Here is a 72,089-nt window from a genome sequence, read left to right as displayed (position 1 = left end):
TGTGCTCTGAGTTTTCATCAACCTCACGTGGCAGCGGCGGACTGTGACCAGCGTCTTCACAGTCGGGTGGGGGGGGGGTTATCATGTTTTTCTAGCATGCAACCTACGTCTTCTTCCGTCAAGTCTCCTGTTTTATAATCAGTATTACTTCCATCCTCTCTGAACCCAGTAAAAGCTATATTTATCCATCCCTGCCAATGGAAATAATTGCTTAAGTAAGGCAGCTATTGGATAGAAGATGGGAAGGATGTTACTTTGGAGCTTACTAATGTGGTCGTGTTTACAATTAAATGTCAACAGGCTTGCCAATTGCAAACTATATAAATGCAACGTTGACTAACAATAGCAATCAATCTCCATCAGTCTACAATGAACTCAGACATGAATCAAGGAACACCTGTGGTGGTATGATTTGCATAGCTGTCTGCCATTGGTGCAGAACACCGGCTTACCATTGGCCCTGGTCGGTCATGTGCCTCTCGACTGATTGGTTGAGACCAGTCATGTGACGGCTCTCCGATTGGTCGAGAGGCTGAGTTAACCACGCCTCCATACCGAGGTATAAATAGTCAGAACGCCCGGCGGTCGTCCATTTATTGTAGTCGACCGCAGGGCTAAGTTCTAGCTTATTAAAGCCTAACGTTTGTACAGTAACCCGTCTCACGTACAATTGATGGCTCATCAACACCTTACTGGTGGAAAGCTCGGGAACCAAAGGTTCAATTCACCTGTTCCTCCCAAGCCATGCTATATTTACCATGGCATGCCTCAACTTACCCCAACACTATATCACAATATATTATTTTCTGAAAGAAATATTTCCAATTAGTGTTTGAATGAATCAATACTATTGATGTTCATCATCTCCGTTGGGAGCATGATCCATAGATTGACCACTTGTGCACTAAAATAATGGGCTTGCCTTTATTGGAAAAATAATGGCAATTTAAAGTCACATGCTATTATCAGTGGGTAAAATATTTGGCAATTTCTGGAGAGTGAAAGAAAAGCCGTGAATCAGTGTGACAAGACAGATTGGGCGATTTTCTCTGCTCTGCTGTTAGCCACAGCCAAATGGCAGTTTACACTCCATAAATTTCTTCCGTAAATATTAACTAAATTAATCACAGAAAGTCAGGATTAGTTTTTAATAATTCAGGGATCCTTTTAATGGTGAGATTTATGTTCCTGCGACGTTACTTTATCTCAGAAACCTGCAATTGGTCTAATTTCTGCAGGCAGTAAAGTGTGTCCAGAGGTTTTTAAACTGTAATTGTTGTCTTCCTTTCCCTCTGAACCTTGTTTTCTCTCAACCTTCATCCAGTCGTTCTTTTCCTCTTTGTTTCTCATTCGGCACCTAATTGGAGTCGAATCCGCCCATCCTCCTGGTCCTTTAGTTGCTCTCATTCTTTCCCTGTCATTGATGTTAATGGGTTATGATAGACTATTGGCACTGTTGGTTGCCTTGGTCCCTGATGCCCCATCGACCCAGTTATTAATTCGCTCATCCAGCAGTTTGGGTGCAGTGCTTAAGCTGTAAAGTGAGGTAAAAGAAATCCAATGCCATGCGATGCCCACTCCAGAAATTCTGAGCCAATGTTTCCATAGATTAGATTGAAACGTACTGCTCTTCAAACGCAGGCCAAGTCCTAATTTCCTCGTACTATTAGATTCTTAAAAGGAACAGTTCGATCACCAATCAAGCTCAACATTTTAGTGGGAAAATGGCCAATTTACAAAACGACACCTCATAATCCAATCCTTCAGTCCCTAAATCATTCTGAATGCTCTCTTCTATATCCTTTTAACAGCTGTGTTATCTTCCTTGTACTACAGTCACACCAAAGATTTATCAGGCGGCAGGATTACCTCGTTATTGACTTTGCAATACATTCCAACACCTGTGACAGAAAAAAGCAAACCACCGTGGATTCTGGAAATCTGAAATAAAAGCAGGAAATTCTGGAAATTCAGCAGATCTGGCAGCTTCCGGAGAGAGAGAAACAGAGGGGGTTGGGTGCAGACGAAAATGCCATTATGGCCAGAAACTCTTAGGATTTGCGATGGGAAGATCTCAGAATGAGATCTTCCCTGCCCCCTGCTGGTGGCGTAACAAGGTTCACGCGCAGTGAAGAGGACGTGAACCTGATTACCATTGATTTGAATACATTTTAATATTCAAAATTGGCTCACCATCGAATCTTCCGGGAACATCAGATCTTCCCACCTGGCAGCGTGACATAACGTCAGCAGGAATCACGACTACTCTCCAAAAACGGAAACCAGAAGTGATGACCACACCAGAGGGATAGGAGGCCAGTGTAGCCCCCGGGTGGTCAGAGACATGATTGGCACTACCAGGTTTGCACCGCCGTGGAGTGGTCTGAAGAGGGTGGGAACTGAAGGGGATGAGCATGGGGATGGGCATGGGGGAGAGGCTAGGGTGATGGGGAGGTGCCGATGCCTGGGGTGGGGCTGATGCCAGTGATGGTGGGGAGGGGGGGGTGGGGGGTCGAATGCCAGTGATGATGGGATAGCCTAGCTTGGATGATGAAGTCCCTGAAGCATCGCTCAGAAGTGAACATTCTGACACTGGGATAAGCTGAAGCTTGGAATACAGAGCCCACCCCTACCCCCACCCCCAATGTGTACAATGAATGGTGAAACAACATTAAGCCTGTTAGGATTGTATTCGCTGAGGCAGCACGGTGGCACATTGGTTAGCATTGTTGCCTATGGCGCTGAGGACCCGGGTTCGAATCCCGGTCCTGGGTCACTGTCCATGTGGAGTTTGCACATTCTCCCCGTGTCTGCGTGGGTTTCACCCCCACAACCCAAAGATGTGCAGGATAGGTAGATTGGCCACTCTAAATTGCTCCTTAATTGGAAAAAATAATTGGGTACTCTAAATTTAAGAAAAAAGGATTGTATTCGCTAACCTCTGTTGGTTCCCAGCACAGATCCAGGTGCTGATGGACAAACTGACATACTTCATCACCTCTGAGCTCCAGAGACATAGGGAGGAGATGAGAAACGACCTCCTGGCAGCCGTTGAGGCGGCAGTGGAGGCCGCGATGGTCCCCATGAGGAAGGCGATGGACAATATGGAGTGGAGGCCAGAGGCCCAGGTAAAGACATCATGGGACCTTGAGAAAGCCGCCATGGACCAAGGGAACCGGATTGCTGCACTTGAGGCTGAGGTAGCGAGCCTGGTCAAGACCACGAAATACGTAGCAATGATACTTGGGAAGCTGGTCGGTGAGGAAGGGCTTCGCTAAGCCCCCACGAGGTAGACTGTGCCCACAGGTTGCTTCGACAGTGGCCCAGGGCAGGGGAACTACCACAGGGATGATCGTGAGACCATACAGGTATCAGGACAAGAGCAGATCCTGAGGTGGGCAAAGAATGCGAGAGGGTGCAAATGGGAATGACATTCCATCCACCTGTACCAGGACATTAGTGCCGACCTGGCCAAGTGGCGGGCAGAACTCAATGGTGCCAAAACCACACTGTACAAAAGTGGGGTGTGGTTTGGCTTGCTCTACCCTGCCAAGCTATGGGTCACGTACCAGGGTAAAGAATACTACCTTGACTCCCAGAGGAGGTCAACAAGTTTGTCCAGAGAAATAGACTGGGCAAATAATGATCGAGGGCAATAGCCAGAACGTGGCTGTATGAATTTGAGAAGGCCAGGGGCACCCACAGGCGGAGGCACGGAGAGAGGGGGAAGGGGGGAGAGAGGGAGATGGGGGTCAAATAGGGGAATCCAATAGTCAGGAAGCTGTTGCACTATCGAACAGTCTGGTGTATGGAAGTAAAGCAAATGAAAAGGCCCCACGTGCCTCCTGGGAGGGAAGGAGCACCTGGCAGAGGGGAAGGGAAAAACAGAAATAAAAGTTGGAGAGAGTCGTAGCTGACATGCCAAATTTCCTTAGTTTTCTGAGAAAGTAGGGTCGTTGGTGGGCTTTCTTAACTATAGTGTCGGCATGGGAGGACCAGGACAGGTTGTTGGTGATCTGTACACCTAAAAACTTGATGCTCTCGACCCTTTCTACTTCGTTCCCATGAAGTAGAAAGGGCATGTTTCCCCCCCACCCCCCACGCTTCCTGAAGTCGATGACAATCTCCTTTATTTTGTTGACATTGAGCAAGAGATTATTGTCGTTGCACCGTTCACTAGATTCTCTATCTCATTCCTGTACTCTGTCTCGTCATTCTTTGAGATCCGACCCACTATGGTAGTGTCATCAGCAAATTTGAAAATCGAGCTGGAGGGGAATTTGGCCACACACTCATAGGTGTGGAACTTCAGGGGAAACAAACTGAAAAAATGGGGCATTGGGGAAGGTATTAGATGGGGGAACACAAGGGTGGGGACTACAGGGGAAGAAACAGATTGGGTGAGGGGGAGAGGGTAAAGTGCAAGTTGCAGCAGACAACACATGGAGATGGCAAAAATGAGGAAGTAGTCGGTGGCCATTTTGAATGGCCCATGTGCAAGGACAGGTCTGGATGAACAGAGCCAGGCCCAAAGGGTGAGTATGGTTTACCCCACAGGAAAGGGTTGGGGGAAGCCCCCTCCCCCCCATCCGGATAGTGACATGGAACGTGAGGGACCTTAATGGGTCGGAGAAGCGATCTAGAGTCCTCGCCCATCTCAAGAGTCTGAGGGTGAACGTAGTCTTCCTACAGAGAAAGGGACTGACTGCGGGTAAGAAAGGGCTGGGTGGAACAAACATTTGATTCATGGTTTGACACCAGTGGCGAGGGTGGGGGGGGGGGGGGGGGGGAGGTGGGGGGGGGGGGGGGTTTCATATTAATCAACAAGAAGAGTTTTATTCACGGTGACGAGCACAGTGACGGACCCAGGCAGGGTGCTACGTTATGGTCAGCCGGATCCTGGAAGGGACCCCGGTAGTCTTGGTAAAAAGATACACCACGAACTGGGACGACGCAGAATTTGTCAAAAGAACGACGGCCAAGGGGCGGCATGGTGGCGCAATGGTTAGCATTGCTGCCTCACAGCGCCGAGGACCCGGGTTCGAACCCAGCCCAGGGCCACTGTCCGTGTGGAGTTTGCACGTTCTCCGTTTGTCTGTGTGGATCTTGCCCCCACAACCCAAAGATGTGCAGGTTAGGTGGATTGGCCACGCTAAATTGCCCCTTAATTGGAAAAAAAAGAATTGGGTACTCTAAATTTATATTACAAAAAGAGCGATAGCCGAAATCCCGTAACTAGACACCCACCGACTTATCATGGTGGGGTTAGTGGTGGCGTGGTGGGGGTCGGGGAGGGGACTTGAGTTACATAAAGGGCCCAACAATGGACAGGTCCAACCCCAGGACAGGAACCACGTAAAACATTGCACAATAATTGAACGCCTTTATGGAGCAAGTGGTGGTGATGGTGGTATGGGGTTGGGGCGGGGTGGGGGCTGTGGGTAGACCCGTGGACGTTCATTCGCCCAAGGGAAATAGATTTATCTTTTATCTCCCACGTGCACAAGGCCTGTTGATGAGTAGACCTTTTTATTGTAGGGAAAAGGGTGCCTCCAGGAGTAACAAAGGTGGAAGAGTCCACAATTGTAAACTCCGACCATGTACCGCATTACGCGGATGTGAGGTTGGAGAAGGTGGCCCAATGCCTCCCATAGAGGCTGGGTGCAGCTCTCCTCATCGCTAAGGAATTCTAGACAAAAATATCCCAAGCCATCCACGGTTATGTAACCGGCAACCAGAATGGGGAGGTCTCATCCACCACTTTCTGGGAAGCACAGAAGGCGGTGATCAGGGGGGAAATTATATCCTGTAGGGCCCTTAGGGACAAGAAGGAGAGGGTAGCCAAGCAGCGGCTGGTTGACTCCATACTGGAGGTGGATCAGCGACACTCTATAGCCTCAACCGTGGAACTGCTGGCGGAGAGGAAAAATCTGCAGATGGAATTTGACCTGCTCTCCACAAGGAAAGCAGTTCACCAGCTCCGGCAGGCCCGGTGGGGGGAGGGGAGTGCCTTTCAACGACCATGGAATCAAAGCTAGCTGCATGCTGGCACACCAGCTAAGAAAGCAAGCAACTGCAAAAGTTAGGTGATGCACTATCAATTGTACGAAGGACTCGGATTGGTACAACAGAGGCTTTATTACAGTCAGATGCGTGGCCTCCTACTGCAGCTGGCAAAATGGCTGATCAGGAGGAGTCATGCATATTTATACGGCTCCTTGTGGGCGGAGCTAGCCGGCAGGGGCTACCGGCGAACCTGTAGTGTAGGTACTACCGTAGATCCCCTAATACAGGTGCACACAGTTAACACAGTGGATCACCACATTCACCCCCTGTTAAAAATGAGTCCGGCGGGGGTGGCGTGGAACTCTATACAGAATTGTGAATTATTTACAGAGGGGAGGGGGAAAAAAAATGTCCATCTTGTAGTCTGGTGCCCGTCAGAGGTTAAGCCTGTCCGGTGGTTTGACGGTTCGCTGGGAGCGATGTAGCGGTGGTGGCGATGTCGGTACTGGCGGTGTCGGCGTTGACGACGTCGGTGCTGGCGGTGTTGGTGCTGGCCAGTAGCTGGATGACTCCGGGAATGTGCCGAAATCTTCCTCGTCCTATAGCGTGGGCAAGGGAAGGAGGGTTGGACCTGGTGGGGCTGATGCTGGGAGCGCCGGGGGAGGAGAGGGTGGCGTGTGGGTGGGGAAGTGTGTGGGAGTGGAACCCGAGGGAGCCAGGTCCCTGAGTGAGACCGTATCCTGGCGGCCATCGGGGAACTCCACTTAGGCATACTGGGGGTTGGCATGGAGCAGGCGTTCCCTGTCCACCAAGGGGTCCACCTTGTGGAGTCGGACATGCCTACGTAGAAGAACCGGTCCTGGAGCTGCGAGCCAAGTCGGGAGCGACACTCCGGATGTGGACTTCCTAGGGAAGGTAAAAACGCGCTCATGGGGTGCGTTATTGGTGGCAGTGCACAGTAGAGACCGGATGGAGTGCAATGCATCCGGGAGGACCTGCTGCCAGCGAGTGGCTGGGAGGTTTCTGGACCATAGGGCCAGCTGGACAGCCCTCCAAACGGGCCCGTTCTCCCTCTCTACCTGCCCGTTTCCCTGGGGGTTGTAGCTGGTCGTCCTGCTGGAGGCGATACCCCTGCTGAGCAGGAACTGACGCAGCTCATCGCTCATGAACGAGGATCCCCTGCCACTGTGGATGTAGTCGGGGAAACCAAACAGAGCGAAAATGGAGCTGAGGGTCTTGATGACGGTGGCAGATGTCATATCGGGGCATGGGATGGCGAATGGGACCTGGAGAATTCATCGACCACACTGAGGATATATGTGTTGTAGTCAGTGGGGGGAGGGGCCCTTTGAAATCCACGCTGAGGCGTTCAAAGGGACGGGGCGCTTTCACCAGGCGCGCGCGGTCTGGCCGGTAGAAGTGCGGCTTGCACTCCGCACAGACCTGGCAGTCTCTGGTGACTGTCCGTACTTCCTCGACGGAGTAGGGCAGATTGCGGGCTTTGACGAGGTGATACAATCGAGTGACCCCCGGGTGACAAAGGCTGTCTTGCAGGGCACAGAGCTGGTCCACTTGTGCGCTGGCACATGTACCTCGGGAGAGGGCGTCTGGGGACTCGTTGAGCTTGCCGGGGCGATACAAGATCTCGTAATTATAGGTGGAGAGCTCGATTCTCCACCGCAAGATTTTATCATTTTTGATCTTGCCCCGTTGCGTGTTGTTGAACATGAAGGCTACCAACCGTTGTTCAGTTAGGAGAGTGAATCTCCTGCCTGCCAGGTAATGCCTCCAATGCCGCACCGCTTCAATGATTGCCTGGGCCTCATTTTCAACAGACGAATGTCGAATTTCGGAGGCATGGAGGGTGCGGGAAAAGAATGCCACGGGTCTGCTTGCCTGGTTTAGAGTGGCGGCGAGGGCGACATCTGAAGCGTCGCTCTCTACTTGAAAGGGCAGTGTCTCGTCTACCGCGTGCATCCTGGCCTTGGCTATGTCTGCTCTAATACGGGCGAAGGCATGTTGTGCCTCGGACGTGAGGGGAAATTGAGTGGACTGTATAAGTGGGCGGGCCTTGTCCGCGTAGTTTGGGACCCACTGGGCGTAGTAGAAGAACCCAAGGCAGATTTTGAGGGCCTTGGGGCAGTGGGGGAGGGGAAGCTCCATGAGGGGGCATGCGGTTGGGATCGGGCCCCAGGAGTCCGTTTTGGACTACGTAGCCGAGGATGGCTAGGCGGTTGGTGCTGAACACGCACTTCTCCTTGTTGTAGGTGAGGTTGAGGAGAGAGGCGGTGTGGAGAAATTTGGCACGGTTGGCGTCGTGGTCCTGCTGGTCATGGCTGCAGGTGGTGACGTTGTCCAGGTATGGAAACGTGGCCCGCAGTCCGTACCGGTCAACCATTCGGTCCATTTCTCTTTGGAATACCAAGACCCCCTTAGTGACGACGAAGGGAACCCTAAGAAATTGATAGAGGTGACCGTCTGCCTCGAAGGCAGTGTATGGACCATCCGATTTACGGATGGGGAGCTGGTGGTAGGCGGATTTAAGGTCAATCGTTGAGAAGACCCGGTATTGTGGAATCTGATTGTCCATATCAGATATGCGAGTGATGGGGTACGCGTCGAGCTGCGTGTACCGATTGATGGTCAGGCTGTAGTCCACAACCATCCTGTGTTTCTCCCCAGTTTTAACCACCACCACTTGGGCTCTCCAGGGGCTATTGCTGGCCTCGATAGCACCCTTCCGAAGCAGCCCTGGACCTCGGACCTGATGAAGGCCTTGCCCTGGGCGCTGTACCGTCTGCTCCTGGTGGCGATAGGCTTGCAATCCACAGTTAGATTGACAAAGAGGGAGGGAGGGTCAACCTTGAGGATCGTGAGGCCGCAAACGGTGAGTAGGGGTAGGGGCCTGCCGAATTTGAGGGCGAGACTCTGGAGGTTATAATGAAAATCCAGACCCAGCAATAGTGCAGCACAGAGGTTGGGTAGAACGTACAGGCGGAAACCGCTGAATTCTACGCCTTGGACAGTGTGATTGACCACACAGAACCCTCGGATCGGGACAGAGTGGGATCCGGAGGCCAGGGAGATCCGTTGGTTGGCGGGGTGGACCGCGAGGGAGCAGCGCCTTACCGTGTCCAGGTGGATGAAGCTTTTGGTGCTTCCGGAGTCCAGTAGGCAAGAGGTCGCGTGGCCGTTGATTAGCACCGTCGTCGAAGCGGTGGCCAGGTTGTGAGGACGGGACTGGTCCAGTGTCATAGAGGCAAGCAGCGGGTGGTCGTCCGAGGATTCAGATGGGGAGCGACGGTGACCCGGGTCCAGCGTTCCAGTCCCGAGGGGGAGACAAAATGGCGGCGATGGCAACATCCGGAGGACCTGTGGTGGAGAAGATGGCGGCACCCATGCAGCGCACTTTGTAGGGGCGGGGCAAGATGGCGGCGTCTATGGCGCGCACGTTGCGGGCGCGGGGTAAGATGGCGGCGCCCACGGTGCGCACGTTGTGGGGCGGGGCAAGATGGCGGCACCCACGGGCCGCACGTGGACCTAGGGGGAGAAGATGGCGGCGCCCACTGGTCGCACGTGGCCCCGGGAGCAGAAGATGGCAGCGCCCATTGTGCGATCGGCTGGGGAAGGGAGCCAATTCGGGCGCGATAGCGGCGACTGCGCGGGCCTGGCACACCGCCGCAAAGTGGCCCTTCTTACCGCAAGATTTGCAGGTGGCGGCGGGGGCTGGGCAGCGCTGGCGGGGGTGATTCTGCTGGCCGCAGAAGTAGCAGCGGGGACCCCAAGAGTGCCTGGTGTGGCGGGCAGCGCAGGCATATTGACCAGGAGTGGCCCCAGTCGAGGTGGTTGTTTGTGGGGTCCAAGAGGGGTAGGAGGGGTGGGCCGCGTGGCGAGCGGGGTCGGACTGGATGTTGTGAGCTGCGACCGTCATGGAGAGCGCTAGAGATTTTGTCTCCGCTAGATCGAGCGTGGCCCCTTCCAGCAGTCGTTGTCGGATGGGGTCCAATGCAATCCCCGTCACGAATGCGTCACACATGAGGAGATTGGAATGTTCCGTGGCCGTGACGGTCTGACAGTCACAGTCCCGTACGAGTGGGAATCAGAGCCCGCCAGAAGTCTTCGATCAACTCACCAGGTAGTTGTATGTGGGTGACGAGTACATGCCTTGCGAAGAGAGTGTTCGTCTTCTGAATGTGGTTCTCTTTAAGGAGTTCCATGGCGTCTGCGTAAGTCGGGGCGTCCTGGATCAGTGGGAACACGCTGGAGCTCAACCTAGAGTATAGAACTTGGATCTTCTGAGCTTCCGTCGGCGCGGGGGTCGCTGAGTTGATGTAGGCCTCAAAGCAAGCCAGCCAGTGATTAAAGTCCTTTCTGCCGTTTGGCGAGTGCGGATCCAGCTGCCGGCGATCTGGTTTGATCCTGATGTCCATAATGCAGAAAATCTGACTGTAATAAATTGATGCGCTATCAATTGTACGAAAGACTCGGATTGGTACAACAGAGGCTTTATTACAGTCAGATGCGTGGCCTCCTACTGCAGCTGGTAGAATGGCTGATCAGGACGAGTCATGCATATTTATACGGCTCTTTGTGGGCGGAGCTAGCCGGCAGGGGCTACCGGCGAACCTGTAGTGTAGGTACTACCGTAGATCCCCTAATACAGGTGCACACAGTTAACACAGTGGATCACCACATTAGGGACAGAAATGGTACGATGGTAGCAGGCCCAAACGATGTCAACGAGGCCTTTGCAAATTTTCACCAAGGGCTATACACCTCCGAACCTCTGGATGGGGACTCGGTGATGGGACAGTTCCTCGACAGACTGGATATACCAGTGGTGGGGATGGACAGGAAACAAAGGCTAGAAGCAACACTAGAACTATGTGGAATCGTGGAATGCAGTCAGCCAAAGCGCCGGGACCAGATGGGTTCCCGGTAGACTTTTGCAAACATTTCTCAGCGGCTCGTCCTGCACTTGCTGGAGATGTTCAATGACTCGTCGTCCAAGGGTGCCCTGCCGCCCACACTGACCCAGGCCTCAATCTCATTGATCCCCAAAAAGGGCAATGACCTGACAGAATGTGGATCATACAGACTCATTGCTCTCTTAAACACTGATGCAAAGGTCCTAGCGAAAGCACTGGCGAGGCACCTGGAGAGCTGTCTGCCAATAGTGATCACGGAAGATCAGATCGGGTTTGTCATGGGCAGACAACTAACAGCGAAATCATACACTTGCTGAATGTAATAATGACCCCAATCCGGGGAGAGGACATCAGAGGTGATCAACTCCCTGGATGCTGAGAAAGCTTTTGATCAAGTATAATGGAGGTACCACATGGAGGTGCTTGAACGGTTTGGGTTTGGAGCAGAGTTTACCGCGTGGGAGCATCTCCTGTACAGTGCTCCTACAGCGAGCGTACAGACGAACGCCACCAAATACTTCTGGCTGCACAGGGAAACAAGGCAGGGATGCCCGTTATCACCACTCCTGTTCACACTGGCAACCAAATCACTGGCCATCATCCTTAGATTGCCGGAGTGATGGAAAGAGTATCGCTCCATGCAGATAACTTGCTCCTCTAGGTGTCAAATTCCCTAGCCAGTATGGGAAAGATAACAGGACTCCTCAGGGACAAGGCTTCCCAAATGGAACCTCTCCAGCCTGGTGGAGGAGATGAAGAGGGACCTGCAAAGATGGGACTCACTCATGCTTCCGCTGTTGGGAAGGGCGCATATGGTCAAAATGAACATGCTGCCTAGGCTCCTCTTCGTATTCAGAACACTCCCAATCGTCATCGTCATCCCTAAATCCTCCTCCATCAGGGTTGACAAGTTAATCATGACCTTTGTTTGGAGGGCGGGAGCGTGGGGGAGAGTCCCTAGGAAACGCAAGACCACCCTGCAGCGAAGGTGACATGTGGGCGGCCTGGCACTACCGAACCTCCTATTCTACCCCTGAGCGGCAAACGTTGAGAGGGTATGGGGTGACTGGGTCCAAATGGAGGAGACATGGAATGGGCAGAACGGTAATACAATGATTAGCACTGTTGCTTCACAGCGCCAGGGAACCAGGTTCGATTCTCGGCTTAGATCACTGTCTGTGCGGAGTCTGCACATTCTCAAGTGTCTGCGTGGGTTTCCTCCAGGTGCTCCGGTTTCCTCCCACAAGTCCCGAAAGTCGTGCTTGTTAGGTGAATTGGAAATGTTGAATTCTCTCTCAGTGTACCTGAACTGTGTACCAGAATGTGGCGACTCGGGGCTTTTCACAGTAACTTCATTGCAGTGTTAATGTAATCCTACTTGTGACACTAATAATGATTATTATTATTCTGTGCAGGGACAACTCTCTGAGCGCTGGCCACCCATCGAATTCTCAGCCCCCCAACACACACCCCAGGAGCCCGGTGCTAGTGGCCATACCAAGGACATGGAACCAATTCAGGTGCCATTTTAAACTTGGCAAGATGTTCATAGAGGGCCCCATCTTCAACAACCATAGGTTCACACCGGCGAAGATAGATGCCACATTTGGGACGTGGAGGGAGGACAGAGGGGCACTGAGAGTAGAGGACATGTGCGTGGATGACAGACTGGCGACCCTGGGGGAATGTGCAGTGCCATCCCAACACAAAGCGATTGGGTCTTGATCCACATGTATATGAAGTTGAGAGCTGTGCTCAGATGGTTAATTATTGCAATGTTACTTTGAAAGTATGCGCTGTCATTTTCAAGAACTTCCGGCTCCTAGGAATGTTTTCTTCTTGGGAAAACACAGGATGTTCTTGCAACAGGGCGTTACGGCATTTAAACTTTCAAAATCTCATCTCCAGCACAATAAAATTTTTAATAAAGATCATGACTGTGGAGTGGCCTGGTAATTGCTGTTGTAGACAGATGGACGCCCAAACAAGAGGTCACAAGTTTCGAGACTGAGCCGAGCCTCACACTGTCTGCTCTTAATCACTCGGAGAGTTGAGGCTCTTTTCAACTTCTATCGTGAACTTTCTAGTTACAAGAGAAAAAAAGTGTTTCATCTCCAGACTGAAGCTATTTTGTGGCTTTTTTACAAGGCACATTCATATTTGGTGCTGTCAGCCAAACGACCCAAATGGGAACGAAGTTATCTTCATATCTTTTAAGAATTCAGATATAACTGCACCTTATAACTACAATGGAATTAAAATGAAGCTTATTTAATAATCGTTCCTCAGTTTTAGTGCACAGATCTGCACAGACCTTTTAGTGTAAAAGGTAACATAGAGCACAATATTTTTGGCCTGTTCACCGCTAACTAAAGGACGTGAACCTGATTTCCATTAATTTAAATATAATTAAACTACTTTATGCCATACCAACCTCCAACCAGTTGGTGGCGATAGAGATCTAACGCGTGACTTGAGATACCCGCAATTGGCAGCAAGACGTACGAGAGTATAGTCGCACTATAGTAGCTCCAACAAAATTCACCGAATTCATTTAGTAGCCATTGTCTGTATCATAGTTTGTTTGTTATCGTTCAATGTGTCTGTTAATAAATCACCTTTCTGATTAAACAACTAGATGTTCTGTGTCCATCTATACCACGATTATAGCACAGAACACAACATGGTAGTGCAGAGTGCGGAACACGTAAAGATAACAACGGAGACGACGGGGTGAAATTGGCTGCAGAACGAAAAGAGAAAATTCTTCCACAGACCTGGTGAATTACAGCCACCTGAAACTCAACGCAACGAACGACTGTGAAGTTAGAGATGGAAGGTTTGAAGGCATCCCACCAGCTTCAAGTCTTGGATAACGTAGCTGAGAATTGGCACATGTTTAAGCAGCAATTCATATTCAAATTGTAGCCCTTGGCCTGCAGGCACAGCCAGGCGTGAGGCATATTGCGTTACTGCTCAAGGTAGCAGGTCCTCAAGCAATAAAAATTTACAATACTTTCGCATTCAACAGCGTAGAGAAAAGCAAGAGCTGGGGTGCAGTAATAAAGTACTTTGATCGGTATTGCTCTCAGAAGAAAAACATAATCTGTGAATGCTATATATTTTGTATGTGTACCTAAAAAGAACAGATTCAATGAGAAAACCCTATCGAGATTTGCCTACAAGTGAGCTAGCTGCACAGCAGATCAGTACTCTCAACCTGAAACATTTTGCCACCAATCTGGAAGAAGACGCCAACACCATTAGCACTGTGACACAGTTGAATAAGAAACGTGGGCTGGATTCTCTGTTTTGAGAATCCGGCCAGGAAAACAGGCGCAAAACGGCCACCGATTCACTATTTTGCTGGGGGCTAGCGGGGAGGCAGCATAGAGTTTGCAGCTCTAGCTGCTGATACGGCCCTGAGCACTTAGGTTTCGTGGCTGTGCATACGCATGGCTGTGGCCTGCAGCGGCCGCGCTGTGCTCCATGGCAGACTCAGCCTGCAGACCGGGACTGCAAAAGTAGTGCCTCCCTTCGGCCGCTTGCACGCCCCGGACCACCCGGCAACTGTGCCCCAGTCCCAAATGAAGCCCCCTGCACACGGATCAGCCCTCCCCCAACTGTGGTGGCCCCAGACTGAGTCCACAGCCTCCAAGCGAGGTTGCCGAACGATATGAGCACACGTAACCCACGCCATCGGAAACTTGGCCGGTTGGGGACGGAGTATTGCAGGCCACGGCCGTGCGCATGCGCAGCCACGAGTGGCCTGAGACCCGTGGATAATTGGCGCGCTGTGCTCCTAGAGTATGCCGCTTTTCAGGGAGCGGAGAATAGAAAAACCGGCGCCACTCCCGATATTGGCGTCAAAACCAATTCTCCGTCCATTGAACATACCAGACACCGCTACGACAGAGGGTCATTACAACTGGCAACAAGATATAATGGCGCAGTTATCTGATGAAGTATAGGCGATAGTTAAAGTGGAGGAAGATAAAACAAATGAAGAGATGGAGGAGCCAAAGGGAACTCAAGAATTCTGGTTAACAATCTTCAAAAATGTGGATGTGGTCAGTGACATAATACAGGCGCATGATGGGCATGATGAGTCCATTCTAAAGCATTTACAAGAATTAGAGGTGAAATTTTCAGGACCTGGGCAGCCAATGAGTTTCAGTCTGGAGTTTAAGTTTGACTCAAATGAGTACTTCACAAATGAAGCATTGATGAAGACATACACAATGAAGGCCCAGCCTGATGAGTCAGATTTCTTTTTTGATGGGTGGGCCACAAATTACAGGATGTATCTGCATCCAGTTCAACAATGAAACATATATCATCCTGTAAGATGAGGCTGAGCCACTAATCGGCTCTTCAGCAAAAGATGACCATACATCATCATTTCACGTGAGGATGGGCCACCAAGTGGGGCTCAAACTCAAAATGAAGGAGCAGCACCCAACACGGGGCTGTTGATCAAGCCCAGACACCAGAGAGCGAGGCTTTGCAGACTGCTCCTGAAGTTGCCGACGTGACTGTGACGGCACGATCATCCATAAATATGCCTCCACTGGATGCTTCACCAGATGATGGGCATGCAACTCAGCATGTGGACAGAACCATGGATCAACCAAAGCTCATCGGTCCAGCTAAGGCTCCGAAAGCAGCTATGGTGGCAGAAGAGCCAGGGTCAGCCTGCACAGCAGACAATCTACAAGCAACTAGTCCCATGGCACAGTCCAGCGGCATGACAGGTACCACCAAAGCGCGAAAGTAAAAGAGGCGCAGTCAGAGGAACCCTCCCATGGAACGGAAGAGGAAGAGAAGGAGAGTTGAGGATACCATGGGTCTCACCCACGGTACGGAAGAAGAAGGCACCAGCAATGTGGCCGACAGGCCTGAAAGCACACGGCAACCCAGCAAGAAGCATCATGGTAAAAAAAATTAAAAGCTGGTCACGCAGAAAAGACCAGGAAGAAAACCTGTCCTCCGGACGCAGTGCATCAGAAGGCCAAACAAGCTAATACAAAAAAGACCTGCCAGAAAACCGGCCTTCCGGAAGTTAAAGCGACAATGAGCAGCTGATAAAAGTTCCGAGGAACAATGGAGTGATGTCGCCATGAATGTTCAATAAGCTCTGCACCATGGACAATTCATCAGGCATATCATGCTGTGTGAAGCACAGTTGCATCTGTATATATGTGTAAAATGATAATGCAGATCATGTTTTGTAAGACACAGTTCTATGTGAATATGAATGTTAACAGTTCCAGAGGAAGGGGATGTGGTGATATGCCTGTTCACAGTTCTGTATATAGTTAGCAATGTGACCTCCAACCAGCTGGTAACAATAGAGATCTAACACGTGACTTGAGATACCCACCAATTGGTAGTAAGACGTACGAGAGGTTAGTCGCACATAAAGTAGCTCCAGGAGAATTCACTGAAATCATTTAGTAGCTATTGTCTGTATCATCATTCGTTGGTTATCTTTCCATGTGTTTGTTAATAAATCATGTTTCTAGTTTAACAACTAGATGTTCTGTGTACATCATTACCATGGTTATAGCATAGAACACAACATTCCCCACACCCGGGCGGCTTGATGTGACGCTGACACGATTCACTACTGGGTTTCAAAAGCAAAAACCAGTTGTGATAACCATGTTGGGAATATGGATGTGCTGAGGGATCACTGGAGTTGAGGTTGGACTGTGTCACTTGGCAGCCTGGCAGTGCTGCCAAGGGCACTGAGAGGGCACACTCAGAGGGTGTCTGAGAGGGGGCGGTGCCAGCGGAAAACCCTTCTCTATTGGGAAAGGGAGGGCTGCCCCTTGTGTGTGGTGAGTGGGGAGAGGGGTGCATAACGGAGAATGCATGGAGGGAAGGGCGGGGAGGGGAAAGTGGGGAGTGTGCCAGGTGGGTCCTCCATGGCCATTGGAGGGTCAGGCGAAGAATATTTTTGGTACGGATCAGGTCGCCCTTTGAAGATAGCGCCCCGATCTCTGTGTAGCCAGTCTTGCCGGCACAATGAGGCCCTGCCCTGCCAGATTGACGACACAAACCACACCCACCAATTTATTTCTGACAAAGTGTCAGGTGACAAGGACAGAAAACCTGGCTGTGTTTCTGGGAGAAACCGATCAGTTTTCAGTCAGAACCTGACATTTTGCCATTTTCTTGTGTTTTGATTTTGCTGTTTAAAACAATTCATATTTGAATTGTGTTTTTGACATTATAAAATGTCCCAAGATGCTTCACAGCAGCATAATAAAACAAAATATAACATTGCACCATATAAGGAGATATTAGGTCAGGTGGCCAAAGGCTTCGTCAAAGAAGTGGGAATGCCTTAAAGGAGAAACGTAAGGTAGAAAGAGACAAAGAGCGGTAAGGACATCATTCCAGAGCTTAGCACTTCGGGGTGGAATTTTCCAGTTCTGCCACCGATGGGTTATGTGGCGAGCTGGAACGGGAAATTTGGAGAGAGACTGGGAATCAGTTTGGAATTTTCCCCTCAACACTTTCTTGGCAGGCTCTTGGTGGGTGGGCTTCCCACTGATCCATGGCGGGAATGAAATTTGCTGACATTACCGTGTCATGAAAGCTCATTAAAAAACGGCAGTCACCAGAATCACGTTCCACCCCACCTCCAGATCATCCACCTATGGCAGTGGTTGTATATGAGGGGCGTGCTGCTGTCTGCTCTCACTTTGCTCATGCCTTTGAGGTGAGAGTGACATTCAAAGCTTACCTGCGGCAGCGCTGCTGTGGGTTCTCACCAATGTCCGGGAGATGTCACACTGCTGGGGTTTAGGGATGGTCTGCTCACTGGCTCCCTCTGTACCCAGAGGATGTGTTCCACCAGTCTCAAGCAGAGCTTCACTCTGAAACAGCATTGCAACCAGTTTTCTCTTTGTCTTACAGTCTGACAGTCGGGGCCATGGGGTTGTCTGGCTCGGTACTGGATTGCTGATGGGATGGTCATAGGTGGAAGAGGCATCTGCGGCTTGAGTGTCCAAACACTAACAGGGTCAAAGCTGATCTCAAAATAAAAATGCAGCACAACTATCTTGAAACCCCAAAGTTTTGGCGCGGTTTGAATTGAGATTGGAGAGGAATCTGTGTGAGAAAGGTCTGAGACATTGTGAGAGGGGTCTGAGGCAGTGTGGAGAAGCCCTCAGCTGGACTAAGGGACCCTTTCAGGCACACCCTCAAACCACAACATTGTCACAACATTGAAATACAGTCAGAGCTGAGAGAAAGGAGGAAGATTTCCTTGAGAAGGGGCAAATGGAGCTTTTGCCTTTTGGTGCACTTTAACGAGATATTTCAGGAGTCACTGGCTTCACAATATAGTTGCTTCATTTGAGCTTTAATACAAAGATAAGTGCAAATAGAAAATGAAGCCAACTGTTAAGGAGACACAGCTGCTGCATATCTGCCAGATCATCAATGAAAACCTCGAATGTGCTTTCTCCACTGGCATGGCTCACTGGCCAAAGGGCATCTGGTTATTGCTGAACTGCAAGTTGAGCTTGATCAGTGTACCAGATCAGAGATTGCAGGAGTGCCGTTGGTAAGATGGCACATTTCATGAATGTGTCCAAACCTCTTTCCACATCTGTGGGATTGAGATGTCAAGTATCAGGGTTGGCATCGTGGTCACTCAGCACTGAGTGTGCACTGCAGCTGCAAGGCTACATCAGCAAAAATTTAGTAGTGCAGACACAGCACTAGGGCATGATATTGGCTCTCTGTTTGTGAGAGGGAGATCTGCTATCTTTGCCCAGTGTTAATTAATCTATTGCATGCGTCAGTCCACAGGGAGAAGGAGGAGTAAGTGATGGAGTCTGCATCCCTGTGCTGGTGGAGGCTGCAGGTTAAACACAATGCTGCTTTCTTGATGGCAGTGATCCAATTCACGAAGCGAATTGACGCCAAGCCCAGCTTCAAGAGGGGCCCGAACTAAAGTCCATGGTTCAGGGGAGCCGCAACAAGAGCCACCAAGATGAAGAGGTTAGACCCATCCACAAAGGTGACTGACATTACTGAGTGTCAACTGAGGAAGACTTTCCTGTCTAGAGATGAGTGATAGACAATGCCACGCCCGTCAGTGTTTGTCAAGAGTGTTGCATCATGGCTGCCACATTCTGCGGGAGGATCTAACGGCCCATGGACTAGGAAGACATCCCTGCCAATGCCCTTGAAGGTCAGTGTTTCTGCCCGTGGATCATTCGAGGGATACACAGATCTATGCAGCACCTCACAGTCCTCATCTCATAAGTATATCAAGAAAACGACAGATTACTTCTACCATAAGGCTCATCATTATGTGAAGTTCACACTTAATGAAGCTAGCCTGGTTGATAGATGTCTGGTGTTTTCAGCTATATCAGGATTGCCTAGAGTGCAGGGTGCAATCGATTGCACACATTTGAGAGCTCCATGGCAGCCCCTGATGTTCATTAACAGGAAAGGGTTCCACTCCCTGAATGTTGAACTGATGTGAAGTCACCAGAAACACGTTTATGCCAGGTGGCATGGGAGTTCCCATGACTGAAACATCCTGAATCACTCCCAGGCACCTCACATATTTGGAAGGTCTCAGTGATTACAGGACTGGCTGCTTGGGGATAAGGGATACCACCTCAAATGATGGTCTGTATCACACATGCATCGTCCCTAGAGTGCTTCTGAGGAGAGGTACAACGCAGTGCATAGGTCAACATGTCATCATCGAGCAAACCATTGGCATCCTGAAGATCTACTTCTGATGCTTTGGTCTGCTGTGCCATTCACAACCCGGCACTTTAATGGAGGGATCACTTCCCAGAGGAATGTCATAATATACACCAGTATATCATGGTGCAGACACACACACTGATTGACACACAACAAGACCAATCAACACACACAACACTGCAGCCAACCACCAGTTAGAGCACACTCACTATAAAGACAGAGGGCATCAGTTTTCCCGCTCATTCGGGATGCAGCCTCTCAGAAGGACAGAGCTCACAGCTTGCAGCACAGACCTTCACCATGTGCTGAGTGCGTAGACTGGTTAGGATAGGCATAGGTCTTTAGTTTAATCTAACATAGTGTCGACCCATAGTGAAAGTATGTTCAACAGTTTCTAGCTTAACAAAATAGTGTTGTACTATTTCAAGTGTTGGTAGCCTATATGTGTTACTGTTGAGGTAAACGCAGTTTCCACAGATTGAGAGTACCCAACACATCAAGGAAGACATGGAGGAGACCAAGAGCCCCCAGGATTATGATGAGCAGGAAGGACAGGAATCTAAAGAGGGAGAAAAGTGTCTGCTTTCACATGAAGGATCCATCAAAGCAGCATGATGTGGAAGACATGCCAGATGCTAACCAGATCCCAGGAGGAGTAATGTGCTGGCAACGGGACATGAGCATATTCCTCCTGTCCCTTTGTCCCTTACCAGTGCACTGAAAGATCTTTACAACCAGTGACATTGAGATCAAGTTCGGCGTTTGGACGTGCCCCTTCAATCCTCATGATTCACCAGGTCCTCAAGTTTGGAAAGATCAGTGGTGAACCCCGTATCTCTGAGCTCTGGAAAGTGAAAGTCAGCGCAACAGCCTAAACGCTGTGTCAACAGCATGTGATGCATTCGTCGCCACCTTTATGAGAAACGTATAATGGGCACTGAGATACGTGCATGATTAGCTGACCATCAAGGCTGCATAGATTGTGCTTTGGCGTGACCAGTGGAAATGGCCATTTCATTTTGAGAAAGTTTCTTAATTTTTCTAAACCTACTGCTGCATTTTGGTGCATCTCCGACATCTGCAGGAGAGGTGGAGGCAGCCTGCTGACCGGCACACTCTGTTTTCTTTGATGACTTTTGCAGGTGTCCTCCAGGGGGACACCTGAAGGGTGACAGACTGCTTTGTGTGTCCTCCTGTGATTCTGGTGCACTCTCCTCGGCTGTACAGTAGGAAGTGTTGGGGGTCACAGGCAGAGGGGATTAGGATCTGCTGAACATTTTAAGGGTAACCTGGGTGGATGGTTCTGGAGTCTCAAGGTGCTATTCCCATTCCTATGGGTGTCCAAGGGTCCCTGCATGGCTCCCTGAGGAGAAGGTGCTCCCAGAGGGAGGTTAGAGTGCCCTACCACCCTCTTTCCAAGCCACTGATGGATCCCTCTGTTGCCTATAGCGATTGAGTGCAAATCCCAGGACAAATCCAGCAAATTCTGCTGGACCAAAATCTTCAAGGTGGCCGCCACCCTTCCCATGGAGACCTTGATGTGCTCACCCGCCCACCACCCCTCACATGTCAGAGCCACAACATCAGATAGAAAGCAGCGGTACTCCTCCATCCTTCGCTCTAGTCTGCTGACTGCCTCTCGCAGCACAACCTCATTTCCCTCCGCTTGTTATTGTATCTCCAGCATGTATGATATCATCATTTCTAGAGGCACATTATCTGACTCGGACTCAGAGGTTGTCTGATCTCCAGTAGTCAGAGACCTGGGCTGAGACAAGTGCCAGAGGCCTGGGCTGTCACTACCTCCGACTGCTGAGAAGACATGTCAATGAGGTGTTCCCCAAAATGTGACCGTGAGTCTAATCTTATAGACATAGTACATGGAACATACAATGCAGAAGGAGGCCATTTGGCTCATCAAGTCTACACCGACCTACTTAAGCCCTCACTTCCACCCTATCCCCATAACCCAATTACCCCTCCTAACCTTTTTGGACACTAAGGGCAACTGAGCATGGCCAATCCACCTAACCTGCATGTCTTTGGACTGTGGGAGGAAACCGGAACACCCGGAGGAAACCCACACAGACACGGGGAGAACGTGCAGACTCCGCACAGACAGTGACGCAGCAGGAAATGGAACCTGGGACCCTGGCGCTGTAAAGTCACAGTGCTATCCACATGTGCTACCCTGCTGTCCCTAACTATGACTCACAGGGGTGTGCGTCTCTGTGGTGGTGGAGGCTGCAGGTGAACATTGTGATGGGTCTTCTTCAAATGGACCCTCATTATCCTCTTTAGAGGAGGACTGAGGGCTGGGGCTTATGCTGTCTGTGCTCGTCTGTCTGAGCTTACTACTGCCTGAGAGAGAGGGAAGATAGGTTTAGGACAGGAACAAACTGAATACAACATTCTATGTCACTCACTGAGAATGTCAAGATGTGATCAACTCATGGAGGGTTCTTCCATACTGGTTTGGTGGGAGAGGTTGATCTTGCCTTTCCTACAGCAACAATCTTTGTCCACCCGCCAACCCAGCAGCAGTATCCCTGAATTTGGAGATTTCCTTTATGTTGGCATCCATTCTGGGATCTCTCCCCCTTGTTATGGACAAGCTTGGCCTGCATGGAGGCAAATAGATGGGACATGATGAGAAGAGATGGAGGAGAAATTGGGAAGTATGTGTGCCTGCCATGGGTGCTGAGCCCTCCCAGGATGGGCTGAGGATAGGGTTTATAAAACATGAGGAACTCCCTACCTAACAACATTTGTGGGTGTTCCTACATCTCAGAGACTGCAGCAGTTCAGGAAGATAGTTCACCACCACCTTCTCAAGGGCAATTAGGGATGGGCAAAAATGCTGGCCTAGCCAGTGACACCCACATCCCATGAATGAATAAAACAAAATAATAGATGAGATGTTGGTGATGTTAAGGTGTCCATGAGATAATGTTATGACCCCCTGGACTAATGCATGGTCAATTCCTGCCCCACTTGACCCAGAGTTCCAAACAATTGAAATTAATAAATAATTCTGTGAAAAACACCCAAAGTCTTTGGCCCTTGGCTGCCCAATAACTACAGTCACAATTTAAGTACAATTAATTTTATGAATAACAAGTGATTAAATATACAACAAATACAGTAGGTTAACTCTTGTCTAATTCCTGACCTCCCCACTAAACTTGCCCCACCTCTACATACATAAGCCAGACAAACACAGAGGAGAAAAGAGAGGCATAAAATAATAAGTAGAAGGATAAGAATCTTTGTTTTAGATGGTGGTCTTCTAGAACACCTTCCTTCAATTTAGGCTTTCTGTTCGAGGTTTTCGGCTTCCAGTCTGTAATGGTTTTCACCGTAGATTAATTCAAGTCTCTGGACAGCTATTCAGCTTTTCTGTAGAGAGCAGCTTCTTTCCCCTGAGCATCCAGGGAAACGACTGTCTTTCCTTTCTCTGAAAAATATCATCCCACTCAGCCAGGATCCAATCACCGTCTGTTACCGGGCAGAATACAATCTTTTGCCCAATCTGTTTGGCCACCAGCCAACCAATTGAAACAAGTCCCCTTGATCCCTTGTGTGATGAAAAGTCTGTGTTCTGCTGTCTGATGCAGGACCCAGTGTTCTCTTTTCTAAGTTTTGAATTCCTCTCTTCCCTTGCTCGACTTAAAGATATATGCCCATTAAGCATCCACGGAGCAAAATGATAACAGCAAAAATAAAGAAAGGGGGAAAAAAAGGAAGTCAGCAAGAAGGGCCCTTACAATAATCAATGTTGATGTGGCCCCTGCTAAAGTTGTGTGAGATTCCTGGCAGTGTAATCCTTTGAGTGCCTGATGCCATTATGAGAGTGTGAGATTGGAGTGAGATTGGGTTGAATTAACCCGATGGAGCGGATGAGACCATTCATCCTCTTGCTGCACTGGATGGTGTTTCTCAGACGGGCATGCAACAAACTGGCCTCCCTTGTAAACTCCTCCCAGACCAGTGAGGTGAGGCTGGCACTTCCTGGAGCCATCCCTCCGGTAGAGGGCATCCCGGTGCTGGTGGATTCCAAGGATGGGGGCCTCAAGGGAGAAATTGCTGAACCTTGGTGCTGTTGTCTCCCTGGGCCGCAGTCATCTCGAAACAATTCCTCCACACTGATGGGCTGGAGAGAGTCAAAGTGTGCTCTCAAGTGGCATTTAAATATGGCGTCCAGATCTTTGACCCCCATTAGGCAACAGTGAGGCAGACGAATCAGTTTGTGGTCCACCATGTGATTCGGAGAGATATTCACTGATGCATAATTAATTAGCTTACGATTAATCAGCGCAATCGGGCACGTATTCCTGCCACATTGCCCAGCGGGAAACGCATCAGGAAACCCACCCACAACCGTGTTTACTCTCCAAAATGGAAAATTCTGCATGAGGCAACTGAAGGCACAACAACCCTTGTTTTCTGTCTCTATTTATAAAGTACAAAGTCTTACAACACCAGGTTAAAGTCCAACAGGTTTGTTTTGAATTACTAGCTTTCGGGGCACAGCTCCTTCCTCAGGTGAATGATAGTTTTTATGTGGTGGAACGCATGTAGAAATATTTAAATAGCAAAATGAATTACAGAAAAATATACAATAGGGTTCAGCGTAAAATTCCGAAAATAATTTTTGGTGGAAAATAATGTTTTGAAACTAAGAGTGTAAAGTAGCTGTTCCACATCATAGCACTTCATCGCTGCAATACTCAAACTAGAATCTTACCCCATGACCCCCAACTTTACTCTGCAAAAAAAACACAAAAGCCCACATATAACAACTGAACCACTGGAAAATAAAATCCCCCACATTTGTTTTGTTCGGCACTTCTGAACTCCAGGTGTTTACCAGATTGCTGTTGTTCCATTCTGCTTTAAGGGCTGCACTTAAAAACTTTTGGTCCTTCCTTCTATGTTTAAGGCTGAACAGCATACAGCGCATTTCCAATCCGCTCTATTTCTATTCAGCACCTTATCATGTTACTTATCCGCACTGGCCCAGCCCCTAACTCACAACCTGCTCTGAGGCTAGCATTGACCATAGAAAATTCACAAATGGTTTTAAAGTTTTAACTTCCTTTGCCACCAGCGAGTTGTGTCTACCACTCCGTGAGTTGTCTGCTTTTAGCATGTTTTCTATGCGTTTGGAGAGTCCTTTGGCAGTTTGCTTTCACTGACACAAAATTGTTGAATGCCACTATAAATTCACAGATCATTAAATGCAGTCGATTTCCACTGAAGATCTATTTGGGTGAAGCAAAATGTATATTTTTTAAGAATAAAACTCATCTTAAGAATCCACTTAATGCAATCTTGCAGACATCTGTGAATGTTGTTGAAAGGAAAGATATTTTTGTTTTGGGAGCACTGATTAATCTTTTCATTTACTGCTGGAGGCTTTAGTCTACAGATCCCTCTTTCGAGTGAGGCAGTCATGCGCCCCCTGGACTATAACTACTTTTGAAAGATTTAATTGGCTGACCAACCATCGTCACTCAGGGGAGGAAAGCCTGTATATAATCTACTCAGCTCGGCTGCCAGCAGCAGGAGAAGCTCAAGTTAAGAGAGACTTTACTTTGCTGAAAGACAACAAAGCAGAAGAACTGCCAAAATGTGCAAAGGGCTAGCTGCGTTACCAGCAACATGCCTCGAAAGGTGAGCAAATGTACCTTGGCTTAAGTTAATGACCGAGTATTAAGTTTGTTCATTTTTATGTGTTTTATATCTTTAAATGAATGCAAATAATGCGCTGTAATTTTTGAGGCCCTTTATTAACATTTAAAACAGGTTTCCATCAACTAGAATCTGGACTTATTATACAGAGCAATATCCAAAACATATATCACATAATAACATGCTTACAATAAATGTTGTGTTTTGGATAACTAAGTCAAGCGATAGATCACAACAAGTGACTTGTTGTCTTTCAAATTCTGGCATTGTTACTGCCTCAGCACTTTTATTGCAAAACTCCAGGCGATAATTTATTGAACAAATTCAATGGATTTGTTCTGCGATGTTGCATTTGATCCAATCACTTACCCTATCCAGAGTGCAGTGCAAGTTAATCGATCGAACAAGGAATAGCTTGTTTTAAATTGATGTGACGGAAAGTGCTGATCAACCAACTGTGGATCCGACCAAGCAACGCATCCAATTAGTCATTATTGATAAAATGCAACTCACATTTTCAATGACGTATAAACTTGTTTCTTTTATCAAATGTGCAATGAAATGGGTGTTTACATAAGGTAAAAGTTAAGAAAGCGAAGAAGTTCTATTGCCAGGAAACATTCATTTCACAGGACTGGCTCTGAAGACGACTGTTATGCTTTACAATCCAGAAGCAAGAGAACGAATCCGATGAATGAAATACATGAAATATCATGTTGTGATCAGCAGTTTCTATTTAGCATGTGCCATTGCTCATATGATCCATGTTCTATGTAAAACAAAATATTTTTCTTCAGAAAACATGTTGATTAGATCACTCCAGATTCCAATTTAATGTGTCAATGTACAACACGACAAAAGTTATGACTTTCAACAAAAATACGATGCGGTAACGTTCATTGACTAAACAAAAAAACAAATCAAACAACAGCTTTAAATTTGAGGCAACAGGAGATGGGGGGAGGATTTGGAGGGGATAGCATCTCGTTTGAGCAGTCTCATTCTGTATAATGTTTTAATTACTGAACTGCAATTCAGGATAGCAGGCTAATTAATCCGACACATGTATTTGGAGAACAGGATGGAAAGTTAACTTTAAAAGATATTGTAAAATGGATGAAATCAGATTGTCAATGACATGAAAAGCCGGGTGAGATGTATAACTGGTGTCTGAACAGATTATCACTCATTTTATGCTCTCTGGCAAAGTTAAAATGACCCCCTCCGGATTTAGTTTGGTGAATTGGCTGGCAATTACATTGAAGTGCTGGATATTAAACATGGTAAAGAATTAAAAATGAGGCAATTGATACTTATAAGATTCCGAGGTTAGATACTGCGAGGTTGTTCCACCTGATTTGAGAACCTAAAATTAGGGGGCATATTTTCAGAGTAAGGGATCAAACTGAAGTGATTGGCTGGTCCCGCCACAGTCAATGGGAATTGCCATTGAAGCCACCCCACGCTGTGGGGAAACCCGTGGCAGGGGGTCTGCTGCTGGCGGGACCGGAGCATCCCGCTGGCGGGACCGGAGCATCCCGCTGGCGTGAACAGCTGGAGAACTCCGGCCATAGAAGCAGTGTTTGTGCAGAATTGATAACGGATGGAAAACAATGTGATGAATAGCACCCAGGAAAACCCAGGATTTAGCACCAGGATCACTAATGTCTTTAACACTCTGACCTGTGGTCACACTTTCAAAATTTGCGGATGGTACGAAACCTGAAAGTAAACAGGAAGGAGTATAGTGATAAGCTTCAAGAGAGTATAGACAGGGTGGTGGAATGGGAGAATAGGCATATTAAATTCAATGCAGAAGAGTGTGAGATGATACATTTTAGTAAGGAGTATGAGGAGAAACATTACAAGCGAACTGGTCCAATTTTTTAGTGGGTGTGAGAAACAGAGACCTGGGGGTGCTTGTGCACAAATCAGATTTAATAAAACAGTGAATAAAGCAAATGGAATCCTGCGCTTCATAAATAGAGACAGAGCACAAGTGGTGAGAAATTATGATAAACTGATATGAAACATGAGTCCAGTCCCAGCTGGATAAAGTATTGCGCCCAATTCTGGTCATCACACTTTCAAAAGGACGTGGAGACTTTGGAGAGTGTACAAAGGGGACAAGGGTTTACAGTTACATGGATGAACTGGAAGGGGGATTCGTTCTCCTTGCAGCACAGCAAGCCAAGGAAAAATATTGATCAAAATTATGAAAGATTCAAAATATGTTAAGTCAGAATTGTTTGTGATAGTGTAAAAGTTCTTAACCGAAGGGCACTTTCAAATTGATTCTCAAACACAGGAGACAACAGGAGGAAAAGCTTTTCCATGCAATGAGTGAAGGTTCAGGTTAAGCTTTGGAATATACTGCCTGTCAGGTGGACACAGATTCAACAGTAGCAAAGAATTATATGAATAGGTGAAGAAAAGATTGCATGGATATGGAGAAAGAGGTGGGAACATAACCATCTGAATTGTTCTTCGGAGGAGTGGGTGCAGACTCGATGAGCCAACTGGCCTCCTTCTGTGCTGTACGACTCTATCCAATGGTTCAAAAGACTTTTACGGCCTGTTATGGCTGGGATGGGAATGTAAAATGCGATGAGCCGTTCAAACCATTGACTTTGGCGGACCTGGAGGATCCCGCGGTGTGATGGATGTAAAATTCCACCCTTGGAATTCTATCCTTCACCACTTGGCTATCCGAGTTATGGCACTTTAAAAACAATCTTCTGGCTTTTTACAAATACATTAAATCCTGAGATTCCTCCAATATTAAAATAGTAATAATCTTTGTCACTTAATAAGTAGGCTTACATTAACACTGCAATGAAGTTACTATGAAAAGCCCCTAGTCACCACATTCCGACGCCTGTTCGGGTACACTGAGGGAGAATTCAGAATGTCCAAATTACCTAACAAGCACGTCTTTCAGGGCTTTTGGAAGGAAACTGGAGCACTCGGAGGGAGCTCACGCAGACACAGAGATAACGTGCAGACTCTGCACAGACAGTGACCCAAGCCGGGAATCAAACCCGGGTCCTTGACATTGTGGAGCAACTGTGCTAACCAATATGGTCACGTAAACTTGCACTTTGACAACATCCCTCTATTTGTTTATAGTGATTCGATTATGGCCCTGACGTACTTTGTAATGTAACTCTAGGAACAATAGAAAACAGCAGTGATTAAACTCAATTCCCTGGACATAGGTGGAAACCAATGAACCACTATCTTTTCTGAAGACACTGCGATAAGAGAAGATCGCCCTGAAATCCCCTGGCTGCCCTGATGACTGATGTAAATTTGCCCTGGAAAGTTGAGCACGCAATGGAAAACTAAATAATAACTATCAAGTAAACAATGAGTGATCTAAACATACTGCAGATGACTCCAGCATTTAAATGTCAAATGCTTTTATATTTCTCATTGTAACAAGCTTCAGTTTATTTTCCGATTAGATCATTTGCACATTGACATTCCAGTCTAAGATGGTCTACTTGTGCAGGTTTATTTTAATTATGCTGTGCTGATGCTCAATGAGGTAGAATCAATGTTAAAACTTTGTGCAAGCTACAAAATATTGCACTTCCAGAACACAACCGGCCACTGCCATGGTAAGATTGCTTCACCAAAAGTCAGCCTTTTTGCCTGTTTAAAATATATACAATCAAAGCTATAGTTTGATGCTGCACAGGACAAGTAGTCCTTTGTAATGTGCGAGGGTATTAAAAACGATCTCTTACTGTCTCGCTGCCAACTGCATTTTTAGTGCTTTAACGTTCTGCTAATATATTCATTCTAAACCTAAAAACATGTTAACCATTATCTTACGATTCCTATATGGCTCCTACACAATTCTAGTATTTCCAAAAAGAAAATGCTGGAAAATCTCAGCAGGTCTGGCAGCATCTGTAGGGAGAGAAAAGAGCTAACGTTTCAAGTCCAGGTGATCCTTTTTCAAAGCTAAAACCCTTTTGAGGAGAATGCGCAGACTCTGCAGAAACAGTGACCCAAGCAGGCAATCGAGCCCGGGTCCCTGGTGCAGTGAAGCAACAGTGATAACCACTGTGTTGCCGTGCCGCCCCTTAAGAATCAACCATATTGCTGAGGGTCTGGAGTTACATAATAATAATCTTCATTAGTGTCACATGTAGGCTTACATTAACACTGCTGCAAAGCAACAGTGCCAGCCACTGTGCTACTGTGTCACCTTGTGTGAACCTTGCTATTTGAAAATCCAAATGCACTATATTCACCGATTTCACCTTATCCGCCCAATTAGTTATAACCTCAAAAATCTCTCATTGATTTGTCGAACATGATTTCCTGTTCATGGTGACTCTGTCCAGTTATATTATAAATGTCTAAATGACCTCTTCCCACATTCATAGTAAAATATTCTAGCATTTTCCTACTAACAGTGTCAGGTCAATTGGTCCAGTTTCCTGCTTTCTCTCTCCCTGCTTTCATGAATAACAGAGTTATGTTTCCTATCCTCCAATATATCCACTATCTCTGTAGCCACCTCTTTCAAAATCCTAGGATAAGGCCACCAGGTCCAAGGAATTTTTTGAATTTCTCCATTTTGTTAATTTCTCCAATACTATTTCTTTACAAATATTAATGCTTTACGTTCCTGCTTCTCCCACGACCACTGATTCCCCACTACTTACAAATTGCTTTTTGCGTCTTTAACAGTGGACAGACATGAAAGCCAAGACGGGATGAGTTGGTAGGCCTTTAAAAGTGGCGGGCAGTGCCCAATTCCGGGATTCCCATCCTCATTCTTATTTCCGATCATTTTCATGGCGCGGGATAAGGGATTGGGTAGTGATCCCGCATGCAGCACTTCAGACTTTGCAGGCTGGGCATTCCAAATTCCCTTCCCACAATTTTGATGGAGCCAGGCCCAGTTTGTTGGTAGGTGTAGTTCACAGTACCTGAGAGGAGTCATGAGCCATGGGGGAACCCTGGTCTCGAGTTGGGAACCAAAAGAACGATTCAATATTCCATTTGAAAAGCATCCCTCTGGTAATATGTCAATCACATACACAGCCAATCATGGTATGAATGACAAAAAACTTTAATCCAGTTCACTCCTCTTAGTCCTGTGAATAAACACACAGGCATTGGAAAAGAAACTCTTCAAAGAAAAATGGTGTTCTTCGTCTTCTTCAGTTTACTACTTGGAGGCAGGTCCAATGGACAGTCTCATAACCTGAACCATACGTCGGGCAAGGAAGTAGGTCCGAAATCCACCCCAGCCTGAAGGGGGTTTCAAACCTGTACTGTTGGCATTAATCCATCACACTGGTTGTCTATCCAACTGAAGTAATAAAGATTAGGGCAGCATGATGGCAGTGTTTGGCACTGCTGCCTCGCAGCACCAAATTCCCTCCCCACAATTTTGATGGAGCCAGGCCCATTTTGTTGGTAGGTATAGTTCACAGCACCTTAGAGGAGTCATGAGCCACGGGGGAACCCTGGTCTCAACTTGGGAACCAAAAGAACGATTCAATATTCCATTTGAAAAGCATCCCTCTGGTAATATGTCAATCACATACACAGCCAATCATGGTATGAATGACAAAAAACTTTAATCCAGTTCACTCCTCTTAGTCCTGTGAATAAACACACAGGCATTGGAAAAAACTCTTCAAAGAAAAATGGTGTTCTTCTTCTTTTTCAGTTTACTACTTGGAGGCAGGTCCAATGGACAGTCTCATAACCTGAACTGTACATAGGGCAAGGAAGTAGGTCCAAAATCCACCCCAGCCTGAAGGGGGTTTCAAACCTGTACTGTTGGCATTAATCCATCACACTGGTTGTCTATACAACTGAAGTAATAAAGATAGGGCAGCATGATGGCAGTGTTTGGCACTGCTGCCTCACAGCGCCAGGGACCCGGGTTCAATTCTGGCCTCGGGTGTCTGCCTGTGCAGAGTCTGCACTTTCTGCCCGTGTCTGCGTAGGATTCCTCTGGGTGCTCCGGTTTCCACCCACAGTTTAAAGATGTGCAGGTTAGGTGGATTGGCCATGATCAATTGCCCCTTAGTGTTCAAAAAGATTGGTGGGGTTACGGCAATAGGGTGGGCGTGGCCTAGGTAGAGTGCTCTTGCAGAAGGTCTGTGCAGACACAAATGAGCTGAATGGCCTACTTCTGCACTGTAGAGATTCTATGATGTCAATCAAACAGCGATAGCAATCCCTTACATGTTGTGTCAACATTGTCTGCAGGGTTGATTCCATTAGTCATTCTTGGAACTCAGCCAAGCATTCATAATGCGGTCATCTGGAAAATTCCGGGATTGGATTCTTCATTCCAGCGCCTAAGTGCTGATGCCAACGGAGGATCCGTGGTGTTTCACGATGGAAAAATCGGTGCCACACCCGCACCGATTCTGCTACCATGAAGGGCTAGCACTGACACCGCGTGAAACACCTTCAGAACACATGAAAAACGGTGCGAGAATTGCCGGCTCTGTGCTGGACATATGTAGGGCTGACAAGTTGCAACCACGCATACGCCTACACCCACCACACACACACAGATTGCACTGGAAAAGATGGTGCCGGTTGTGCTGGACCGTGTACCTGGCCACCCCTCACTAATCCCCCCCAGCCCTGGTAGAAGTCCCTCAGCCAGTGACACAGCTCTCGGTGGGATTCTGGACACTGTCAGAATGCCCTCTCTCTGCACTAACCATGCCAGGCTCACGACCACTGAGACCACAAGTAGCCCGCGCCGTCGAGGCACATCGGGGACAGAGCATCGGGTGGGCTGTCTGATGATGCGCCAACATCGTTGCGACTGCATTTGGCGCGCATCTCGATGATGCTGATTTGGAGGGGGCGTACATCGCAACCTGGCGTCAAACCACTGCCTGTTGCGATTTCAGCGGCGGGAGCCATTCTCCGCCCCCGAAGGGCCAAGTTCCCGACAGCGCGGGCCATGTGTGGTCCCAGCAGGCGGGAACCTGGCATGCCGGCTGCGGACAGTGTCCAGCGGCGCCACATTTGGTCGGGATTTGTGCCACTGGCCGGGGGGGGGGGGGGGGGGGGGGGATGTGCTAGGGTTGGGGGGTGTGGTGGGAGGTGTGGCCAGGGGCTAGGCTGTGGGGTCAGAGTGGGCAGGTACGCGGTCCATCACAGCCGGCACCATGTTTCCCGGCACGGCCGGTAGGAGCATAGGCTTGTGCGACTGTAGCTTGTCTCCACGAGTGTTCCAGAATCGGTGAAGGAATCGCGATGATTTTCCCTTCGTGGAGCACCACAGAATCTCTGTTGGCGCTGGCACTTATCTGCCGAAATGGAGAATCCAGCCCCATATCTCCAAAATGGCTATTAGATTAAATCCATTAATTTCTATCTGTGCTATCATCTATTTTCCTGGGAATGATTTGCGCATTTAGATGGAATACCTTTCGTATGAATATTGTTTTGTTTTCCCTGATATTACCTAAGTCACTAATGCCCTGTACATTTAATAAGTTCTCTTTCCCTTCCTGACCAATTAATTTTGATCCAAATCGTTACTCTGCTCTACATAACTACAACATTTTCCTTACTGTGAATGTGCCCTTTCCTCAGTGCTCCTATGAATGCTCTATGAATATTTAAACAACAGTTGATACTCTCTTAAATCTATCACATTATTAAATAAATACTCGTGACTAAATCAGAATGAATTTCCATTGCTATTGCCATTGTTTAACGTTTACTAAAACTAAAAACTGGGAAATCTTCACTGCCAGAAAAAAATCCTTCCTTCAACAGAAAGTTGTTTATTTTTCTAGTTTCTGTGTATATTGGCTAGAAAGTCTTATGTGACGAGAATAAAGGAAAATGGAAACAATAAATAAATGCAAATTCATCTAGCTCACATCATCCATGTTCCAGACTTGATTAGAGCATATAATGTCTTCCTTGCGTCATTGCTGGATCTGTGACCTTCTAACTGCCAAAAAACAATGAACCAATCCCATTACATTTTTGAATGCGTCACTGCATTCACTAGTAATTTATTCTATAAAACGGAATAAAAACAATTTGGTTGAGATGGTGCTGTTGTCGATCAAAGTATAATAATAATCTTTATTGTCACAAGTAGGCTAACATTAACCCTGCAATGAAGTTACTGTGAAAAGCCCCTAGTTGCCACATTCTGGCGCCTGTTCAGGTACACCGAGGGAGAATTCAGAATGTCCAAATTAGCTAACAGCACGCTCACGTCTTTCGGGACTAGTGGGAGGAAGCCGAAGCACCCAGAGGAAACCCACACAGACACAGGGAGAACGTGCAGACTCCACACAGACAGTGACCTAAATCGGGAATCAAATCCAGGACCCTGGCGCTGTGAAATGACAGTGCTAACAACTGCGCTACCATGCAAAGTGAAAATTTGGCACATGTAAAAGGATTTTGAATCTGCAACTGTCCCTTGTGCAGTATTATGTAACATCAATTTCCCTCCCAGGCCATTAATAGTGTTTGGGGGACCTGAAGGGAAAAAAACAATAGATATAAAAGGGTAGAAGAAACTATTTTTTTACATGGAGTTAGTGAGTGGAGCCGAGATCAGGGGTTGGATTTTCAATTGCTGGTGGGGTCAGGACTGGGTACTTGGGACGTTTTTAAAATCACGATTCTGGTGGTCGTTTCTGAATCCCCACGTCTCCAGATCAATTCGCAATTTTCAAAGTTGGAGGTTTGGGGCGAATGAGTTGGAACCAACTTACCTCCAATTAACAACCCATTAGGTTCCTTTTGGAGCTAACAAGATGGGGAGGTTAGCAATTCCATTTTCACAGAGGATTTTGGCGTGCCAGAATAATCTGATGCACATTAGCACACAGGCACCCATTTCACTGTTTTTAAAAAAAAAAATTTTTTTGTTTTTTTTTATTTAGATTACCCAATTATTTTTTCCAATTAAGGGGCAATTTAGCGTGGCCAATCCACCTACTCTGCACACTTTTGGGTTGTGGGGGCGAAACCCACGCAGGCACGGGGAGAATGTGCAAACTCCACACGGACAGTGACCCAGAGCCGGGATCGAACCTGGGACCTCAGTGCCGTGAGGCGGTTGTGCTAACCACTAGGCCACCGTGCTGCCCCCCATTTCACTGTTGAGAGAAAGAAGAGTTTGTTTGCTGATGTTTAAATGATTGAGCCCTTTGGCGTCCTGCACTCACTTGCGCACATGACTTCATCAGAAGGGAAGGGGGGGAGCATAGAAAAGCAATAGTAATAGAAGATTCAATGATTAGGGGAATAGATAGGAGATTCTGTGGTCGCGAGCGAGACTCCCGAAAGGTATGTTGCCTCCCGGGTGCCAGGACCAGGGATGTCTCGGATCGTGTCTTCAGGATCCTGAAGGAGGAGGGTGAGCAGCCAGAAGTCGTGGTGCACATTGGTACCAACGACGTAGGTAGGAAAAAGGGTGTGGAGGTAATAAACAAGTTTAGGGAGTTAGGCTGGAAGTTAAAGGCCAGGACAGACAGAGTTGTCATCTCTGGTTTGTTGCCGGTGCCACGTGATAGCGAGGCTAGGAATAGGGAGAGAGTGCAGTTGAACACGTGGCTGCAGGAATGGTGTAGGAGGGAGGGCTTCAGGTATTTGGATAATTGGAGCGCATTCTGGGGAAGGTGGGACCTGTACAAGCAGGATGGGTTGCATCTGAACCAGAGAGGCACCAATATCCTGGGGGGGGGGAGGTTTTCTAGTACTCTTTGGGAGGGTTTAAACTAATTTGGCAGGGGAATGGGAACCGGATTTGTAGTCCAGCAACTAAGGAAGCCGATATTCAGGATGCCAAAGCACGTAGTGATGCAGTGGGGAAGGTAACACTGACAAAGGGGAGTACTTGCAGGCAAGGAGATGGGTTGAAGTGTGTATACTTTAATGCAAGAAGCATCAGGAATAAGGTGGGTGAACTTAAGGCATGGATCGGTACTTGGGACTACGATGTGGTGGCCATCACAGAAACTTGGATAGAAGAGGGGCAGAAATGGTTGTTGGAGGTCCCTGGTTATAGATGTTTCAACAAGTTTAGGGAGGATGGTAAAAGAGGTGGGGGGTGGCATTGTTAATTAGAGATAGTATAACAGCTGCAGAAAGGCAGTTCGAGGGGGATCTGCCTACTGAGCTAATATGGGTTGAAGTCAGAAATAGGAAAGGAGCAGTCACCTTGTTGGGGGTTTTCTATAGGCCCCCCAATAGCAGCAGAGATGTGGAGGAACAGATTGGGAAACAGATTTTGGAAAGGTGCAGAAATCACAGGGTAGTAGTCATGGGTGACTTCAACTTCCCAAACATTGAGTGGAAACTCTTTAGATCAAATAGTTTGGATGGGGTAGTGTTTGTGCAGTGCATCCAGGAAGCTTTTCTAACACAGTATGTAGATTGTCTGACCAGAGGGGAGGCCATATTGGATTTAGTACTTGGTAATGAACCAGGGCAGGTGATAGATTTGTTAGTGGGGGAGCATTTTGGAGGTAGTGACCACAATTCTGTGACTTTCACTTTAGTTATGGAGAGGGATAGGTGAGTGCAACAGGGCAAGGTTTATAATTGGGGGATGGGTAAATACAATGCTGTCAGACAAGAATTGAAGTGTAGAAGTTGGGAACATAGGCTGTCAGGGAAGGACACAAGTGAAATGTGGAACTTGTTCAAGGAACAGGTACTGCGTGTCTTTGATATGTATGTCCCTGTCAGACAGGGAAGAGATGGTCGAGTGAGGGAACCATGGTTGACAAGAGAGGTTGAATGTCTTGTTAAGAGGAAGAAGGAGACTTATGTAAGGCTGAAGAAACAAGGCTCAGACATGGCGCTGGAGGGATACAAGATAGCCAGGAGGGAACTGAAGAAAGGGATTAGGAGAGCTAAGAGAGGGCATGAAAAATCTTTGGCAGGTAGGATCAAGGAAAACCCCAGGGCCTTTTACACATATGTGAGAAATATGAGAATGACTAGAGCGAGGGTAGGTCCGATCAAGGACAGTAGCGGGAGATTGTGTATTGAGTCTGAAGAGATAGGAGAGGTCTTCAACGAGTACTTTTCTTCAGTATTTACAAATGAGAGGGGCCATATTGTTGGAGAGGACAGTGTGAAACAGACTGATAAGCTCGAGGAGATACTTGTCAGGAAGGAAGATGTGTTGCGCGTTTTGAAAAACTTGAGGATAGACAAGTCCCCCGGGCCTGACGGGATATATCCAAGGATTCTATGGGAAGCAAGAAATGAAATTGCAGAGGCGTTGGCAATGATCTTTTCGTCCTCGCTGTCAACAGGGGTGGTACCAGAGGATTGGAGAGTGGCGAATGTCGTGCCCCTGTTTAAAAAAGGGAATAGGGATAACCCTGGGAATTACAGGCCAGTTAGTCTTACTTTGGTGGTAGGCAAAGTAATGGAAAGGGTATTGAGGGATAGGATTTCTGAGCATCTGGAAAGGAACTGCTTGATTAGGGATAGTCAGCACGGATTTTTGAGGGGTAGGTCTTGCCTTACAAGTCTTATTGACTTCTTTGAGGAGGTGACCAAGCATGTGGATGAAGGTAAAGCAGTGGATGTAGTGTACATGGATTTTAGTAAGGCATTTGATAAGGTTCCCCATTGTAGGCTTGTGCAGAAAGTAAGGAGGCATGGGATAATGGGAAATTTGGCCAGTTGGATAACAAACTGGCTAACCGATAGAAGACAGAGAGTGGTGGTGGATGGCAAATATTCAACCTGGAGCCCAGTTATCAGTGGTGTACCGCAGGGATCAGTTCTGGGTCCTCTGCTGTTTGTGATTTTCATTAACGACTTGGATGAGGGAGTTGAAGGGTGGGTCAGTAAATTTGCAGATGATACGAAGATTGGTGGAGTTGTGGATAGTGAGGAGGGCTGTTGTCGGCTTCAAAGAGACATAGATAGAATGCAGAGCTGGACTGAGAAGTGGCAGATGGAGTTTAACCCTGACAAATGTGAGGTTGTCCATTTTGGAAGGACAAATATGAATGCGGAATACAGGGTTAACGGTAGGGTTCTTGGCAATGTGGAGGAGCAAAGAGATCTTGGGGTCTATGTTCATAGATCTTTGAAATTTGCCACTCAAGTGGATAGAGCTGTGAAGAAGGCCTATGGTGTGCTAGCGTTCATTAGCAGAGGGATTGAATTTAAGAGCCGTGAGGTGATGATGCAGCTGTACAAAACCTTGGTCAGGCCACATTTGGAGTACTGTGTGCGGTTCTGGTCGCCTCATTTTAGGAAGGATGTGGAAGCTTTGGAAAAGGTGCCAAGGAGATTTACCAGGATGTTGCCTGGAATGGAGAGTAGGTCTTACGAGGAAAGGTTGAGGATGCTCGGCCTTTTCTCATTAAAACGGAGAAGGATGAGGGGCGACTTGATAGAGGTTTATAAGATGATTAGGGGAATAGATAGAGTAGACAGTCAGAGACTTTTTCCCCGGGTGGAACACACCATTAGAAGAGGACAAAAATTTAAGATAAATGGTGGAAGATATAGAGGGGATGTCAGAGGTAGGTTCTTTACCCAGAGAGTAGTGGGGGCATGGAATGCACTGCCTGTGGAAGTAGTTGAGTCGGAAACGTTAGGGACCTTCAAGCGGCTATTGGATAGGTACATGGATTAGGGTAGAAGAATGGAGTGTAGGTTAACTTCTTAAGGGCAGCACGGTAGCATTGTGGATAGCACAATTGCTTCACAGCTCCAGGGTCCCAAGTTCGATTTCGACTTGGGTCACTGTCTGTGTGGAGTCTGCACATCCTCCCCGTGACTGCGTGGGTTTCCTCCAGGTACTCCGGTTTCCTCCCACAGTCCAAAAATGTGCAGGTTGGGTGGATTGGCCATGAAAAATTGTCCAAAATTCTTTGATCAACCTAGGACAAAAGTTCGGTGCAACATCGTGGGCCGAAGGGCCTGTTCTGTGCTGTATTCCTCTATCCATTTTTCTCAACCTATTTTACCAGTTTATGCTCCATCTCGTGCCTTAACGCTACTGGTCCTCTGTAGATCTGCCTGCTCTCTTCCGTTAGGTAGTGCCAGGCCCCATCATGGCTGCTGTCTACCTTTGCTGCTGGCACCAGGCAGTCAGCTCCTGACTCATGGGGATGTTGGGTATCACTAATTGGATGTTCAGCTTGCTTCCCAACCAATTAGCATACTGGCATTTAAAAATGTTACGTGAGCAACGCAGTTGAGGCACTGGGTCAGAACATAGAATTCATCTGGGTCCTCGGCCCCACTTTGATAATCTGGCCTCATGTCAACATTTAAATTCAGGATAGAGAGATAGTTGAAGGAAGCTGCATGGGGATATGGGGGCAGGAAAGATGTTCAAGATTAAGACTGTGGCTTGAGTGCAGGATAAACTCCACCACAAGCTGGTTGGGCCAAAATGTCTGTGTCCTGGTTGTAATTTCTATGCAATTAACTTCACGTAGGGCTATTTTCAGATTTTGTTTTATAACCGGTCAACAGAGACTGTGTGGTGAGCATAAAACATCTTGGCAAGCTTGTCATGTACTTAGAAGGGTCCAGCTGCACACACTGCTGCTGCTTTCCTGTTACATTTTTCATGTTCCATACTCCAGAGAATCCCTCAAGCATTCGGTATAACAAATTTGTGCATTATATTTGATGATCAGGAAGTGTGTTTTCACAACACTGACTAAGTCAGCCGAGAGGTCATTTTGAATAGTCAGCTTGTTACAATGGGCACCTTGAGCAACTGCATCTCTTTGTACCAGCAGCTGGGGAGGTGGCACAGCTGGAAAACAGGCTGGCATAGTGACATTTTAAAGAGAACAAACCAATTGTAAAGTTTTGCAGGTAAAGCATTTGCTGTAAATATTATTTATTTCCTGCAACATTACCCAGCAATCTATGTTGCTCATAGACAGATATAAAATAAGCTACAAGCTGAAATCCATTTGGAACATGGGTAAACTATAAGAGCAAACAGACACCATTTTGCCAGCCTGGCCTGTCTGTGGAATATTATCCTCACCTCCCAAGAATTAGCAGTCAGCGATCCACTCCTGCATGGGGGGCCAAATGACATTTGGCACGTACCTCTTTCACTGAGATGAATGCACTAATCCGCCCAGGTGTATACGTGGGCAGTACCATTGTTGTTTTCATCAAGGGCAATGTGGAATTGTTTATCATGCAGAACAGTAATGCAAGGTGGTAAATCTTTTTATTTTCTGTTCCTTTCCATTCTGGGGTTCAATCACCAAACGCTTCGATATTTGCCTGAATGCATTAAAAGGAAGTGAAGCTATGATCAACATTTAACTGTAGTGCTGAAGAACATTGCAACTTTGACAATAGTAAATCTGACATTTAGTTGAGCTAGAAAAAAATGTTCAGAATTAAATGTGCGACTTTATAAAACCCATGAACATCGATCATTGTACACACTGGCTCACTGCAGGATTATTCTGCCTCTGTATTTGGGTGTTATAAACTCAGTTTACATTACCACCCTGCCACTCTAAACATCACAATGTTTATTTGAATCTGAGAAGCAGAAGGCATTTTTCTTCCATGCCTCAATTTCAATAGTTAGGGATAAGCTTTTGTACTGCAGCAATATCAAACTGATTATTAGAAAGGTGAAGGATAAAATGGAGAATGCTGGAAATTATTAAACTGGCCAGGCATCATCTGAGAAGAGAGAAATAGAGTTCAGATGAAAGGTCATCAGCCTGAAGCGTGAGGGTTAGTTTTCCACTCCTGCCCGTTGTGGGATGCAGTGGGAATCGTCACAGGTGGGACGGACAATTTGACAGATGATTTCATGGTCCGTTGACATCGGATGGGAATTTCAAGTCTCGGGATGGGCTGTGTTTTCCCATTTCTGGGTGGGCGGAGTTTTCCAGTCCCATCCATTAATCCTGTTTCCATCATCACAGCTGCTGCCTGACCTGAGTATTTTCAGCATTTCTGCTTTTATTTCAGATTTCGAGCATCTTCAGTAATTTGCTTTTGCTATGCTGGTAGAAAACTTTTGATCACACAGGACACTTTAGGAACTTTCAAGCGGTTATTGGATAGGCACATGGAGCACACCAGAATGACAGGGAGTGGGATAGCTTGATCTAGGTTTCGGACAATGCTCAGCACAACATCGAGGGCCGAAGGGCCTGTTCTGTGCTGTACTGTTCTATGTTCGATGTTTGACAATGACAGATCCCATCAACATATCCTTCATTCTTTTCTCCCTCATGCTTCCACTTAAAGACATTGCGTTTTACATGCTGCGCCTGGAGTTTGTGATACATTTCTCATTAATTCAATTGGCTTCACACTGTTTATTTGCCAAGAATTCATCAGCAACCGTGACATTAAATGAGTTCCAGGATCATTGCACAGAATGGCCCTCATGTGTGTGTAAGTATTGTGATTCTTCCTGCCAGGAAAAATATTATTCCCAGTCAGAAAGATAAAGCGCCATGGAGATAAAACATACAAACAGTATTATTGCCTCTGATAATTGCAATGCCATCAATAGCCTGGACCCCCCCCCCCCCTCCCCCCTCCTTGTCTGCGATAATGAACATTAATATGTTAATATCTGGCTTCAACAAAATGCGACATCTTGGGTAGTAGTGTAATATGAGAAAAAAAATCTCTCGTCTCCTACATAATCCCCTTCTTCATGAACACATTTACCATATTTTGTTCCAACCACTTACAAACCCCCTATTTGCAGTGTCCACACTCTTCCTCATTACAGGGGAATGCTGAGTTGTTCTGCTGAATAGCTGTAGTTTCATATCCCACTTTACATGTGAGACTAATAGCCTAATATCTGATAGAAAATCACTTTGCAAATGTCACCTACATTGTTTTGATGGCAATAAAGCAGGTTGAGTTTACATTTTGGCATGCGCACAAACAGACTAATTTTAAACATAATTTAAAGGCAAGACATTCAGCCCAACTGGTCCTTGCCAGTGTTCATGCTCCGCATGAGCTTCCTCCTGCTCTACTTTTTCCACCACTATCAATTCTTATTATTTAAGGAATATGTGGACTTCTTCTTCCTCCTACCCAAAATAGACAACATCACAACTCTTATTGAAATACGTTTGCTACTTGTATGCCCATTCTGCAAGTTTATTAGCTCCTTGTAATTGTTTTCCTCAGTATTAACTATATCTCCCTAACTTGGTGCCACCTGCAAACCTTGAGATTGTACTTCTTATTCCTCAGTCCAAATCATTTGGGCAAATTGTGAAGCACAGTAACGCTGCACTGCTCTTTAAGAAACACCACTTTCCATCTGTCTGAATGGCGACTTTCAACTCTTAACTCTCGGTTTCCTGTTCTGCAGCCAGGTTTTAAGCTTGGGTTTGTAAACAAGGCTGATGGTAAGCAGAAGTCGGCATCAAAATTGATTTGAGATGATTCAATTTTCTCACTGTACAAAGGATGACATTTTCTTGGGACTTGACAAGTCAGATAAACATCAAAATAGTCTCGGCTTTGACATGCAAGGAGACAGCTTCAACCTGCAAACTGTTTGACTTGTTACAATTGAAGATGTAATTCCTCATGGAATAAACAACTACTTTTTCATTATTATCTTCCAGGGCAAAAGGAATAAAAACTAAATTGGGTATCCTGCTGCAGAAGCCGGAGCTGATCACTGACTACATCATCCCTTACTCTGATAAGACTGAGAAACTGGCTAAGCCCCAGAGGTAATAGACGATAATCGAGAACATTTGTTCTAATTAGAGAACAGACACACTGGTATTCATTAAATATGGGAGTTTAATTGTTTGATAAATCTATCTTTGTCACCTTGTATTAAACCTCTATGGATCTTGTGAATCCCACCCCCAAGTGATGGTTCATTATATTAGATTATTGGTGGGCATTGAGGCATTTATAAAACTGTATTAAGTAAACTCTCCATTAGGGATTTAAAAGCATCATACTTGATGCTAAACCAGCCATTCTACAGAGAACTGGCCTAATAGGCTCTTCACATGTCACCAAACATATTACAGGCTAAAATCATTGTTCACAAGATCAAATGAAGTGCTGCTTTGAGTCAAAAGTCTAGATTACCTAGATTGCTTTGTGACAGGAAGACATTTTCGGATGCTCCCGTAACAACACTGATATAGTGTCAAATTTTAAAACAGTTTACTTGCTGAAGAAACTTAATGATATAGGAATTTTTCCACAAAAGAACCTGGGAAGCGTTAGCCTTGGCCTGTTGATTATGCAGGATGTTGTAAAAACTCTGTTATAAAAGTTAGATTCAAACTCTGATAGTCCTTTACACTAATGGTGTATTTGGAGAAAGCTAAGCATCTTGTCCAAATTGTCACGGACAGAATGCATTTGCTCTTTTATTGTCCATAATTAGCATGTTTTGTATGGAAAGCATCTTTTTTGTGCTACAAGCATGTAATTCAATTTCAGTATTTCAGCAACAAGATTTTGCGAGTTTAAAGTGAAGAAGGTTATTTATTCTCACACTCTTACCACAAATTAATGCAATGTCATACACACACACACACACATTCAATACAGATAGTGTCCTTTTACAGATTACAGTTAATTCAGTCACAGCAGATTTTGAGGTTTCTTGGAGTCAAATGGGAACAGATTAGCACTTTGGCTTCTTGGTGACTTGCTACTGTTTCAGAGTCTATTTCTATGACTCTGATGGATTTGCTGTGTCCTGGGTAATAAGGGTGCAGCCCCTGAAAACAGTTTCAATTACATAACCACTGGATTCACACTTTTAAGATCCACCCAGTCTAGTTTGGATAGGGGAGGCATAGTGATACAATGAGTTTTGATCCTCCCTTTCATCTAGCGGAAACCATGAAGGCAGGCAGTCTGGAAGCTCCGTCGTCTTTATGTGTTCACCCATTCTTCATTAACCCATCATTAACGAGGAGATGTGGAAGTTCCTTAAATGGATGTGTGGTACTCTCACCTATGTCCATATTTAGTAAGGTATTCACCAGGCGCTCAATACTGTCTGTTGTCTAACTGCCAAAATGATTTGCAGTCACCATCTCAACAGTTGTTCTAATTTTTAAAGTATTGACTTGTAATGTGCCATGCCTTTACTGGGCATGAAGAAAATTGTGAACAACTTCATTATCAGTCATAGGCTAACTGCAAATACAGATATTCGAGTTAGTTAAGCACCAAACTTGGACTTCCCAATTTCACCATGACAAAAGAAAAACAACGAAAACATGACTTCCCTCTCACACCACTGTGAAACTACAGTGGGTAGGCATCATGAAGGAAACAGGAGCACTCTCCGTTCACCGCATACTGGGAAAATAGACAGTACGACTCATTTCAAAATGCCACTCACTTATAGCATTATTGTTCCAACTGAAGTTTTTTAAAGATTTGAGCAAGTCTCTTTCCAAAAACTGCAAAGTGTTTGAATGCACCTTTTTCAAAAAGCTATTTTAGTGGGCACTGCAAATTCAACAGCTGAGGATTATCACCGCCAGCCCACCTTGCAGAGTACATTATTTATGATTCTGTGCCCATTTAGGCCCTGGCTCACACAACAATGGAAAATCTAGAGCATGTTTCATCTTTAGGATATATGGGGTACATGGAACATAGAACATAGAACAGTACAGCACAGAACAGGCCCTTCAGCCCTCAATGTTGTGCCGAGCAATGATCACCCTACTCAAACCCACGTATCCACCCTATACCCGTAACCCAACAACCCCCCCCCTTAACCTTACTTTTTTTTTACACTACGGGCAATTTAGCATGGCCAATCCACCTAACCCGCACATCTGTGGACTGTGGGAGGAAACCGGAGCACCCGGAGGAAACCCACGCACACACGGGGAGGACGTGCAGACTCCGCACAGACAGTGACCCAGCCGGGAATCGAACCTGGGACCTTGGAGCTGTGAAGCATTTATGCTAACCACCATGCTACCGTGCTGCCCACAAAGGTTGAGGTGTCTTCCTGGTGACTCCAGTTTCTTGCTCGAGTCTCACTTTCTCTGACCAGGCGAGCTGGCAGTGCAAATAGGCAGCAAACCATTTGGGATAGGTGTGAAATCCATCAGGCGATCATAGTGCCATTTTAAAGGGAACCGGACAACAGTTGTCAGTGGCAAGGTGGTCAAAAAGTAGAAGTCTTCAAGGCACAATGCCCGACTCTTCTGATAAAGGGCAGGAAAAAAGACTGAGTGCAAAGACCCGTTCCAGATTCCCCTATCAACGCTACCGGAAATGGCCACCTCGGGACTTATGTCCCCCCAATGTCTGTGAGGAGGCTGAGAAACAAACAGCAATAAAATCGGTTGAGAAAAAAGTGGCACTGGGAGTCCTGGTGTTATTCAGCTATTACTTGGACCCTGCTTGTTTTTGGTAGGAACACTGGCTATGTGATTCAAACCTTGACTGAACATCAGAGCCAGCTGGCCTTCCGTACCAAGTAGCCGGGGGGGGGGGGGGGGGGGGGGGCAGTAGGGGAGGGGGGGGGGAGCAGTGCTTTTATTCCCACTCCAATTTTGATCTGAGTTCTTAGGCATGCACAAGGTCATATTGAGATGTAAGTCATCCTGTTGTATTTACCCCATCTTGTGTCATCCATAGCATCATAGAAAAGTCACAATGTGGAAAGAGGCCATTTGGTCCATTTTGCCCATGGCAGTCCAAGGACACCCAGGTGGCTTTTCTAGTCCTACCTTCCTGCACATGGCCCATAGTCCTGTAGCTTGGAACACTTAAGATGTAAATCCAGGTGATTTATAAAAAAGCAAATTCCAGACTCCCACTATCCTTGTGTAAAAAAAAAACAACGTTCTTCCTCATGTCCCCTCTACACCTTCTGCCACTTATCTTGAATCTCTGTTCCCTGGTTCTAGAGTTCTTCGCCAAAAGGAAACAATTTTATCCTGTCCACTCTACCACTACCCTACATAGTTTTGCGAGAAGATTAACAGTCACAAACTGTGTTGACCCTGTATGATCCTCCCAGTCTTTTCTCTATTCACTACCTCATCGCTAGAATGTGTCAACAACAAATCAAACCACATGACCTACCAAGTGAATGAAAGCTGCAACATGCTGCACCAAATCTCCCTTGAAGCTAACTTTTATTTTACAGTGGACAAAGATCACAGTGTAAGGAACATACTAATGTTTGCAAAAAGGATAATGAAATTTGAGACTGTGGTTGCATTGAACTGATTATATCTGATTTTGGTAATAGACATGGGCTTGAAGTGAAATATTATTTCTTCACTTTTCTCTCTTAGATGTCACCAGAAACTAATTATGGTGAAAATGATGAAAACTGGATAAGTATCTGCAGGCCTATTTGAATACATTCCTCGGGATGTTATTCTTCAAACATTTCAGCTACTTTGTACAACCTATTTCAATTCTCAGCGGATGTAACTCCAAACTAGTCTTTTCAATTTCAGGAATTACTGACTGTACTTCATTAGCCATAACAATTTGGATCACTGAGAATAGCAGTGAGACTTTTTGACATTGTTATTAATATCACTCTCCAGAACCTTTGCAGATTTCCAAGAATTTTATTTTCCTATGCGTAATATCCAGAATGTAGCCTTTTCTTTGGCTGATTGGATTAATCTGAACTGAGAAGTTTGGACTCGGACCAGAATGTTACAAATTCAAATCCAGGCCTTGCCCTAACTGATATTCGGACGCAATGGGTGGAATTCTCTGATCCTGAGACTAAGTGTTGACGCCGTCGTAAATGCTGTCACATTTCTCGACGGCGTCAACATGGCCTCAGGAGCAGCGATGGCATGAGTGACCCACGCCGCTCCAGCTGCCGATCCCTGGTGTCAGATGGGCGGCGCGGGTCTGCGCATGCGCAGTGGCACCAACGCCAATGTGCGCATGCGCAGTGGCTCCCTTCTCCGCGCCGGCCCTAGAGCAACATGGCGTAGGGCTACAGGGGCCGGCGCAGAACAAAAGAGGCCCCCAGCCCGAGAGGCCAATTGGTTGGCCCCGATGGCGGGCCAGGCCACAGCAGAGGCCCCCCCGGGGTTGGACCGCCCTCCACCCCACCCCCTCACCAGGCCGCCAGTGGATGCATGCATGCCGAGGTCCCAACAGGTAAGAGCAGGTGTGAATGGCGCTGGCAGGACTCGGGTTTTTTTGCGTGGCTGCCTGGCCCATCCTAGGCAGAGAATTGCCGGGGGGGGGCGTGTAGAGCGGCCCCTGACCGGCGCCATGCCCACTGCGGCGGCGCCAATGGCACGATTCTCCGCTCTCCGGAGAATCGGCGGACTGGGGTCGAGGCGGCGTCACCTGATTTGCGCCATTTCCGGTGATTCTCCGGCCTCGGCTGAGAGAATCCCGCCCAATATCTCGCCATATGCATTTTGTTCATTGGAAATCGTTATGGCCAAATAAAGTCTAAAATTGGCACGACAATAATTAGTTGCTCATATTTCAAGGCCCTTTGGAACATTCCATCAAGAAAAGGATCTTGGTGTTAGATACTATAATGGATTACTCACCTAGTGTCATCTAGTGCTTGGTGAATAATATGCAAAGACAATGTTCAATGGTTTGACTGATCTGTGTTTAATTATATTATTCTGTTCTCTGATCTGTGTAAGTGTGCTTGAATTCTTAAGCTGTTGGTGGAGCTAGAGAACTAATTGTACAGAGAAGCCTCCAGAGAGAAGACCAGGGTTCGGGCTTAGACTGTGTGGAAACTCCTGTAAGTTCAGAGATATTTTAAAGTACAGTAAGGAAACCTGTTTGGGCTTAGAACTAGCGTCATCTCTGCATTACTCTGAAATAATTCCAGACATTAAGGGGCGATTCTCGCAAAGGTGCAAACTAGGCCCGGTTACATACGATTCTGGCCCCCAGGCGCATGCGCGGGTGACTTCTTTTGCGCACCGGCCCCGACAAACATGGGGTCGGTGTTCAGGGACCGGCCATGCCAGGAAGTAGGCCTTGGTGGGGGAGAGGCCGGCCTGCCGATCGGTGAGCCCCGATCGCGGGCCAGACACCATTGGAGACACCCCCCCCCCCCCCCCCCCCGATGAAGGGGCCTTCCCCCCCAGACCGTTCCTGTAGAGTTCCTGCCGGCAGCGACCAGGGGTGAACGACACTGGCGGGACTCTGTCATATTGGAGTGGCTGCTCGACCCATCTGGGCCGGATAATCCGCGGCCCTGCCAATTCCAGTGGCCTGCGGCCGGCGCCACGCCAAACTCGCCGGTGCAAATGGCGCCGATTCTCCGCACCTCGGAGAATCGCGCGCCGGCGTCGGGGCATCATGGTGCGGTTGCAGTGATTCTCCGGCCCGGCGCGGGGCTTGGAGACTCGCCCCCTTAAGATTTCTAACAAACTGACAAATGCATAACACCTTGCTTGCCAAAAATCAAATTGCAGATCTGCTCAACAGCTGAATGTTCCAGTACATAGGAGAGGCAAAACAAACTCGCTTTTTTCAATCTTAGGGCAGAGCTAGCCACCAGGAGGTTCACTGATTTTCATACCTTCATCCAGGGAAGTGATTCAGAATAACTCTGAGTCACGGCTGACGTCACTTAGGCGCCGCTGGCCGCGTCATTCCCGGCGCGCCGCTTTCACGCGCCGCCGCTCCTAGCCCCCTTGGGGGGGGGGGGGGGAGAATAGGGGGCGAGGGGCGGCCTCCGACGCCGGAGTGAAACACTCCGGGTTTCACTCTGGCGTCAGCTGTTTGTCTCCGTTTGGGAGAATTGCACCCAGTGTCTGTGGACGGAGAAACAAAGTTAACATCTAGAATTTAATACCCCCTCCACCACCACATTGGAGGCAGATTTGGAGGTAGGTGATCAGGGGTTGGGGTGGCTTGGTGATTGGGTGGGAGGGTGGAGGTTGGAGATCCTTCTTGCTTCCTTCCAAATTAAGTCTGAGGTGGGTAGACTTTCCCACCAGGGGTCATTCAGGGCCTCATGTTGTCACGGTAAATATTCAACCAGTAGCGGGCAGTGGACTCGCCATCGGGGGAGGCCAGCCAGCAAGCAAGTATTGAGATTGCCTATGGCCTCTGGTGGCAGAGTGGGAGTGGATGGGCAGGGCAAGCTCCTTTGTTCAAAAGCACTATATGCTTGTTTAAGGGAGCCAACATCAGGAAAGAGACAGTCCTCCAAGAAGTCAACCCCTACCCTCGGTCCCAGCCCTCCTCCCAGCCTCCTCAGCACTCCACCTTCCTGGGAATCCTACTCACCAGTCTCGGAGGATCCATCTTCGATCCTTTTGGTAGGCCTCAGTGGCCACTGCTCCCGGCACAATTGGCACTGCAGATCTTGGGAATGGGACGTTTCGGCGTGGCCAGTTCGGCGTGGCTGATTCGGCGTGGCCCATTTGGCGTAGCCGATTCGACGGAGGAATTTTTCGGCGGAGGGACGTTTCGGCGTCAAATTAGTCGTTATAGTCGTTTTTTGCCAAATAGTCCAGTTCTAATTAGCTCTCTCTCTCAAGCTAGTTTAGCCTTAGCTCCAGACTTGCCTGCAATGCGAAAACTTATAGCTAGGAATCGAAAATTATTAAACAAGGCACCAGCTAATCCAACTGATTTGGAGCATTTAGTTATACCTGAGTCCTATACAGTATATGTTCCCCAACTGGGTGTGGAAGAGAAATTCTTATTGGGAGACACTGGAGAAAGCAATAATAGGATATTAGTATTTGGAAGAATAAGCTGGCTGCAACATTTAGTCTACTAAGAAATTTGATTTGTTGACGGGACTTTCACTATTGCGCCTAGTCTTTTTCATCAGGTGTATGTTATATCGGCTAAGAAGCGTGATGGAGTTAATCCTATAGTTTATGCTCTGCTTCCTAACAAACAAAGAGTAACTTATTTTCGTTTATTTGAGTTACTTAAATTGTTTTTTATAATACAGTATTTGCAAAATTTTAAAGACAGTTTAAATATTTTAAATATAGAGATGCTGATGACGTCGAAATGTCCTGGCGCCTAAACGGCTGCGCCGAATAGTCCAATTATTTCCCTGACGCCGAATCGGCCACGCCGAATCGGCCACGCCGAATGGGCTACGCTGAAACGTACCAAACCCGCAGATCTTCCAGACTTTGATTAGCTAGCAGTTTCCAGGAGCAGTATATCCAACAGTGCAGTGATTAAATATCCCCAGGTGAGCCGGGAGTCCAGCGGCAATGTCCCTGCTGCCATTTAGGGATGTTATTCTGTTGGGACACTGAAAGGAATAAAGGGGGAATACTCTAGAGGGGATGTAAGTTCCAATATATAATCATTATCAAAAGCTGCGGTCCAAACATTGGCAGCAATAGCTTGATGATCTGAAATTATTGAACAAGAGATTGAGTCTGGACCCTGAACATTGAGTGTGCTCAGATAACATTGGTTGAGGAATTAATAATGACACAATCATCAGGACTGTCCTGTTCTTTCTCAAATAGTATGATAGTGTGTGCACCTTATCTGAAAGACATTCCCCTGGCAGATCTGCACTCCCTCAATGCTACACTATCAGTCTGGATTAGGTGTTCAGGCCCTGGTGTGGGGCTTGAACCCCTGACTTTAGGCTTGGAGATGAGTGCAACCCACTGATTAAAACTGACTCTTGTAAATGGAAGGATTGAGATGCAGTAAAACAGATTAATGTTTTCTGTTGTTTGGCACAAATGCTGTTGCCTGAAGGGAACACCACATTTAAAAAGATTACAGAAAATAAAACCACATTTATTTCACAGCAACCCCCTGAAGCAACTTGCATAAATGAATTACTGCAGAGCTGCCTCGCTTGTTTTCCTCAGTGGCTATGCATCACTGTTATGGTCTATTCCACATTCAAAATAATGGAAGGACAAATTACAATGTCTTCAAATTACCTGCCAATGATAGTTGGAGGTCACATTGAGGTAAAGGTGCACAGAAAGATGCAGCTTGCATCAGCCCATGTGCCTTCTAGTAAACAACAAGCAAACATCATGGTAATTGTCCAATGAAAATCAGTTCCAATAGTGCAATAGACTATGAGAATAATAGTAGTTTTGGGTAAGGATCCAGCCATTGCTTTTGCAATCTGTTCCCTTGCATTTTCTACAATTTATCAAGTAAAGTTAAGTTACTTGCAGGAACTATCCTTGACATTCAGGCCGGTGTAAAACCGACTTTTGGGCCTCCCGCCGAATTCTCCCCATACCTGCCATTGAACCCACCAGCTTGCTTGGTAGAATTCTTCCTCGAGGTCTATTGTCTTATGCATCTGAAGCAATATTGAGGCTGGTTGTGCCTGGACAATTAGCCCCAATTTTTTTAATGGATTTTCCCTATTCATAAACTTCCTAATTGAAATGCAAGGCTGCAAATTTCCATATTTGTTGTTTCCACCTTTTTGCTGATTCTATCCACTTGACATTCATGTGAACAATATTTGCTTTCAAATTAATAAAAAAGTGATTGCAATCTTTCAGCATTGATCAGCACGGTAGCATTGTGGATAGCACAATCGCTTCACAGCTCCAGGGTCCCAGGCTCGATTCCGGCTTGGGTCACTGTCTGTGCGGAGTCTGCACATCCTCCCCGTGTGTGCGTGGGTTTCCTCCGGGTGCTCCGGTTTCCTCCCACAGTCCAAAAGATGTGCAGGTTAGGTGGATTGGCCAGGCTAAATTGCCCTTAGTGTCCAAAATTGCCCTTAGTGTTGGGTGGGGTTACTGGGTTATGGGGATAGGGTGGAGGTGTTGACCTTGGGTAGGATGCTCTTTCCAAGAGCCGGTGCAGACTCGATGGGCTGAATGGCCTCCTTCTGCACTGTAAATTCTATGTAAAAATCATTATTCCAGTGACATGAGAAAATATAGTTAAGAATCTTTCCAAAGAGCCAAATTTCTGCACCTACTCCTTTTTACTGAACCTGTTTCTCTGTTACTTTACCAAGGACGCAGGCTGTAATTGATGATGATTACAGCCTAATAGGAGGCAAAACAAACTAGCTTTTGCCGCTCTTAGGCCAGAGCTAACCACCAGGTGTTTCTCTGATTTTCTTCCCTTCATCCAGGAAAATAATTCAGGACAACTCTGAGTCACAGCATTGTGGCCACAAGTCAAGTTGTGAAGAATTATTGTGGTACATCTTATTACATGTGAACAACAATCGATCCTGTGAACAAACAGTTAACATGAAACAAATGAACAAATGAGTAGAGTAAAAAACAGAGAAATGGGAGAACGGGCGCAAAACGTTACTTTTTTTTAAAAACAGGGAAACATTATCAATGGGAGATGCAATTATTTGGTCCAATTTGAACTTATTCCAGAACATAGTTTTTTGTGCAGCCCTTGCTAACATGCAATTAAGTCACTCCATGCACTTCAGCTCTCCGTGCTTTTGCAAGATTTGCTCGCATACCATAGACTTTTTGAGTGATGCGGTGCAACTGGTTCAGGTCATTAGAGGTATTCTGGTTTATATATCTTACACTCCTCCTCCCCAACACCCACCCCATCTTGTTAAATGGTTTCAAAGACATTTGGATAGATAAAGGCAATTCGGAGGAGACAGTACCAATGATGAAGCAATACTGATTAAATTCATATGCGCTGTGAAAATATTCCATATTTCTGCAGGCAAAACAGATCATGGCAATGCTGTAAATACTTTGCAATCTGGCTGCTTGGCACAGCTGTTTGCATTTTAGAAAGAAACGGAAGGCAGTCACATTGATTTTCTTTTGGTCAACATAGACCTCATCAACATAGTTTTCTTTACTCATTTCCAGATTTTGCACGATCCTTACCCAGCTTTTTCTAATTACAAAATATTTGTTGAACTCCGGAAAGACAAATGGACTTGAACATTTACTCAATTTAATTCCAAATGGCAACTGTAATGTTGTCACATTGTAAATAAATTGACTTCAGCTCCCCGCTACCATCTAAGGCTTGAGCTGAGCATGTCTCCCACTTGAGAGTAGTGGACATATCCATATTCCAAGGGAACCCTGGACAAAATGAATTTCCCACAGAGGTTCATGTCTGCCAGCATTTTAAGCTTCCAAATTTCCGATATTGCCTTAGATTTCAGAGGGAAGTGACATTTTTGATATTGAGAATTACCTTAATAGCTACTGACCACGCATTAGCAATAATTTCTATGCCGTAACTCTGTGCCATTGGGTCTGGGCGAATGAGAAAGATAAGAAAACCAAAAAGTAAAAAACAAAAGTGAAAGGCTGAGATGATGAAGGAATTCTTCATTCAGAGGGTGGTAAATCTTTGGAACACTCTACCCCAGATTGTGGGAGATTGTCACTGAGCATGTTCAAGACAAAAATTGATAGATTTCTGGATACTAATGACATTGAGGGGTAGTGGGGAAAAATGGCAGAATCGCTGTGAGCATAATTGAATGGTGGCTCAGGCTCGACGGGCCGAATGGCTGACTTCTGCTCCGATGACCTATGTCAGCTCCGATGACCTATGTCAGGGGCAGCAGGGTAGCATGGTGGTTAGCATAAATGCTTCACAGCTCCAGGGTCCCAGGTTCGATTCCCGGCTGGGTCACTGTCTGTGTGGAGTCTGCACGTCCTCCCCCTGTGTGCGTGGGTTTCCTCCGGGTGCTCCGGTTTCCTCCCACAGTCCAAAGATGTGCGGGTTAGGTGGATTGGCCATGCTAAATTGCCCGTAGTGTCCTAATAATAGTAAGGTTAAGGGGGGGTTGTTGGGTTACGGGTATAGGGTGGATACGTGGGTTTGAGTAGGGTGATCATGGCTCGGCACAACATTGAGGGCCGAAGGGCCTGTTCTGTGCTGTACTGTTCTATGTCTATGTTCTATGTCCATAAATGGATAGGAAGGGTGAGATAGAGAAAAATGAAAAGAACATAAGGGAAATGCATAAATAACAATTCCGAGCAGAAGCAAAACAGCGAACTAATAAAAAGTACAAAAAATAAAGAAGAAGGGAGACCGAGAACAGGAAGAAAGAGAAAAATGTTTTAAAAATTGAGTGAGACTTTCCCTTTTACCTTTTTTACAAGGTAGTAAAGTAGATTTCAGTTGTGTTTATACTCGAACTCTGATTATTCATGTACAGCTTTGCAAAGGAGTCAGCAATAGAATAAAATTAAAACATCTTTGGGGTAGAAGCACTTAATGCATTTGTCGTTAGAAGGTTAGGGGAAGAAGAGTATTTTCTATGCCTTATTTTATTTAGTACCATTAAGAGCTGACAATGATAAGAGGACTTTCTCCTCATCCATCAAGAGCTATAATTGCATCCAATAGTTCCAGAGGAAGAAATACATTACTCAAGTCCATTTTGATATTCCCTCTCCCATTGTACAATATTTACATCTTTTTCCGAAGCAAGTTCCACATGGAATGAATCAGCCAATAGTTTTAAGAGGAATGGTAATTCCTCAGCTGCATCCAATAATATTTTCATCACTGAATGTTTCCAGCTTTCAAAATACCAATTTTCTGGTCTGTTTTTGGTATGTAATAAATCATAATTATAGAGATTTCAGCCCACAGAATTAGGCACCTCGGATCAAGTAAATATTTTTATCTCCTTTACAGTTACATTTGCATCTTGGGCAAACATACTGCTCAATAAATCTGCACGTAGGACACATCACTGGCTCTGACATCAATAGATTGTTTTCTGGTGTTAAACGTTCACTTTCAGCGTGATTCCCCAACCCCCCGCCGGGTCGGAGAATCCCCTGGGGATGGTACGAATCCCGCCCCGCCACCGGCTGCCGTATTCTTCGGCGCCGCTTTTCGGGCGGGACGGGGTTCACGCCATGCCAGTCGGGGGCTGTTGGCAGCGGCCCCCCCGTCAATTCTCTGGGCCCCGATGGGCTGAGCGGCAGTCTGTTTTTTGCCAGTCCCGCCGGCATGAATCACTCAGCTCACATACCGGTGGGATCTGGCTGGTAAATCAGCTGGTGCAGTCCCTGTGAGGGGGGGGGGGGGGGAATCCGACCCTGGGAGGGCCCCCACAATGGCCTGGCCCACGATCAGGGCCCAAGATTTACAGGCGGGCCTGTGCCATGGGAGCTCTCCTTCCTTATGCGCAGGTCCCTGTATGGGCGTGGCCGGCGCGGAGAAGAGAACCCACCGTGCATGCGCCAAACACACTGGCGGTTCCGTGCATGCACGAGATCACACCGGCCCTTTGGTGCATGCGCGAACTCGCGCAGTCCCTTCGGCGCCAGCTGGAGTGGCGCCAACACCTCTAGCATTCACCTAGCCCCCGAGACAGGTGAGAATTTCTCACCTTGTGGGGCCCGTTGATGCCGGAGTCGTTGGCGCTGGTTTGCCCGCCAGCATGGGGACTTAATCCCCGGAAAGGAAAATCCTGGCTCTTTATATGATTGAGTCTTCGTGGAAAAAAAAAGTTAAGTGAATGGATTACGATGATTGCTGGGTAGAAAGTGGGCCCAAAACTGCTGGCAAAATAATGGTGAGGTGCTTCACAGCAACTTCAGACAGGAGGCCGATGTGCAATTGAATATGGAAATCATAGCTGCTGCCGAGGAGAGTATTTCTACAATTAACTTCATGATAATGACTGATGGAACCATCAATTCACTAGACACGTGCTTTAAGATATGAACAGCGGTTTTAATCTACTTACAACAGAGCCAGCGTGTTCCACGTTGAACTCTCGATGAACTGAACGACTGGCTCTGAGCCTTGGTATTTATACAGCAGTCCAGGGGGAGGAGTCATGGGCGGAGCCAAGGGTGGAGCCCTGTACAAACTCTTAAGCATTCCCAGCGCTACTCCCCCTACTGGTCGGGCAACGCAACTGCGCTTATCAATGCATGGTCTCATGTATATATAATACAGTGTGAATTACGGAGTTACATTCACCACAATGACATTGTGCAATTTAACCCCGCCATCAGAAATAGATTGAACAGTGCAATGTTATTGCATCTGCAAGGTGGATATAAACTAAACTCACCACTGGAAGTTAGTGCTTGTCCATTTCAACTGAAGTTCCTTTTTGTTTTTTGCCTGTAACTCCCACAAGTCAACCTCTTTTTTTATGGGATGTGGCAGTCTGGGCCAGCATTTATTGCCTATCCCTGAGGGCATTTAAGACACATCTACATTGCCATGGATCTGGACATGGAAGCCAGACGAGGTAAGGACGACAAATTAGTGAACCTGGGTTTTATTACAATCGACAATTTACATAGAATTTACAGTGCAGAAGGAGGCCATTCGGCCCATCAAGTCTGCACCGGCTCTTGGAAAGAGCACCCTACCCAAGGTCAACACCTCCACCCTATCCCCATAACCCCATAACCCAGTAACCCACCCAACACTAAGGGCAATTTTGGACACTAAGGGCAATTTATCATGGCCAATCCACCTAACCTGCACATCTTTGTTCCATGGTCTTAAATACACTTTTAATTCTAGATTTTTATTGAATGCAAATTTCACCATCTGCCACGGTGGAATCCAAACCCAGATCCCCGAGCATTACCCTGGATCCTTGGATTACTAATCTAGCAAAGATACCATTATGGCACTGCCTCCCCTCTGAGTCTATTGTTCCTTTAGGTTTTAATTGTTGAAGATTCACTTTTTCTTTGTGTTCTTTTCTATTGTTTTCATCTAATATTTATTTCCTTCTCTTTATTCCTGCACTTTAATTTGACATTCATTCTAGAAACATAGAAAATAGGTGCAGGAATAGGTCAGCCAGCCCTTCAAGCCTGCCCTGCGCGCAATTCAATCATTTCATGGTTGATTATCTCCAGTGCTCTTCCCATGCCCCTTGACACCTTTCGATTTGATTCTAGAAATCTATCTATTTCCTTCTTGAATACATTTGGTTATTTGGCTTCCACAGCCTTCTGTGGTAGTGAATTTCATAGGTTCACTATTTGAGTGAAGATGTTTCTTCCTATCTCAACCCTAAATTGGTTTACAGCATATCCTGAGACCACAACACCTTGTTTTAGACCCCCAGTTAGATGAAACACATCCCTGCATCCAGTCTATCTATCCCTGTCACAATTTTAAATGTTTCAATGAGGGACCTTCTCATTGTTCTAAACTCCAGTGATTGCAGACCCAATAAAGACAATCTCTCCTTATACAACAATCCTGCCATCCCAGGAATCAGTGTAGTGAACCTTCACTGCACTCCCTCTGTAGAAAGTATATCCTTTTTCAGGTAAGGAGACCGAGCCTGCACACAATACTCCAGTTGTGGTCTCACTAAGGCTCTGTACAGCTGCAGTAAGACATTCAAGCCCCGTACTTAAATCCTCCAGCCTTGAAGACCAACATACCATTTCAGTTTCTAATTTACATTGTCTTCTCACCCCTCATGCTGTCAATTTCATGATTCTTCAATATGGCCTGTTTAGGAGCTCCACAATTATTTGCCCTAACCCAGGGGTGGGCAAACTATGGCCCGCGGGCCGCATGCGGCCCGCCAAAGGTCTTTATGTGGCCCACCAAGTCATTAAAAAAAATTTTTTTTTTTTAAATTAAAAAAAAATTTTTTATTTTAAGGTTAGGGGGGGGGGGGGGAGCTGTTGGGTTACTTACTGGTATAGGGTGGATACGTTTACTTGAGTAGGGTGATCATTGCTCGGCACAACATCGAGGGCCGAAGGGCCTGTTCTGTGCTGTACTGTTCTATGTTCTATGTTCTATATGAGGCGCCCAGAATCATAACCGGGTGAAGTAATTATTTTACTTAATATACTATGCGGCCCTTTAAAATTGTGAATTTCTGAATGTGGCCCTTGCACGGAAAAGTTTGCCCACCCCTGCCCTAACCACTCCGATCCCTGATTTCCTGTACAGGATGTGGCGCCACCAACTTGCAGCACAAAACATTGTCAAGGTTAACAGACAAAAGCAATGCTCGCTAATAACAGGCATTGCTCACTGGCCTGTCGCAGGGACCTTTGGGCTACTGAGAATTGCTTGGCTAAAGGATGGTCCTGATGAATGATCCAAAAATCAACACCAGGGTTGAGAGAGATTGTGTGCTTGAGGGCTAAAATGTGCATTGGGAGCCGTGTTTATTTTGGAAACCTCTCCGAACTTGAAGTGATTGGTTGTGTTTTGTATTAATTGGGCAGCAATATCCTGGTAAATTAACCAGAATGCCACACGAGCTGCTTTGTACGGAGTGGCGTAGTACTTCATTCAAAATGGATGCCAGGTAAAACACATTTCCAAACAACGCTGCGAGCAGGAAGGAAAGATTGTTTCAAACCACCTTGTACTTACTTGCCATTCTGATCTGTTATTAATAGTTAAAAAATCAATCCCACTCCAAGCATAAGAAGCCACTCAGTGATCCTGAGTTGGTGCTCACAGCTATCCGCTGACAGATTCCATGTAAATAAAAATGTTTTGTGACTGTCTGTTAGATTGTTTTCCTTCTGGGGGTGTTAAATGCTTGGGGAAAGAAGGCCGAATTCAATGTGTTTTTCTTAAAACAAATTTCCATCTGTAACAATTGATAACATTGGGATGCAAAATCCGAGTGTTAAATTGTATTGCGACATTGCGTGCAATACAAGATGTATTGGAGCTCAAATGGCTCGCTGATTAGTATATTTTTAGTGATGTTGAGGGAAATACATTGGCCAGGAACCCACTGTTCCTTTTCAAATCAATCATGCAAACTGTTTATATATTCACCATTGGCCAAGGCAACTGATCCATGTCTGATCTAAACTACAGCACCCCCAACAATGCTGCCGTTCCTCAGCACTTACAGCCAAGAATTGTGCTCAGATTTTGACTTTGGGTTAAAACCAGCCTATTTTCTCAGCCCAAAGCAAGGAGTGCTGCCTCTAGGCCAAACTATTCATCAGGCCGTGAACGCCATTCCGCTAATCTCAGTGGTGGTAACATTAGTGTCACGGTAAGATAAATGGCAGAAAAATAGGAGGTGCTGGGAACCTGCCAATGGGTAGGTTTTGTATTAAGGATGCATTTGCTATCACCTGCCATAGTCATGCGTTAATAGAAGCTATCTGGCATCTACAACTGTGAAACACTGTATCTAAACAGGGAAAAGGTTCATATTGAACACATAAACTCATCTTCACTCAACTACAAACTCCAGTGTCACAAAACATGCTTTCGGGATCAAATGGCCTGTGTGCAAGATATGGCTTTCTCTTTAGTTGAGATTGAATTACCAACTCAATAATTAAACAAACTGCAGTAAAAGCCAATCTTTAGCTTCCAGCTGCAGAACTCCAGACCCAGAAACATTACATTTACTGTGAATTTATAACACAGCTAGAATTTTGGAAACATTAATATGTTGATATATATGAAAATAGCCTCATTCAAAAGAACATTATCGTTTCATAAGATGTTGCCATGTCCAATATTGCTGTGTGGAAGGTTTACAAGCTTTTGATGTTTAAACGTGATTCGCAAAATGTGAAAATGAAAACAAACTGACTTGGCACCCTCTGCATGTGAAACATTTGAATAAAAATTCACTTTGTGGGCACAATAATACAATTAAGACCTGTCATATGGTGCTCAGAGAAGCCAAGAAAAGCAACTTCATCAACATCTGCTGCAATATGTAAAGCCCAAAGTGCCCTTTGAGTATTTTGGCTCAGCAATGATTTTGTTCATTATTTTTCTGTGAATCACTTTGCGACTCTTTTCAATGTTGAAAGTACTATTGGACGGAAGCTACAAAGATACTCCCCCACAATTCTAGAATGGAGCATGAAGATATGAGAATAAAGTTCACCTCCTGGCAGTCTTCCTGAAACCCAATGAACCCCAAATTGTGTAATTGTCTAAATGTACTCAGTCACACTGTTCATTCATTGAATGTGGTTGATACTGGATTGAACACTGAAGAACCTACTTTTTAAAAATAATCTGTTGTTTCTTTTGCAGGCCTTCCCAAATAGAGGCGATGAAGTGGCGCGAATCTCTGGAGAAGCTTCTGATGAACAACTGTAAGAGGCCTAATCGTCATTCTGATTCTGGTTTTAACAACCCAAAATATTTCAGTCATTTTAGTATTATTTCAGAAGTGGATAAGTTAGTACAGTGGAAGGGCAGCACGTTGGCGCAGTGGTTAGCACTTGGGACTATGGTGCTGAGGACCCGGCCCTGGGCCACTGTCTGTGTGCAGTTTGCAATTCTCCCCATGTCTGCGTGGGTTTCACCCCCACAACCCAAAGATGTGCTGGTTAGGCGGATTGGACACGCTAAATTGCCCCATAATTGGAAAAAAAAATAATTGGGTACTCCAAATTTTTAAAAAGAGTTAATATAGTGGCATCATGTAACAACAACAATGGGGATGTGGGGGCAGAGTTATAAAGGAGCATTGTTGTCTTTTTGGATTTGCGGATGACACTGAATTGCAAGAAGATGTTAATATACTTGTGAAATGAGCATGTAAATGACAAGTGCTTTTCAATCCAGATAAGGGGTGGAATTTTCCCCAAAAATTGCAAAGTGTCATTTCAACGAGAAAATTAGTGTGATTCCCTTTGGCTCCAACGGCGCGATCCGGACGGCAAAATCGAGGTCCGGCGCCGATTTGGGTGCCATGCTCTGGTCCCTCACTGGTGGTGATAATGAGGTTTGCGCCCAGCGGCGGCATGCAAAACCGGCATTTCCATGTATTTAAATGTGAGTCACAGGTTGGACCCAGTATGCTCCGCCCTTCCACGATGCTCCACTCCTCTCAGTCGGAAGTCTCGCAGGCGCAAATTACTACAAGTATTTACAAACGTGGACTGGGCGCCATGGATGAGCAGGGCGGGTAGGAGGCTTAAAAAACACTGCTGGGGGATGGTTGCCTGACCAAGGGCAGTAGCAGATGGTGACTTGGTTCCAACTCCGTTCACCCGGGGTGTCCCCCTCGGGATCAGGATGGCCTGCCCCAAACCACTATTGCTGCAGTTTGTCTTTTGAATGCACCACGTTGGTGCTGCTTATAGTCTCCTGGCTGCTCACACGGCTAAGTGCTGCCTGTGTCCTTTAACTGTTCAAAAGGCCTCTGGTCACCTGAGAGCCCACCCAGGCTGCTCCTCTGGACACCCTCATATCCCAGCTGTATCATTAAGGGCCAAAATCAATCAGAAGCCCACCGGGTGTTGGCACTCCTCAGAGCTCATCTCAACCAGAGGATACCTGCACTGCAGCCTTTCGACCCCTCCCAGGTTCTCTTCCCCTCTAGGGGCTGAGGCTTCACCAGTAACCTCCATCCTTCTGGATCACCAGCGGTTTCCCCTGGTGAGATTGGCAGTGTTGACTGCCTCTGCCACCACCTCCCAGGCAGTGTTCAGGAGGGCAGGCCTGAATTTGCAGTCCAGGCTGAGAAAGAGATTGTCTCTCCGCTCCTCACTGGCATGGAGTTGTGGGTCCACTTCGGACACCCGCCTCAGTGGGGGAGTCTTCCCTAAGCCATCTTGGAGGCTGCAGTGAGTTTGTAATACATGGAGTGCTGAGCCCCGGTTGTTTGGGCTCTGGACAGCGTGGCACCCTGGCATTCCCAATGCCACACAAATACCATGGCACTTCCAGCCAAGTACTTTGGTAATACCACACCCTGGCAGTACAAGGCTGGAAGTGTACAGGTAGCATTGCCCATGCAAGGGATCGGGCCTTATGAGGTGGGGTGCGGTGGGGAGGGTGGGTGGAGGGGGGTGGGGTGTGGGGTTATCCTCGCTGAGTTGCGTTTAATAATGGGATGGTTCTTGATGCTGCAAGCTCAAGAAAACCTCCTGCTAAATGTGCCCAAAATGGTACTCTGCTTCATTCCCATTAAATCACGCCCCTAATCTCCCGAATGGAGAATTTTGCCCAGTTTGTCTCTTAGCTTAAAGAAAGCTTATTTTCCCTTTAAACCTACAGCCATCAGAACACATTACCAGTGATTGGATTTCTTATTTTTTCCACTTTGTCACAATTGCCTAACATTTACAAGAGGCTAAAAAAAGGTCCAGCATTCAACTTTTCATCATCCAGTTTCTCTGTTGTTGAACCTACCACTCAGTAACTGTATACTGCTGGAAATGTGGCTACAGTTAACTAGGAGAGCTAAAAGTCACATGCAGAGAGTTCTGTTGGACTTTGCACAAAGACAGATTTTGTCGTCAATTTTTCCTTACTGACTAAGCACAAATGTAAGTATCATGGATTCCATTTAACAGTACTAACATTTTTTACCCTAAAATACTCTACAATTTAATATTCTTGTATTTAATGTTACGAGTATCAGGAATGACCACTGTTTAGGAATTATGCAATAGCTGAATCTGGATAGAAGAAACGGACACGGCTCCAGACATTGTAAAGCAAAATATTTCTTAAACATATGTATTTCCAGGTATACTATTTGGACATTATTATGATTTTGTTCACTTAACATTCTTATATTATACGAGCAGGAGCTGGTTTAGCTCAGTTGGCTAGACAGCTAGTTCGTGATTCAGAGCACGCTAACAGTGCAGGTCCAATTCTTCTATTAGCTGAGGTTATTCAGAAAGGCTCAGTCTTCTCAATCTTACTCCTCGCCTGAAGTGTGGTCACCCTCAGGTTAAATCACCACCGTTAGCACTCCCCCCTCAAAGAGGAAAGCAACTTATGGTCATCTGGGACTATGGTGACTTTACTTCATTTATTAGAACATAGAACATAGAACAGTACAGCATAGAACAGGCCCTTCGGCCCTCGATGTTGTGCCGAGCAATGATCACCCTACTTAAACCCACGTAACCCGTATACCCGTAACCCAACAATCCCCCCATTAACCTTACACTATGGGCAATTTAGCATGGCCAATCCACCTAACCCGCACATCTTTGGACTGTGGGAGGAAACCGGAGCACCCAGAGGAAACCCACGCACACACGGGGAGAACGTGCAGACTCCACACAGACAGTGACCCAGCCGGGAATCGAACCTGGGACCCTGGAGCTGTGAAGCATTGATGCTAACCACCATGCTACTGTGAGGCCCCTTATTATACGAGTTCAGTGGAAATTCACAACATCCAGCAAAATGATTCTATTTTTGCTGTAGTTATTTGTGACCTCTTTTTCTGAATGTATGCTTTCAGGCCACAGTCTCTCAAAAGCTTACTGAGGCCGGACATATCCAAACATTAGCATTTGATGAAATGTCAATTGTGCTGGAATTTTGTGATGCCCCTTCTCTAAGGACTGTAGAAAGTAAAGGGCAATTTACCATCAGTTCTTTCTTTCACTTAATGCTGATGATCCTCTTGTATTGAAGTTGGAGAAATTACATTGAGGTCTGAACCAGTTGATTGCCTGTAGTTGACCTGCAGAGTTGAACCCAAAAGTTTCTCGCTTTGGGAGATGGTTGGCGGGTGGTCTCTTGAGTTTTTTCATTCTGCTGACATCTGGACAGATTTTGCCTCAATGGTCCATATCAAAACAGTTATCAAACTTTCTCATATATGGTATCAAACACGTGTGGCCAAGAATATCAAGCACCGTAGCCAGATTTAATCGTCAGAAGAATGAAAGTGCTTGTGATTAAACCATGAAATATGCTTGTTTAATCTATTCCATCTGATGGCTGCAGTGAAACATGATAAACTTAGAATGTTATTTTCCACTGGTTTGTTTCCAGATGGCCAGGTTGCCTTCAAAACTTTCCTCCAATCAGAACACAGCGAGGAGAACATTGAGTTCTGGATGGCCTGTGAGGATTTCAAAGCAACCAAATCACCTATTCAGATGGTTTCCAAGGCAAAGAAGATCTATGAAGATTTCATGGAAAAAGAAGCTCCAAAAGAGGTAGGTCAATCATCAGAAGCGCCAATATAGATTTGGCTTTTTTTCGACAGGGAGATATAACACCCTTTCTAACTGAAGAAATGAACTCTGTTGCCATATCCCTTGATTCAATCATTTGTGGTTTTTCATTCCTCCATGCTCACCAAGAAAATCAACTTAATTGAAAAACTCAACAGTAGTGCTGGGATTATAATTTCTTAATTTTGTGCTTCAGTCTTGAAATCGGAACGTTCAAACCTTTTTTCAAGTGTTGCAATGATTGAGGCAGTTCATTAGAAAACTATTTAACAAAAAACTAAATCAATGTTGAAAGATCTTGAAATTAGATGACATCAAAATCAATAACACATGACAAGAGATTATTAAAACACTGACAGAAAGGGCAGAAGAAATACAGCTGATGGAACTCTTTCTTGGTCCTGGAAGACTATAGGCCCTCTCAGCAACATGGAGTTATGTATTAATTTAGGATGAGATTTAATCAAAGGTGATATTAGATAGCATATACATCTTAACATCTGGAATGTATCAAGTCTCTTAATTGACAGCCACTTTGTTTCATAGCACCATGCAAGGAACATTTGCTGAAACAATGGGCATGATTTAATGGCCACATCCCGTTCCGATTCCAGACCTTTCCCAGGATTCTCAATAGTTGCGAGATCTAACCGGATCATGCGTGATGTCGTGATTTGGATCCCACCCAGAATGAGCGGGGTCCAGATCCACATAGTTAAGTGAGTTTAGAAACTCACTTAACTATGTCCACACCGGATTGAATGGCCACTGGGACCTACTAGCCTCACCGAGGAGACCCCTGCCGGGCACTGTTCCGTACTGGCCCCCATAAAAGGGGACAAGGTAGAATAGTGCTTGTGGGGGTCACCCAGGTGATCAGAAGCCCCTGAGTGGTCTGTCTCCAGGCAGGGTAGCACCCTGGCACTGCCGGTAACATCCAGGCACCTTGGCACTGACAGACTCGCACCGTGGAAGTGCCACCTAGGTGACACACTGGCACAGCCAAGGTGCCCAGGTGATACTGGCAGGGGCACTGCTAGGATGCCAGATTGGCATTGGCAAGGTGCCAGGCTGCCATTTTGCCTGCATCAGGGATTGGGCCCAGGGGTGCCCTCCCAATGTAAGGTAGGGTGCGTGGATACCAAGGACCCCCTTATAGGTGAGCTGAGACGTTGGGGGTGGTGGTTCAGGATTTGGGTCGGGAGGTTGAGAGATCAGCTCCTCAGTGCAAGAAATGATGCTGACTGCGAGCTCAGGGAGGGTGTTCTCCGCCGGGCTGAAATAGCAACAGCATCCTGTTAAATAGCGGGGTTGTCCTTCGCGCTGCAAGCACTGGGAACGACTATGCTAATCCCACCCAGAATGGACCCTGATTTGTTTTTTGTTAAATTGGGCCCATTGTATATTTACATGCCCAAGTATTATGGTGTTGTCCACTTTAAGTTCTGATCATAAAAGCCATTGCAAACAAAAGGACAAGAACACTTTTTAAAATATTACTAATTAATGCCACAGAGGAAAATAGGGGTCAATGCATATTCCAATTGTGAAGTAGTCTTCCAAACATTCGAAATACGTCTTTTCCTGGGAAGCAATCCGATGAAAATGGTGCCATTGTCTATAAAGTGCCCCCCCCCCCCCCCGCCTTTTCCGGACTTTCTTCTAGACCTATAATGGTCTTCAGAAATATTCCAGGTGTAAAGATTGCATCCAGCTTCCAGCAATTTTGAAAATCCAAATTTACTTGATTTTAAAACGTGAATATCTAACTTGAACCCAAACACTCACACAGTTCTAAAAATGACTGTTTTTACAATGTAATGAGGCAACATATTGAGCTTTTGCCTTCTGCTCTGTAGATCAATGTCGACCACTACACCAAAGAGGTCACGGTGAAGTGCCTTGCTGAACCTTCAACATCAACCTTTGAACTGGCGCAGAAGAGAGTGCTCAATTTGATGGAGAAGGATTCATTCAGCAGGTTTCTGAAATCTGAACTCTATCTGGAGTTGATAAAGTAACAATGTAGCTGGGCTGTGCAAAGGCTGGATGGAGTGAGACTGTTCGTCTCCCCACACAGACGCTAAATGAATATTCTCTCACTGCTGTTAGCTAAAGCAATTATTCCAAGTGTTTTTTTGTCCTTAAAAGCTTTGGGCACTATGCTGACCTATCAATTAAATCTAATACTTGTCTTTGCATAGCCCTGAAATAAACATGCACCATCTATGGCAAAGTGTACTTTTAATGTTGTACTTGTCTTTTATGTGTGTTTCTTTCCCTTATTTCTCCAAAGAAATTATATCCATTGATAAATAACCATGTGGCTTCAAACAAATATTTGGGCAATTCAAATCATTCCTTTAGAATTCTTACCACCATCACGACAAGAATCTGGAAAAACCTTTTGAAACAAATGAAAATAAAAATAGACTACTTTTTCTGTGAGCAAGCACCTTTCATCCTTCCTATATTGAGAAAACAAGAGCTATGTGCAGTTGGTGTAGCAAATACTGTGGAAGGTATCTCACTAGAGTTATCAAAAGGTTCCTATATTTACCAATGAAGCCTACTATAAGTATATCACACTATATTACAATGTAACAATATGCTCTTAAACTACTGTAAGAGTTCTGATAACCTTTAACCTAGAGAAGCACTGACAATATGCAGAGTAAGCATCAGCTGATGCAGCCCTTATTCTTGTATAGTTCACGGAGACACAAGCCTTTGTAAACGACGACCCTGGCAGTTTTTACTGACCACCAGACCATCACCTTTACTAAGGTGTGGTGTGGCTATTCCACCTGTAGACTGTATTGAACACTTGTATGAAGCTTATACACAAGTTCATACAATCATTCATCCGATCACATAAAACATATCCCCCTATTTCATCTGAAAAGTAAATTCCAGTACATATCAGTCGGAACGTGCAAAATTCCTCAGTGATCTACAATACTTCATTGGCAACAGAGCAATGTATCACAGATGCTTCACTGGCAGAGGCAGCCTGGGGTTGTGGGTTTCCCATAATGGATTTTGAACCATGATACTTCAATTAGATTTTGTTGAAGACAAAGTGAAAGAGAAGGAGATTGGAGCTCAACATAGACGATCCACCTAAATGTTGACCATTACAGCCAATTAGTTCAATAGAAACACAAGCCCTAATAAGCACTTTACACTCAAAAAAGTAACTAAATAAACCAAGAAGTGTAAGGATTCATGGTTACTACACTGCTGTATCTCCATATACCATCTAAACTAACACATACTCATACACAACCTATACAAATATGTCCAAGTAAAATCTTTACTAACAGGTCCATATACATTTTATGTCATATGTTTATAAAGTTCTCAAATATCATTTAAATTCATATGAGCAAATTATTCTTGTCACTTATGGACATCTTCAGCCAATAAACATGAAATAGAATAGTCTCAATACTATGTGCACATTTCCGCCTGGAAATATTATAATTCTCCTTTTATGATGGGCAATCTCCTAACGATGCTAAGATTGAACCAACTCTGTCACGGAATGGCTGGAATGTGTTGGATGACTTGAAGGAAAACAAGAGAGGATGGAGGTGAAGCGGCCGTAGAAAGTAACCCTTGCCAACTTCACACGTACTGTAAAGTGGCCGGAATAAGTGGAGCACTTTAAGAAAGGAAATGCCTGAAGGAAGTCAAATAATCAGATATTAATGTCGTCCGATCCTTCCAATCACCTTTTGATCTCATACTCTGTAACAGCTTAACATGGGAGCACATACCATGAACGGTCTGATGGAATTATTTAATTTTGTACATCAATCATCTGACTAACTAGATTGAATTTAGGAGGGACTGTACTTCCATGTTAAGGAGTAGCACAATCAGGTTGATTTTAATACAGAACTGCATAATTTCATAACAATGATTTACATTTGCTTTCCTGGAACTTAACGTAGGCTCACCCTTGTATTAGTTAGGTTTTTTACTCTCCTCATGAAAACATATGGTATAATGTTGCATCAAAAATAAACTATAAACACAAAAACACAAAACGTAAAATAAAATCCTGGAAAGATAGTTTACACCAACAATTAATGAAATGATTTGTCTGCATTATATTCCTTGCCCACCTGATAAACTGTATTGACAATATTAACGAAAGCATTTAGAATAAATGCTTACGTTTTGATTCCTGTATTGCAAATTGTAGCCAGTGCATGATCATTATTAAATAAAATTTGTGTAATGCATGTTTGTTAATATTCCAGTGTGCATAATCTTACCTTGAAAGACAATTCCACATGGAGAGTTTCAGTAAATGCTTCATTAATTCTGTTGTTATAGTAAGAGGTCAGTGAGAAACCTAGGTGCGGGTCAAAGCCCATAGTGCAGGACACTACCAAGGTTGAACAGAGCAGGTCCAATGAAGGAGCAGTGACTGAATGATGCCAAGTTAGAGGTTTGACACTCGTACAAAATACGATCCTATCTGCCTAGGAACGAACAAATTCATTTCTGCACAAAGTGGGAGTGTTTTGGGTATTAAAAACAACACACAGACTACCTGGTCAATAGTTCATGACCAGCTCTAACTAATGGAACACAATTAGCTAGCTTTACTGCCTCCAGTTTTCTTGCCAGTGATAAAATAAGAATGCGCTAACTCGATACGGATGCCACTTGTCGAAATTTACTTTGACTGCTAATTGATTTGATTGCTGTCTGCTGAACTTGGCACTTAATGGTGAGAATCGATTTATGCTGGGCCCTCACATTAATTTGAACACCATCACTTAAATGCAAGACAGTAATGCCATGCTAAATGAGTGGTTTAATCATTTCCGAATCCAAAAATCATAAAACTATCGTATTGGGAGGCATAGGATTGAACTGTAAAATCAAGCTACTACTAAAGTTCTGTTTCAATTTAATGCCCAAATGAAGCAAATACTGAAATTCTAAGTACTATTCATTATTAAAAGTGAACTTCATTATTATTCTGCTTTGCATACAACATGTATTATTTCCAACAGGTTGAACTCCTCATGGTCTGACAGCCTCTATTGATTATATAATGCCATGAATAGTTTGCTGAAGGGGAGCAGGTTAAAGTACTGTACAGATGTAATTGATGCCAAATTGAAGCAGTCCTCTGTTTTATCCCCGATCGTGGTTTTCTTCCACGTAGAATAGAAGAATCTTTAAAATGGGTAACTCATTGAACAAGAAACCATCCCAGTCTTTGATCATGGAGACCCAGGATTGGATTCTCCGAGGGCGGGATCTTCTGTTTCACCGGCAATGCACTCACGCCCGTGAATGTTCCGACGGCGTGGGGGTGCCCACATTGGGAATTCCCATTGGCCGGCTGCCGGGACGGAGAAACCCGCTTCCGGCGGGGTGTGCCGCACCAGAAAACGGGTGCAGCAGGATGGAGAATCCCGCCCCCAGTGTTTAATTCATAAAGGAAAGGAAAACACAACCTCCTAATGCAAACGTAACATTCCAGGCATTATATCATCATAGCAATGAATTTAGCTCTGTTCATTTAATGGTCATTATATACACATGAACTGTAGCAATAAAAATAATGCTTCACTTTTATCTTAATCCAACTCGGAAGCAAACATTTAACCACCAATCAGCACCTTCATGTTAATTTTATGAAGTGTTCATTTGGGAGTTCAGTTCCTTAACTGAAACATTTGAATTAACATCGGTGTTACGCTTATCCCTTTCATGTTATCTGAGCATTAAAGTACTGTTAAAGCTGGTAAACAACTGCAGTAGCCTTTTCGTGTGTACTGTCATATCTTGAAAGAGTTAGGAACCTAATGAAGTAAACATGTATCTCTATACTAAAGTCCGACTATTTCTTTCTGCTTAACTTAATGGATTTTCTCAGAAACAGCTCCAAGCTGGGTTTAAAGTGTTACGAAACAAATGCATATTCTTCATGAATCTGTGGTGAACATCACAATGAGTGGTTTTCTTGGTCAACCACAGTGAAAATATTGTCAGTATTCACATCACAATGAAAGCCAAGTTATTCATGCTGTGGGAGTGAAAGCTGATGAGGTTGCAACAATCACTTGGTTTAATGCTAAATTATCCTATCAACAATCTTTTAAATCACTCATTCAAATTAAATCCAATGAACAGACCAGGGAGATTCTTGTTCTGTGTTGAATTAGATCATTGCTCATATATAAGCCAATGTTGAGGCTGTAGTTAGACTGGAAACATGGACTATGATGGGTGACAGAGGGAAAGAAGTCAGCTGTGATTCCTACTGCTGATCACAATCCATTGTCTTATGCCAGAAAGTTCAAAGGTCGATGGGATGGGTGTGATGGTCAAAACGGTTGGAGAGCTCACACATTAAAGTAAAATTACTTGAGTAAGGCAAAGGATGGCTGTCAGTACCCTGAAAAAGTTGTTGCTCTCTAAAATGGAGGAGACAGGTAACAAAAAGAGTACTGGTCATCAGGAAATTAAAAAGCGTAGGCCCAATTTTACCTCAGAGCCAGTTTAATGGGTTGGGGTGAAGGTGGTGTAATAGGTTCATGAGGTGCGGAGTAAAAGGCTTAACTGGTTTATTTTAAACTGAAAAGAAAGCTGCGGCAGCGGCACACAAAACAAACGTCCCAGCTCAGGACTATCGAGAACTGTCGGTCCGGGTCTGGGAGGTACATTTAAAGGACCTGCTAACAAGCCCCAGCTGGGTGGGCCTTTACCTGCTCACAACAAGAACTCATATTCTACCAAGATCACAGGGAGATCAATCAGTGATTTCCCCATGGTTCTCTTGAGGGCTATCACAACCCTCCCCCCTCGAGTACGAATCATCCCCCTCACTCCCGCATTGATGAGGCCTCTTTTGTTTTTTGGTACATGGCCTTGAGTCGGTGGCGGATTGGGGGAATTGAAGAGGACTGGGGATTGTTGTTTCCTTGTTGAGCCCTGAAGGGCCACAGAAGGAGGCTTGTCTTCGGTGCTGACATCCAGTGGGGGATCAATCTCCTCAGTCCCGGTTTCGGACTCCGAATCTTCATCGTTGGGGGAAACGGCTCTCAGGTCCCCCACAGGCTATGTCCCCTTGCCGGAGGTAGTCGCAGTGGGGATCAACGATATTGCCTCTGCTGAAATTGTCTCCACTCGAGTGGGTTCCTTGCTTTTCAGATGATTCAGGTGTTTCTTCACAGCCTTTCCTTGGACTTTGACTTTGTAAAAAACTGGAACAGTCTTTTCCAGCATGATTCCTGGGATCCATTGGGAGCCATCTCCACAGTTTTGCACATAGATGCCATCTCCTATTCTGAAGGTCTTTCGTGCCTTCTGGTGTCATAGTTTGTTTTTTGGGTCTCCTTCTTTGACTCACGTGCACCCATTGTCTTCCTGGACATTTCCACAGGTGCAAAATGGCCGAAGGTGGAGGTTTTGGTTCTCCTGGCACAGGAAGTATCCCTCACCAGATTCTCAATGTCTGTATCGAACCTGGGTCTCCAGATGCAGCTCCTTGCGAATATTTTCATCTTGGATACCCTGGGATATCCATTGTGTAATTCCGGCAGGGTTGGGCGCCAACCTGAGCGGGGAACGACAGGGGTGCCTCCACCTGCCACCGACTCGAGGCCATGTGCCAAGCAACAAAAGAGGCCTCATCAATGCGGGAGTGAGGGGGATGATTCGAGCTCCCCACAGGATGATGTCATCTTCTACACTCAGCTCTTGTTGTTTCGGGAGAAAAGCCTTCATGCCATCTGTGGGGTGTGCTCATATTGCAAGGTATCTAGGAAGTTCAAGGCCATGATGACTTCTTCCAATGAGAGCAGAGGGGCCAAGCTTGTTGGGTAGCAGGAGGCAACTGAAGGTATTTGCATTGGCAATGTGTGTTCCTGGGGGTTGATCGAGAGTATTCGTTGGCTGCTAACAATAATGCCCAACTGAGCTGAGGTGATGGGGAGAATTCCTTTATAGTCTTTGAAAAAGCCCAGCAGGGGTCTATTGTCGGTTTATGTGATTGTGAAGCGTTGGCCACAGAGATAGGGAGGGAATTTCGTTAGCCTAAAATTAACACACAATCCCTCCTTTTCAATCTGAGAATAGTGTCTTTTCTTGTCTGCTTAGGTTCTGGATTTTTATGCTATCGGTATCTCTGCGCCAGGGTCCCATCGATGGGAAAGGACTGCCCTTACCCCATATGGAGAGGCATCACATGTTAATACCACTTCTCTCTTGGGATTGTGATGAGACAGGATTTGATGATAGTAACTGCTGCTTCACCTTCGTGAAGGTATCACCCTGTGGCATCTGCCATAATCGCTCTGGTGTATTTTTAAGTGTGTGCAGAGGTGACAATAAAGTGGGATAAATTTCCAATAATAGTTTAAGAAGCGTAGGAAAGAGTTTAATTCTGCTTATTTCACAGGGTTGATGCTTCTTTGGCCTTAACTTTATCTTCCACGGGGTGCAGGCCTTTTTTGTTGACTCGGTACCCGAGGTACTTCACTTTGCCTGCCTGAAACCCACATTTCTCTCGTCTGAGATAGGCACCTGTATCGGAAAATTGATTCAAGATCTTCTTCATGTTTGATAGGTGTTCTTTTTCCTGTGATTAGTAGGTCATCTAAGTACACTGCCACATTAGGTAGCCCTTGAAGAACATTCTCTAGCACGTGCTGAAAAATACCGCATGCCGACGAGACTCCAAGGGCAGATATGTATATTCGTATAAACCCTAATGGTTATTAATCATTACATACTTCCTGGATGACTCATCTAGTTGTAGCTGGAGGTAGGCATAGTTCATACTTACAGCAACTGTTCATTCCTGTCTAGTACAAAAGCAAAATGGATAAGAGGGCCAATC

The 72,089-nt window shown here is 45.9% G+C and overlaps 1 protein-coding gene across 1 annotated transcript; it reads left to right on the top strand.

Moving 5' to 3' along the window:
* Window positions 1-25,142: 25,142 nt before the first annotated feature.
* On the top strand, window positions 25,143-69,073 carry LOC119964862 (regulator of G-protein signaling 5-like). The gene is made up of 5 exons (XM_038794930.1): window positions 25,143-25,355; window positions 41,990-42,100; window positions 59,310-59,371; window positions 63,030-63,196; window positions 65,074-69,073. The coding sequence occupies exons 1-5, from the start codon at window positions 25,312-25,314 to the stop codon at window positions 65,233-65,235; spliced, it is 546 nt and encodes a 181-aa protein (XP_038650858.1). The 5' UTR covers window positions 25,143-25,311; the 3' UTR covers window positions 65,236-69,073.
* The last annotated feature ends 3,016 nt before the right edge of the window (window positions 69,074-72,089 follow it).

Source organism: Scyliorhinus canicula, chromosome 4, assembly GCF_902713615.1.
Source record: "Scyliorhinus canicula chromosome 4, sScyCan1.1, whole genome shotgun sequence".
NCBI lineage: Eukaryota > Metazoa > Chordata > Chondrichthyes > Carcharhiniformes > Scyliorhinidae > Scyliorhinus > Scyliorhinus canicula.
This window is presented reverse-complemented; position numbering and strand designations above follow the sequence as displayed.

Bases quoted from the DNA above. Each gene is read 5' to 3' on its own strand.
- LOC119964862 (XM_038794930.1), top strand. From the start codon at position 25,312: ATGTGCAAAGGGCTAGCTGCGTTACCAGCAACATGCCTCGAAAG. The intron at 25,356-41,989 runs GTGAGCAAATGT...ATTATCTTCCAG, and splicing joins CCAGCAACATGCCTCGAAAG to GGCAAAAGGAATAAAAACTA. The intron at 59,372-63,029 runs GTAAGAGGCCTA...GTTTGTTTCCAG, and splicing joins GAAGCTTCTGATGAACAACT to ATGGCCAGGTTGCCTTCAAA.